The sequence below is a fragment of the Equus caballus genome, chromosome 15 (genome assembly GCF_041296265.1).
Source record: "Equus caballus isolate H_3958 breed thoroughbred chromosome 15, TB-T2T, whole genome shotgun sequence".
Taxonomy (NCBI): domain Eukaryota; kingdom Metazoa; phylum Chordata; class Mammalia; order Perissodactyla; family Equidae; genus Equus; species Equus caballus.
Window position 1 is genome coordinate 30212015 of NC_091698.1, and position 71542 is coordinate 30283556.

The 71542-nt window shown below is 47.7% G+C and overlaps 1 protein-coding gene and 1 long non-coding RNA gene across 7 annotated transcripts; one reads left to right on the forward strand and one right to left on the reverse strand.

Moving 5' to 3' along the window:
- Positions 1-3247: 3247 nt before the first annotated feature.
- On the reverse strand, positions 3248-13547 carry LOC111768042 (uncharacterized). 5 transcript variants are annotated; one of them, XR_011426298.1, is made up of 3 exons: positions 13229-13547; positions 7220-12392; positions 3248-6728 (listed from the first exon to the last, which is right to left on the reverse strand). It is a non-coding gene; the product is annotated as an uncharacterized lncRNA (long non-coding RNA). The 5 variants fall into 5 exon arrangements; XR_011426299.1 differs by having other exon boundaries at positions 3249-7537; positions 7766-12392; XR_011426297.1 differs by having other exon boundaries at positions 3249-6017; positions 6502-12392.
- A 50169-nt stretch (positions 13548-63716) lies between these two features.
- Positions 63717-69203, forward strand: LOC102150719 (putative speedy protein E7). 2 transcript variants are annotated; one of them, XM_005599834.4, is made up of 10 exons: positions 63717-63818; positions 64798-64909; positions 65127-65195; positions 65353-65466; positions 65652-65849; positions 67364-67422; positions 67788-67873; positions 68389-68563; positions 68656-68752; positions 69028-69203. In XM_005599834.4, the coding sequence occupies exons 2-9, from the start codon at positions 64894-64896 to the stop codon at positions 68713-68715; spliced, it is 777 nt and encodes a 258-aa protein (XP_005599891.2). In that variant the 5' UTR covers positions 63717-63818; positions 64798-64893; the 3' UTR covers positions 68716-68752; positions 69028-69203. The 2 variants fall into 2 exon arrangements, with proteins under 2 accessions (XP_005599891.2, XP_005599892.2); XM_005599835.4 differs by having other exon boundaries at positions 63739-63818; positions 64830-64909.
- Positions 69204-71542: the final 2339 nt, after the last annotated feature.

Here is a 71542-nt window from a genome sequence, read left to right on the forward strand (position 1 = left end):
AAATCTTCTGAACCTTGGGCTTGGTAAGGAGTTGTTAAACTCGACACCAAAAGCACAATTCATAAAAGAAAATAATTGGTAAATTGGATGTCATCAAAATTTAAAAATTTCGTTCTGTGAAAGACCTTATTAAGATGAAAAGACAAGCTACAGAATGTGTATTAGTTCTCTGTCGCTTCCATAACGACCACAGATTTAGCAGCTTAAAGCAACACCCATTTATCATCTCACAGCCTGTGGGTCAGAAGTCTCGTAGGCTAGTAGGCTGGTAGGCTCGGCTGGTTTCTCTGCTCTAGATCCCCCATAGCAGGAGGGTCGGAGTCTTTTCTAGAGGCTCTGATGATTAATCTGCTGCCAGGATCATTCGGGTTTTTGGCAGAGTTCAGTTCCATGCGGTTGTAGGACTAAGGTTCCCATTTTCTTGCTGGCTGTTGACCCAGGGTCATTCTTAGCTTCTAGACATTTCCTGCATTCCTTGGCTCATGGTCCCCCTCCCTCTGTCCTCAAAGTCAGCAATGGTTGATTGAATCCTTCTCACACTTTGAATCACGATGACCTCCTCCTCCCCCTCCCGATTCTTCTTCTCCTTCTCTTTCTCCTCCTCCTTCTGCTTCTTCTTCTTCCTCTCTTTCTTCTCCTTCTTCCTCCTCTCTCTTTATTTCCTGCTTCCTCTTCTACTTTTAAGAGCTCATGTGATTACACTGAGCCCATCCACATGACTAAGGATAATCTCTCTGTTTTAAACTCAGCCACTTAGTTACTTTAATTGCATCTGAAAAGTCTCCTCACAGCAGTACCTAGATTAATATTTGATTGAATAATCAGGCAATGGGAGCCTTGGGGGGATATCTTTAAAATTCTGCCTATCACAGACTTGGAGAAAACCAAGCATATTTGCAAACCATGTATCTGATAAAGGACTCATATCTAGAATATACATATATATATATATATATATTTTTTAACCCTCAAAATTTAACAGGAAAAAAATCCAATTAGATAATGGACAAAGAGATGAAGAGACATTTCACTGTAGAGGATATACACACGGCGTATAAGGACACAAAAAGATGTTCAACAGCACTAGCCCTTAGAGAAATACCAATTAAGACCATGATGAGATATCACTACATACCTATCAGAATTGCTGAAACAAAATTAGCAACAATACCAAATGCTGGTGGGGGTTTGGAGGAACCGGATCTCTTATACATTGCTGGTGGGAATGTAAAATGGTACAACCACTTTGGAGAACAGTTTAGCAGTTTCTTAAATAGCTAAACATACACTCACCTTATCATCCAGCAATTGCAATTATGGGTATTTATCCCAGAGAAATAAAAACTTATGCCTACACAAAAACTTATACACAAATTTTTATTGTTGCTTTTTTTTAATAATAGCCAAAAATTGGAAATAATCAAAATGTCTTTCAATGGGTGAACGGTTAAACAAAGTGTGATATAACCATACTATGGATATATTAGGGTTCTCCAGATGATCTAGATACAGATGTAGACATAGGTGATATAGATGTAGACAGATGAGAGAGAGAGATCTGAGCAAGCACCTCAGCTGGTCATGGTTCTTTACCTGATGGAATGACCCAAACCTTCGTTCCTGAAGGGTCTGGGTCATTCATAGTCCTGCCTAGATTGGGTTGTTGTAGTTTTCCGTTGACACTCACAGACCATAGTAATACTAAGAGATACCCTACAGAACCCCCTTTACTCCGGTTGGACTCCTCCTTACCTCCTCTGTTGAGTAGGAATCCAATTTTCCCTTGGTAGTCAGAATCAAATCACCCCAGCCAGCAGAGTAACTCTCTTTTTCTCCTGTTGAGTCAGAGGCATGAGGAGCCCAAAGTGGCAGGTGGTGGTCTTAACTTCCAGTTCAATGGAATCATTGTCGTGTCTCCCAGTGGAAGCATTCCTCTCTTTGCAACTAGGCCAGCAAAGCATATGGTCGCGGAGACAGGAAGCAAGAGTTTTGCTCCTGAGTTTCTAGGGGTAACAGGGAGTGGTGTCACTTCCATATCCACCCCTTGATCCCCAGACTCGTGAATTCTGGCTGTAGGAGAAATACCACTATATACTGGATGCTGACTTAGAGCGTCTACAGCCTCCTAGAGAACCTTTCCCCAGCCCTGCAAGGTATTGCCACCTCGCTGGCACTGTAACTGAGTCTTTAAAAGGCCATTTCACTGTTCTATCAAGTCAGCCAGATAGTGCTTCAGGATGGACGGAAACATGGTAAGACCCATGAATTCCATAAGCATGAGCCCATTGAGACGCTTGACTGCTGTGAAGGGAGTTCCTTGCTCAAAAGCAATGCTGTGTAGACACAGAAAGACAAATACCATATGATTTCACTCACGTGTGGAAGATAAACAAACAAACACATGGATAAGGAGAACAGATCAGTGGTTCCCAGAGGAGAAGGGGGTGGGAGGAGGGTGAAAGGGTTAAAGGGGCACATACGTACAGTGATGGATGGAAACTAGACTGTTGGTGGTAAACACAATGCAGTCGATACAGAATATGAAATATAGTGATGTACGCCTGAAATTTACACAATGTTGTAAGCCAATATGACCCCAACAAAATAATTTTTTAAAAAAAGCAATGCTGTGTGGAACACCGTGAAGTGGATAAGGCATCCTGTAAGTCCACGATGCATGGTAGTTTTGGCAGACACATTGTGTGCAAGGAAGGCAAATCCATGCCCAGAGTAAGTGTCTGTTCCAGTAAGAACAAAACCCTGCCCTCTCCATGATGGAAGGGGTCCAGTGTAATCAGCCTGCCACCAGGTAGCCGGATGATCACCCCGGGAAATGATGCCACATCAGGGACTTAGTGTTGGTGTCGGCTGCTAGCAGCTGGTCACTCAGCATCAGCTGTAACCAGGTCAGCTTTGGTGAGTGGAAGCCCGTGTTGCTGAGCCCATCCCTGCCACCATGACCACTTTGTTCATCAGCCCATTTGGTGATGACAGGGGTGTCTGGGAAGGAGGCTGACTGGTATCCAGAAATTTGGTCATCCTATCCACTTGATTATTAAAATCTTCCTCTGCTGAGGTCACCCTTTGGTGAGCATTCACATGGGATGTAAATATCTTCATGTTCTTTGCCCATTCAGAGACATCTAGCCACACATCTCCTCCTGGATCTCTGTCACCAATTTTCCAATCACGTTCCTTCTGAGTCCCTGACCGTTGGCCGCAGCCCATGAATCAGTATATAATCGCACATCTGGCCATTTCTCTTTCCAAGCAAAATGAACCACCAGGTGCACTGCCTGAAGATCTGGCCACGGAGACGATGTCCCAGGAAGGGCTGTAGAGCTGCAGCTGTCCACTTCCAGGTGCTTCCTGCGTATTGCCGGAACCATCTATAAACCAGGCCCAACTCTCCTCTGACTGTGGGGAACTCCCCATGAAGCCACAGGCACAGGCTGGGAGAGAAAAGGTAGTGTCGCAGGAGTGGGAAGCGTGGGCACCTGAGCCACTTCTTCATATAACACGTTTGTGCCTTCAGGGACTGCTCAGGCCCTCTCATGTAGGTACCACTCCCATTTGATGATGGAATATTGCGGTGCACATCCAAATTTATGACTTGGTGGGTCAGATAATACCCAGTTCATGATGGGCAGCTCAGGTCGCATGGTAACTTGGTGGCTCATGGTTAAACATTCAGTCTCTACTAAGACCCAGTAGCAGACCAAGAACTATTTCTCAAAGAAAGAGTAGCTATCTGCAGAGGATAGCAGGGCTTCACTCCAAAATCTGAAAGGCCTGCACTGTGATTCACCTAGAGGGGTCTGCCAAGGCTCCCAACAGCTTCCCTGTCAGCCACTGACATCCTCCATCACCATTGGGTCTGCTTCATCTTATGGCCCAAGTGACGGAGCAGCGAGCGCAGCAGCCTGGACCCATTGCAGAGCCTTCTCTTGTTCTGGTCCCCACTCAAAACTAGCAGCTTTTTGGGTCACTCCGTAAATGGGCTGGAGTAGCACACCCAAAGGAGGAGTATGTTCCCTCCAAAATCCAAAGAGGCCCCCTGGCCGCTGTGCCTCTATTTTGGTTGTAGGATGGGCCAGATGCAACCTTCGCCTTAGAAGGGCTATCTCAACATGCCCCACACCACTGCACCCCAAGAAATTTCACTGAAGTAGAAGGCCCCTAAATTTTTTTTTAGTTTATTCCCACTCCCTGCCACACAAACATTTTACCAATAAGTTTAGCGTAGTGGCTACTTCTTACTCGCTGGGTCCAATCAGCATAAGGTCATCAGTGTAATGGATCAGTGTGATTTCTTGTGGAAGGGAAAGGCGATCAAGATCTCTGTGAACTAAATCATGACACAGAGCTGGAGAGTTGACATAGCCCTGAGCTAGAACAGTGAAGATGTGTTGCTGGCCTCGCCAGCTGAAAACAAACTACTTCTAGTGAATCTTACGGACAAGTATGGAGAGAAAGGATTTACCAGATCAATAGCTGGACACCAGGTACCAGGGAGTGTTTTAATTTACTCAAGCAATGAAACCATCTGGCACAGCAGCTGTGAGGTCACCACCTGGTTACACTTAGAATAATCCACTATCATTCTCCAGGATCCATCTGTCTTCTGCAGAGACGAAACAGGAGAGTTGAATGGGGATGTGGTGGGAATCCCCACCCCTGCATCTCTCAAGTCCTTGATGGTGGCACTAATTTCTGCAGCCCCCTGGGCACGTGCTACTGCTTTTGGTTTTCCTTGGTAGAGGTGATTCTAGCGGCTTCCACTTGTCCTTCAGATGTAATCAGATTAGAGAACTAATTCCAGAAACCCCAGAACCAATTCAGAAAACTCCCTTCAGTTTCTGTTCTTCTAGGAAAACTCTCAGCACCAAAATCTATATTAGTCAGAGAAACAGGACCAATAGGATGGAGAGAGAGAAAGCCGATTTATTTTAAGGAATTGGCTCACGCATTTGCAGAGGCTGTGAAGTCCAAAATCCGCAGCTAGGCTGGCAGGCTGGAGGCCCGCAGGAGAGTTATGGCTGCAGCTCACATCTGAAGGCAGTCTGCTGGCAGCACTGTCTTCCTTGGGAGAGGTCAGTCTTTGTTCTTTTAAGGCCTACAACCGATTGGATGAGGGCCACCCACATTATTGAGAGTAATCTGCTTTACTCAAAGTCTACTGACTTAACTGTTAATCTCACCTTAAAAATATCTTCACAGAAATATCTGGAATAGTCTTTGATCAAATGTCTGGGTCCCATCACCTAGCCAAGTTGACACATAAAATTAAGCATCACAGTAGAGCTCTGCTCTGCAAGAAAAAGGGATGGACTATTGGTACATGTGACAACTTGGATGGGTCTCAAGGGAATTCTGCTGATAGAGAAAATGCAGCCTCATAAGGTCACATACGGTATGATTCCGTCTTCACAACATTTTCAAAATAATAACAACAGACATGGAAAACAGATTAGTGGTTGCTAGGCGTTAGGGACGGTGGCGAGAGAGAGGAATGTGACTGTAAGGGGGAGCGTGAGGGGATCTGCGTGGTGATGGGGCTTTTCTGTATTCTGATTGTGGTGGCAGTTTCAGGCATCTATGCGGTAGAATGACATAAAACTATAAATGCATGTTGCACCAAGACCAGTTTCCCGGTTTGGTATTGGACCATAATTCTGTAAGACAAACTGTATCTGCACTATCTTTGCAACTTCCTGTGGATCTATAATAAATCCAGATAAAAGTTTTTTAAAAAAAGAACCAAAAGGACGTATGGCAGAGTCAACATGCAAATTGTCAACAACAAACATGTATTCCTCTTGAAATCATACCAGCTTTTTTTTTTTTTAAAGATTTTATTTTTTTTCCTTTTTCTCCCCAAAGCCTCCCGGTACGTAGTTGTATATTCTTTGTTGTGGGTCCTTCTAGTTGTGGCATGTGGGATGCTGCCTCAGCGTGGTTTGATGAGCAGCGCCATGTCCACGCCCAGGATTCAAACCAACGAAACTCTGGGCCGCCTGCAGCGGAGCGCGCGAACTTAACCACTCGGCCACGGGGCCAGCCCCGAAATCATACCAGCTTTTTTTCTTTGTCTTTTTGTTTACAAAAATGTCCAAAACTTTTCCCTTGAGAAGGAATTTAGACACATCCCAATTAACGCCGTGAAACCTGTAACTAACTTTGGAGGAAGCGGGTAAGGGCAGACGACTGCCTGACCAGCGAGCACTAGGATGCCCTCCGCCTGAATACCACGCAGCCACAGAGGCGGCCGAGCCCCCGGTTGCCAGGGCCCTGAAGGACAGTCGGAACCCCTTGCTCTCCTCCTCATTCTCTCCCTAAGTGACCTGGGGTTGCGGGGGCGGCAGCGACGGGCCAATGGCACACAGAAAGCAGTCCCTTTGAACCAGAATTTGGTTTTTTCCATTTCCTCACCTTCATAATACAAACTATTTCCTCTCCTTTCATTTCTATCTAAACCAAAGTCTGTAAATAAATAAGCACCTCTGTCTGCGAAGGCCACACCAATCCGTGTTAACAGCTTCCATTCGTGTGAACATCTTAAGCCCACGGAGATGAGCAACTCCTCCCAAAGCAAGTTATTGACAACTGTTAGTGATGACGACCGAAAAACACGCGTGCGATTTATTTTTGAAGCCACGTAGATTCATTTAAGCTGAGCTTCTAGTTGTGGGACTAGACTGCATTCAAGTTACCTCTCAAACGGTACTCTAAAATAAGATAAGAACCATACAGACAGGACTTTAGGGGAGCCCAAAGGAATGCCAAACAAGAGGTCAGCAACCGATGGCCTCCAGTCAAACATGCAGGATAGGTTGGGGATGACACGCCCAGGGCCAACTCATGGGAAAATGGTCCACAGCAATGAGCTTTCCCTATAGTGTCCCCAGTCCCCTTCTAGCAGTCTCACCTCCTGGTTGCCTGTCAAGATCCTCCTCCTCTCTGACTCTGTCAGTCAGGCGTTAACTAATCTCGAGGGCTCTGCCCCTCCTGTGGGGGCTTCCTCCCCATCTCCCCTTCCTCAGGAATGAGTAAGCAGGGTTTGGCTGGCACCGCCTCGTGCCTGTGGTTGTTCTAGCTGACTCCCCAGACCGTCCAGGGTACACAGTTCGGAGCTTGGATACAATTCACTTACCATTAGATCATATTTCCCTCTGTCATTAAATATTCTTGGAAAACATGACTTTTAAAGGCTGCTAACCTTGCCAGGACCATCTGCCTACTTGATGTTGGCATTCAAGCTGGCAGACTTCCTGTCCTCCTGGTCTTGGACCCATCCAGCGGAGAATGTACACCCACATGTGTCTGTTTGCTGGCATTCCAGGTCATGCGCTAGGTCCCCACAAGGCTACTGCTTTGAATCTAGGCTTCTAAATATCAAAACATGATAGACATAGGGGCCAGCCCGGTGGCAGAGTGGTTAAGTTCACACACTCCGCTTCAACAGCCTGGGATTCGCAGGTTCAGATCCTGGGCGTGGACCTACATACCACTCATCAAGCCCTGCAGTGGTGGCATCCTGTATACAAAGTAGAGGAAGATTGGCACACATGTTAGCTCAGGGACCATCTTCCTCAAGCAAAAAGAGGAAGATTGGCAACAGATGTTAGCTCAGGGACCATCTTCCTCACACACACACACACACACACACACACACAAACATGACAGACATAAAAAGAAGGGGAAAAAACCCCTACAATAAAAGTTATTGAGGCCCTGAAGTTCAAGCCTTTCAGCCCAAATTTACCTGCCCTTGAGATATTTCCATTCAGTTTAGTTCAGATAGTGGAGGAGCCAATGAACTTTCTTTCCTACAGCAATGGTGATGGACATCCAGCACGCAGGCCCAAGAAAACGATATGACAGGATCCTAGAATATAGATACTTTAAAAAAAAATTATATTTACCACACATAAGATATATTTATGAAGCAGATGCCCAATACAACATAATAAAAAAGTACTTAGAATATAAAGTATTTAAAATAAGGCAGTTTTCTACCTATTTAAATAGACACTGAATATTAAAATTATCACCAAGCTCCTCGCCTCTCAGCAATTTTTACGAGTGAGAGTCAGCTTTTTAAATCCGCAAGGCAGTGGTCAGGTAGAAACCTCCTTCACGTGGTTCCATCTTCAGACAGGTCTGAAAAGAGAAGGGCCTGTTGCTCCCCTGCCTGGAGCACTCATTACAGATTATGAGAGAGTCAGACCAGGATAATAATGGCCTTATTTGTCAGGCATGTACTAGGTCCCAGGCACCGCACAAGGCATTTTCATGGAAAACTGTTGCCACCCCTTCCTGGCAGTATTTTGGGCCCAAAATGTAAAGGGGAGGGCTGCTTAGCCGCATAATGCAAGAGCTGAGATTTAAGAGTCCAGAACAGAACGTGCAGCCAGTAAACAATATCCCAAAGCCACGGTCCCTGAGCCCCCTGCCCTCTACATGGGTATTTCAAACATACGAGAAACCCACCACCCTCTCTGTCACTGGTTGTTCCCGAGAGCTGTCTCGCCAGCTTCTGCTCGTCTCAACCTGGTGCTGCCGGTAGACCTAGACAGACACAATAGGGAACATTGGCAGTTCCCTTCTCTCTGTTCTGTGGCAGAGTGTGTTTCCAAAGGTGGCCACAGGAATACGTCCCCACCACATGCTCTTCCAGAACCTTCCTCAAGAGGTGGGATGTGATTCCTTTCCTCGAGAGGCAGGCTTGAGACTTGCTTATGACCAAAAGCATGCAGCTAAAGTGCCACACCAGGTTTCCAAAGCTGGGTCATAAAAAGGTGAGGCAGTTTCCATCTTGTGGTTGGAATCCTGAGCCCAAGAGAAGAAGTCCGACCCTCTGAGGCTGCCCTGCTGAAAGAAAGCTCAGGCCTCACATAGTTGTTTTGGCCAACAGTGCCAGCCGAATTCCCAGCTGATGACCAGCATCAACTTCTACAAATACAAACGAGTCTTTGGATGACTCCAGCCCTCAGCATGGCATCAACACCAGCCTTTCCATCTGCGCAGCTGAGGCCCCAGACTCAATGAAGCAAAGACAACGCAGCTCATCAGATGTCTCTACAACAAGGACATGGAAGGCACACTTGTTACTAAATGCTGTCACTTCTAAGAGTATTTGTGATAAGTCAGTGCTCAAGAAAACTGTGTTTCCTTGAAATCTTACAGCCCACACGTGAAAGAAACTTGATGAAAATAAGGAATAAGTGGCCCAAAAGCTGCAGAGTTCCTAGCTCCGTGAAAAAGCTGGATTGGAGAATGTGGTTGGTCCCAGAGGCCAACCTGGAGGCTCCGAGCATCACCACCCAAGTCCAGGCCATGGACCTGCCGGAGGGGAGGCTGGGTCTGCTGCGCACTCTGTAAAATGCTATGCCTGGCCCACAGGTCCTGCAGATGGCAGGAAAGAAATGGACTGTGAGAGAGAATGAGTCTACCCCAGAGATGCTTGTCCTCTGGAAAGGCAGCAGAGAGCAGCCCTGGCCATACCTAAAGGAGTGAGATGATAGTGGTGTGCACGTGGGTGAAAGAGAACATTGATGAAAACAAAATGGTGGCCACCCTTGTAAATGCGGCTCAACATATTCAGGCTGTCACCAGTCTCCCCAGTCAGACACGACATGGCTTCTCCCCGGGGGGCAGGTCAGTAAGTTGGGTGGAGAAAAACAAAGCGTTCACCCCAACACTGCCAGAGATGGGGGGCAGGAAATTGCCTCCCCTCGAGGTGGCCTTGAGAACAGGGGAAGGAAATCCCCACACGGACACCATGTTAAAGGATTTTAGGTACTGTTGGTCCACCGTTCTCTCTAAGACATTGTGTTAAAGTGGTTTTCACGACTCACTCTCTCCTGAACGAGTGGGCTCACAGATTCTTGGGAAGGGAGACCCAAATTAGGAGGAACACCTCCCACACGTCCACAACTCAAGGCCTCTCAACTGCTCAGAGCGGGAGCACGTGGCTTGTGCTGGGAGGGTCTGCACTGGGCTTCCTGTGCTCCTTTCTCTTTCCTGAAGGAAGAGCTCTCTGAGGACAGAGCAGGCCTGGTGCTCTCTCCCCCAGCCACACGCTACTTGGCACAAAGTGAGAACTCCTTCTGGTGGAGCGTTGACTATGGCCGAAGGGAAGATGGCGGTCATTTGACACAATGGGAGAATAAGGGGAATGCACTGCCTGTCACTAGGAGGAAAGGGACAGTGGAACACACACAGCAAGGCTCGCCCCAGACACACCTTGGTTTCCTTGGAAGCCAGTTAGACAGAGGAGGGGGCGCCATCAGGCTGCTTTGTGGGGTCTCCTCTCCTCCTGTTTCCTCTTCTGGGCACCAACCCTCCACGTGTTGCGCCCAAGCCCATCTTAGATGGGAAGATGAGGCTGAGCAGGTAAGCGGAAGGCAAGCGTGTTGGGGCAATTATGCGTCTAGAGCTACCGCCAGATGGAACAACAAAAACCAGGGACTGGACTTTTTAAATAAAAGAATAAACACTTCTCTTCTGTTGGCAGTTTCTAAGGGCCGCCCCTCCCCTGTTTCCCTAAGAAACACCTTCAGGCTCCGGGCAGGTGACAGCAGCTCCTGTTCAGACGTCTGATCTTATCTGTTACCAGCAACAGCTTTGTCCTTAGAGCCTGGTCCAGTTACTCATGTGCAATAGGTGCTCCATCCACGCGAGTGAATCAAGGGAACCCTAAGTAGCTCATGTGGATTTTAAGACCCTTGTCCACCTCTCACCCTGAGCCTCCGGGTCTCAGGGTTTTCATGGTCCCCATGAGCATGACAAATGCCTCCGGTGACCAGGTCACAGAGCCATCTCTGCACGTGATGAGTGTGGCCAGCAAGGTGGACGTCTCCCCACCTAGCCTCATCTCATCCACGCGCTCAGAAGTTGAAGGGGCTCCCAGCACCTAAGAGAAAGCTCAGACTTTCAAAGCTGTCAGCCTTTGCATAGCAGCTCCTTCCGGCTTCGTTGGCTGGAGTGAGGCCACCGGAGGCCTCTTGACCACAGGCTCCCTGAGTGTGGAATTGCAGCTACTGAAGGAATCTCCCACTTGCTGCAAGGGCAGCTTCCAGCACATGCTGGGCCTCATCCTGATGAATTTTCAGCCTCTGGCAAATACATGCTGGAGAGAACACTTTATCCACAAGCCACTTGTTTCGTCATTTGCATCAGCCGGCTTCCCCACCATTGCCCAATTGCCCAGGGTTCCTGCAGGCCCCGCTCCAGCCCTGCTTCCCACAGGCAATCCACCCGTTGGCGAGGGCAGGGCAGGGGCCCAGGAGCCCCAATCTGATCTACTCATTCATTGACAACAGCCCTCTTGCTTACACCATTCCACGTCCCTCCAATAATCACATATGGGGACAGGAAGATAAAAGATAGCCTGTAAAGAGACGAGTGACGCATTGACAGGTGCCCCCCTGCACCGCCTCTTTCCTCCCAAAAAGAAGAAAATGGATTCATCCCACCAATGAATTAACTACTGTGTACTATGCACGTTCGAGGACTGGGGACACAGCAGGGAAGAAAGCAAGGGGGACTTGCAGCCACTCTTTCTCCCGGTTGTACCACTGGCACCTCCTGGAGAGCAGCTGGTTGCAGTGCTGTGCCTGCCGTATCCCTCAGACATGACCTCTGTGACATTCATCTCTAATATCCTAGAGTGTCTGACTCATCCAGCCACCCTGATTCTTCCTGCCAGCTGTGGTGACATGGCTAGGCAGCAAATCTTGGGAGCTCCCAGCCACAGAGGGAAAAGTCCAAGCACCCCACAATTTCCAGGGGACCCTGCAGCCTTGGCTTGGTGGCAGACAACTGGGAAGTTACACGCTGGGCAATCACTGGCAGCCCAACCACCTGTGCTGCCAGCAGCGGATGAAAACCCTAATCCTGCCGTTCTCCGTGACTAAAGGTCATGAACATAGTTATAATGCAGGTACAGTGAGGACAGGCCAAAAGGAGGACATCTGGGGCCACTTTTAACTCCTGGTAAAAAAGGTCTATGTTTTTCTGGCAGGTCCCAGCCACTTCCAGTCCCAAGGCCACGGGTTCAAGCTGGCACCTTCCTTCTCTTTCATCCCTGCAAACAGAGCAGACTTGATTGAAGCCAAATATTCTCATTTCTGAAGGTCTTTTCAGTAAAGCCTGAAACTCATCCTTTCAGGTCTTAGGACCCGAGGGAAGCAGCCAGCACCTGCAGCCGGGGAGGCGGGAGGTCCTGTGCATCCTCAGGTCCTGGAAACACAAGAGTGTTTCCATGCCTGGCTGCCTGGCCAGGTGGAAAGACGCCCCAAAGCAGCGTTTGGACAAATGCGCTGCTTTTATTTCCATCCCAAAGGCTACGGAACTCAAGGTGAGAGCCGTCAGCCCATCCAGGTGGCCTGTAAAAAATCAAAGCCAAGGTCAGAGCACACGTGCTCCCTTCCACGGGGGGCATTCGCTCCAGAGGGCCCTGCGAGGGCAACAAGTGGGCAGCTCAAGTCCATCGCCCAATTGATTAATCCAAGCTCACTTTCCCTCCTCAGGAACCTCACAAGGATCTGAGGTTCCAGGCCTGGTCCTGGTGCCCAGGGATGCCCTGTCTAAAGGGCTTGCTGGCTACTCCTTATTTTCAGTTATCCATTTAGTGCCAACCGAACCGGGGCTGCCATGTGACTACAGTAAGCTGTTAAGAGCAGGGCAACACGGTTTCAAACAGACACCCAGGCACCTGTTTTTCTTGTTAAGTAAAAACAAGTTAATAGTCACAGCAAAACCATGAAAGAAAACCGCAAGTGACCTAAGGATTTCTGACTCACCGCCCAGCCTGAGCACTTGGTGACATTCCACCAAAAGCCATCAGCCACCTGCAGCGGCACTGAGAACTGCTGATCAGCAGTCCTTTTGTCTCCTAACTCGGGTAATTACCCATGTGTGCCTGCTCCCAGATGGCTCTCGCCTTTAGATTAAAAAAAAAGAGAGAACAACAAAAAAAAAACCCACCTTCCCCCTCCGAAGCCCAAGTGACTAAGAAAAGCTGGCAGGGACCCTCCCTAGACCATAATTGTGGGAAACCTCTTGCAAAACAGTTTTTCTGCAAGATAAACTGTGTCTGTTCCCAGCAGCCAAGTGCCACACCCGCAAGAATGGGTGAGAGATTTCCTCTAAGAAACCTCGAGAAAACATCGAGAATGCTCACTCCTCTGTGCCCTGGGAATAGATGTGAAGAGTTACTTACACCTTGAGAAAGATACTCTTCTTTTTTCTTTTGTTGTCTTAAAAAAAAAAAAAAAAATACAGCCCCCAGGATGGGCACCACATACACACGATTCTGGAAACTGGGGTTAGTGAGCTCCAACTCAGTCCTGTACTCAGTCACCTCCCGTGAGCGGAGGGTCTGCCACACGCCAGGCACAAGTCAAGGCCCTTTCCTTGCTAGCTGGGCCAACGGCCACAAGCCCAGCTGTCCGAGAGCACAGGGGCCAGCCAGGCCCCACAGCCATGGCAGAAGAGGCAGCCAGCATGCAAGTTGCCACGCTCTGTGTCACATAGCTCAGGTCGCATGGTCACACCCGGCGGGAACTGGGCCCGGGCCACCAGCCAAAGGCTGCCTTCCTTGGGCTGGACGACAAGCTCAGTGGGCCATGAAGTTTCCCTGTCGCCGAGCAGTGCCCTGGGGAGGACTGGAGCCCTCTGACCCCATCAGAGTCCTCCACTCAGGGTCTGACAAGAGCATTGAGGTCACAGCAGGGGCAGGAGAATGGACGGCCCCACCGCTGTCTGCCCGTGGTTCAGCACTGCCCGTGGGCTCTGCAGCCTCCTTTCCCCCGCCTTGCTGTACCCTGCGCCCGGCTGGGCTCCCTGTGAATCCCCAGACCACCCAGACGCCCAGAGAACACCACTGCTCCCTGACAGCTGACGGTGGGCACAGCGCTCAGGGCCTCCCAGCCAAGTCAGCTGCTAGGGATTCAGAGAAGACACAGAGGATGGGAGAATGAAGGGGCTGCCTGGGGTGCCACGGTGAGGAGGGGCTGGGGTTCCAGACCCCACGTGCAGGGGCTGCGCTGCATCACACCTGTGGTGTAAGCTCCATTTGAGGCCACGAGAAAACCTCTCTCTGTTCGTGGAAGAATCTCTCCCTCGAGGGTCTCTCCACCTACTGAAAGTCCCTCCTTAGAAGCATCCCAGGGACTCTAGGTGGTTGGTCTCTGGTCCCCTTTTGATTATTCTGTGGGATGAGGCACAAGAAAGGAGATATTTATCCAGCCCCTTCCAAGCTTCTTTACTGCATCTCCAATACAGGACCTTTCAATGTAGGATCACAGCCAACTTAGAGGTGGGAGTTCCCTGAGCCCATTTTACAGATGAAGAGCCTGAAGCTGGGTGAGTTCACGTAAGGCTGGCAGGGCCACGCAGGCTGCGGTTGGAGCACCAGCTCAATCCATGAACATCAGACACAGCCGCCTGTTACGTTGTGGCATCACACGCTGGCATGCACACTGTTTCTTACTTTCCTGCTGGCACCCGGCCGAGGCCAGCACCCTGGAGAAAAAGGAGCCTGGAGGGTCTAATGCTTGACCCTCTGCCCCAGGGTGGTCCTCAGCCCGGGGCGTCTCCGGAGAAGGTGGTGGTGGGCGGTTCAAAGCAGCTTTTACCCCCCGGGAGGACGCCTCCCTGGGTACCGTCTGTCCCTTCAGGTCCCTGTCACCAACACTGGCTGGTGTACAGCTGGCTGCACATGTCATGTTTTTAGCTAAGACATTTCTACAAATCTTTTTTATGGATATTTAAAAGAAAGAAACCTAAATTTGAGAATCTTAATGTTCCACTTCTGCATCAGAATCTACGGCATCCCTGAGGCTCTGAACTCAGCAGTGAGCAGGATAAAAAAATCCTTCGAACCTGAAGGAAAGAGGAAAACCATCTCAGAAAACCAACACCCTTCTCTAGACACCCTCCAGATCGCCTGCCCAGAGCCTACACACTTAGAAGGACGTGTAATGTGACGACTGCGGCAGTCCCTGCAGGGAGCGTGCAGCCTGGGCCTGAGTGTGCCCAGGACACGTTGGCTGTTGATCAGAAGCAGAGAAAAGCCAGAAGCAATAACAGCCAGTGCCCAGGAGTCTGTCCACCCACTGGACATTACTGCTTGTCACAACGTGGGTGATTTATATGACTTTTACCTAATATACAAAGTCTTTAAAACCTGGGTGCTCTAAAGGTGAAAATAACAAGCCTTTTAATAAAGACTCTATGAAGCCCAGAAAGTGTGTGGCATGTTCTAGAAGCGTTTCTTCCCAGGTATCATATTATTGTTGTTCTTGTTCCCACAGGGTGAGTGGGAACAAGGTAAATTCTTAATATTCCTTCACTTTCTTCCTCCTTTTTGGCCCAGAGCTCTTCAAGTAACAAGTCAAATCTCAACCTCTCTCTCCACCTCAGGAATGAAAGGCAGCAAGTGAAATGCAAACTGGACCCTTTGGACACCTCCACCGTCCCCAGCTGAGGGTGCTGACAGGTGCCGCCAGCCTCACCCATCTGCACTTGGAAGAACTGTTCTGGAAAGCAATTTGGCAATCTGGGTGGAGGGCCTTGAAAAAGGAGTTTATACCCTTCTACCTGGCAATGATCCTCTGGCAACTCATTAGCAAGAACGAGTCAGAAGCCTGGATTTATTTACAAAGATGTGCACTGAAGCTTCACGTATAGTTGTAAAAAGTTGTAAAAAGTCCATTTGTCTCCCAACATGGGGATGGTCAAATAACTTACAGGACATCCGCAAGATGGGAGAAACAGCAGCAATTTCAAAATGGTGTTTTTCAGGGCTATTTAATGATGCGAAACACAGTTAAGCTACAATATTAAGTGAAAAATTAAAGCTATAAGCTATAACTAGTTATATACACAACGAATTCCAAAAGTACAATAAAATCACACCTATGTGTGTGTATACATATAACTGGAAAGAAACATAACAAAATGCCAAAAGTTGCTATCTCTGCCTGGTGAGATTATGGTTCTTTTTTATTTTCTCCTTTGTGCCTTCATTATTTTCTACATGCTGTGTTTATAATTTTAAAAAGCCATTGATCAGAAATTTCCACCAAAAATGACAAGAAAAAAATGTTCCGTCGTTAACAGCACAAGTTTGGAACCATAGGAAAATTCCCCATGTGGAACTTCGGTTCCATGCTGCCCTGGTCAGTCTCTGCCTCGGCGGAGCCAAGCTCGGCGTGCGGTGCCAGCCTCCCATCCCTGTTTGCAAGAAACAACGGGGCAGGAGCTAAGGCTGGGAGGCAAAGGACTGCAGTAATGCTTGAAACGCACCCAAAATGTCTCAGCTCACCTGACTGAGAGCATCCACTTGTTTTTCGTGTCTTTCAAGATTTTTTCAAGGCTGTAATGGGTTAAAGGAGAAGGTTGTATAATTACTCTGTTTACATTGGGAGATTTAAGAAAAAAAATGTATCAGGTATAAACCACAGGATACATGAAGGTGCCGAAGATGCTCATCCACCGCCACGTGGAGCATGACGATGACCACAGCCTCCCTGTCCCGCGACAGCTCTGATCCATGGGCAATTCCACCTGCAGCGTTGGTGGAAGCTTCTGAATCTGCCCGGGCTGCAAGAGAGAGGAGGCCAGACTGACGAGCCCTTCTCCCGCGGAGGCAGCCAGCAGGGCGGGGCAGGTGTGTCTTCCCTGGTCAGCACCTACAGAGCACCGATCACCTGTCCCTGACATGGTGGCGTGCGCCTGCGTCATCATCCACATGTCCCCAGGGCTATCCCATCTGTCTTCCTTCAGTATCTCTTCAAACGATTGGTCTGCAGAGTCGGCCAGACCTCGTGGTACAGGGGGCGTGAAGGGTGGGCTCCTGCCACTGCAGGACAACGTGACGGGCGCCCTCGGCCTCTGCTGCTCTGTGGTGCCAGGGTCTACAAATACAACTCTGACCGCTGCCCTTCCAGACTTCGGAATTTGAGACAGTTACACAAGATGGTGAGTGAGGGCTTTGAAGAGTGCAAAAGCTGTGTATCTGCAAGTTATTTTGATTTTCTTTTTAATTTTTTCAAGCCATAGAAAACAGTAAGCCTAAGGATATAGTCATTAGTGACTGCAGATAAGAGTTGATCAGTTCCTGCCTCAAGCGAGGACGCGGGATGGGGAGGAAGGGATAACAGGAGCTCAGAGGAGTCCCCTCTCCTAAGAGGAGAACCTGGGGGTGGTGGAGGGCAGGCAGAGGGAGTGGGGAGGCTTGGGTCAGCTAATGACAGTGGTCCGGGGGGAGGGCAGAGGAGAGCCAGGGCCTGCGAGCACTGTTCTGGAGAACCTGGCAGGGAGGACACCGGAGGGAGGAAACAGAATGGGGATGCCCAAAGGCCGCTGGGGAGTGCGCGCCTGAGTGACAGAGGAAATGATGGAAGGCTCTTTGTTGTGTGCTCCACGCCCCCAGCATCCTGTAAGGATTTCAGACGGTGGGTTTGGGACCGGAGCTTCTCTGGATGCCATGTTCCGGGAAGCTAGTGACAGGGCTGAGCTGTGCGACGCTGCCCAGGGCTTTCCTTCCTCAAGCACGTAAGGCGCAGGCCCTGGTCACCAACGTGCACTGTTGTCGGCAATGATTTTCACCTCACAGCGCTGAGAGCAGGAAGGACATCTAGACCCGTATTTCCCACTCTAGACTCCCATCACCACACACAGGGGGTCTGTGGTCCAAAAGTGGGTGGAAATGCTCGCTGGACGCCCTGAGCACTTTTCTCCCTGCAGACATCGTCAGAGCTCTAACAGGCTCGTGAATTCTGTGAGTGAAAGGACACGGAGGGCGCGTGCTCCCGACACACTGGACCAGAGAAGCTTTTAGGTGAGACGCCTATCAGCATCTGGAACACCGTATCCTGTTCTGCATTTTAAGGAAGAAGAAAGAGAAGCAGAAAGGTTGAAGGACCTGCCCGAGGTCACGCGACCAGCTCACTGTGAGTCAAGAGCAGCCCGAGACCTGTGTCTACCCCCTCCAGAGGCACCTGGCCCGGGTCTCCTGCCCACCCGCCCAGGTCACCTCCCAGCATTCCACCGAGTTCTCCTCATGCACCTCCCTTCCATATGACCCCAAACACAATGCTATGAGGGTAAATTTTGTAACTAAACCTTAAACCATGAGTCCCACTGCTAAATAGACGTGTTGATCACATATCGTTTGGAATTACACTGCAGCTCGCCTCAGCACTCACTTATGTGATGGGCCCATCCAGTAGGAGCTGACAGAATAAGAGAATGGAACCAAAATGGTGGGTTTTAAAACCGCTGAGGAATCCCCGCTCACTCTCACCTCAGGAAACCATACATCACTCCTCTGCCATGGCTCACGGTAAGACGAGGACAGATGAGAGCCCCCTGCAGTGGTCCAGGATGGAGGGCGAGCCCTGGAGGGCAGTGTTTTGTTCAGCATCCTTGAAAGAAGGCTGTTTGCTGTGAGCTTTTTTTTAAAAGCTTGTCTGGGCATAATCAAAGTACCAATGAGCTTGTCCTCTCCCCATCTCTCCTTTTTCTTATCGGCACCAGAAAACCAAAGAAATCATGATCTTTCCTTGTTGGACAGAAATAAATTTCTGAGCTTCTTGTTGCTTCCATGGGGGCCCTCGGACTTAGGATCACCAACCTCTAAGATGAAGAACGCAGGGAGGAAAAAGAAAAGGGTCCTCGACTAAAGTCAAGGATGCAGCCATAAGAGAAGAGGAAAGACAGGGCCAAGAAGAGGTCACCGCCCAAGATGTTCAGAGGCAACATCCCCCATCAGAGTACCTCACCAACCTGCCCACCTCCATCCCCTATGGGGGAGGCTGCGAAGGGGGGAACTAGAATGCCTAGAGAAGGCCACTCAGCTGGTCACCTTCAGGCGAGAGCAGCCTCCTCCCACAGTGGCCCACTGTGTGTGGCACCAATGTCATTCTCCGTGTGCACGTGGAGTGAGGAAGGTGGGTGCCCCCTTGCAGGCGGACGTTCTTGGCCCCTCCCGGATCGGGTTAAGTGCCTGTCCTGGGTATCGCCACAGATAGAAATCCTGAGCTGACTTCTACCCAACAGCCCTGACTGTGTGCGTCAGTGAGAGCTGCTGTGGCATTCCCTCCCCATATCTCCTGGGCTTACACGTTAATAGTCAACATCACTCTCACCAAAGGTTTGCCACGCACCAGGCTCTGGTTAAAACACAGTCAAGCACCAGCACAAACGTATGAGGCTGGCACTCTTATCAACCCGTTTTAGAGATGAGCAGACTGAGGCATGGAGACTTTATGGTCCTTGCCCAGGGTCAGATTGGCAAAGTCAGGCTCCAAACCCTGGCAGTTTGGCTACTGAGCTGTGTTCTTAACCACTCATCACTCTGCCTCTCAAGAAATGTGTCATCAATCAAGGCCGTCAGAAACCAACTTCTTACAAAGTATTTCTAGATACTCGGCCTCAGGATCAGGAAGGGGAAGACGCAGGAAAGAAATGATAGAGAAGTGTGGGTCAGTTCCCACAATAGTGATGGCTAGGATGATCCTATTTGCATAACAACTATGCAAACACCACGTGGCACAGGTACAGAGAGCGCTAACCAGAGGGATGTCCAGAGGACATGGGCAGTGGGGGTCTCCGGGGCTGGATTGCAGCTGAAATTGACTCTCTTCCACGCCCTTTCCTGTGTTTGAATGATTTCCATTTACAGTGAGTATGTTTTGCTTGTACAGAAATCTTTTGAAAAGATCCTGTCCTCAGGGACCCTCTGTGAAGTTGGGGCCATCTATGATAAGCTAACGAAACGGAAAATGTAAGAAGCTTGCCTTGACCAGTGAGGAAGGAAGCCCCATGGCAGTGGCGGGGTGGCTTGCAGAGGACTCACAGAGCAGGTTAGACCTGTCCGGGAACCCAGTGTGAGCAGGGTTTGCACCAGCAGAGGCCGGAGATGGCACCGTGCCAGCTGAGTTCAAGAGGGCATGAGGTGTTTCTAAAAGGTGAGTTAAGTGGAAAGTAGGTTTTGGTATGTTGTTGTTTTCATTGTACTAAAAACGTTCGCAACATGCAAAATAGCACATCACTCTCCTTTTCTTTTCTCAACCGCTAGAAAACTGTACACCGCCCAGCCAGGAGTTTTCCTTGGAAGGTCGGGTGTGGTCAAGGTGTGAGACGAGGCCCTCTCAGTGGTGGGAGAAGCACGGGACACACACCGCTCCCTTCAAACCGAAACAGCCCGGAGGAGGTTCTGGGAACGAAAACCACAGTGAGTCAGCTTGGGGGAAACGTGGATGAAGTCTTCATTCCCCTCCTAGGACTTGAAAAGAACTTTCCAGGGAAAGGAAAAGCTCAACCCCTCCAAGTGCAGTGGCCACAGCTCAGATCACATGAGTCCTAAATGAGTCCTAACACAGTCCTCGGGCAGCCACCTCCGACCCCCTGCCCAGGCTGGCGAGCGCCCAGCAGACCTCTCCCCCCGGGAGGAGCTTGATCTCACAGCCTACCCCACTGAGGGCCCCCCCGCATCGCCTGGTCCCTTGCACCCTGCTTGTCAGAATGGAGAGGCGGCCAGCACTATTTGGAGACAGGAGAAGTGAATGATGAATGAACGAACAGCCACCAGTCACATCTGTCATCACTATGTTTAATAAAGAAGTTTCTCGATTCATTGAACTCAATCTGCTAATTGTAAAAAACACTCTCCAGGGGCTGGCCCCGTGGCCGAACGGTTAAGTTCGCACTCTCCGCTGCAGGGGGCCCAGTGTTTCGTTGGTTCGAATCCTGGGTGCGGACATGGCACTGCTCATCAAACCACGCTGAGGCAGCGTCCCACATGCCACAACTAGAAGGACCCACAACGAAGAATATACAACTATGTACCAGGGGGCTTTGGGGAGAAAAAGGAGAAAAAAAAATAAAATCTTATAAAAAAAAAACTCTCTCCAAAGTTGTAAAGAAGTATGTGTACAGCGATGTGGGGGGAAAGGGCAATATGAGACAATATTGCCCAGAGAAGTGGCTCAGAAATGCACCCCTCCCCGTCCTGCGCTAAACCCTAATTAGAGCCAATGACTCTGAGAACCTCTGAGTGCACGGCAGAGAGCTGAACTCTGTAACAATGATCTCACGTCGTCCTCAGCGACCCCACGATGTGGCTTCTGCTGTCATCCCAACTGACCAACAAGGAACCTGAGTGCCAGGGAGTTTAGGAAATTGCCAGTGGTCACCCAGCAGCTAAATTTGAGTGCAGGCCAGGCCGACTCTGAGTCCTTGGCTCTTGGCCGCCCCACTGTCCTGAAATGTCGCAGCAGACTAACTCACCCTATTGTCAAGTGAAAACAGGACCAGCCAGATGCCCAGGCTCAACTCAGAAAGAAATCCAAGCTGGAGGGGTAGCTTACCTAAGGATTTGTCACTCCAAGTCAGTGGCACGGCTGGGAATGGAGGTGGACTGCGCAAGGTGCGGTCCAGCCCCTTTTCACCAAAATGTCAACGCAGACCCTCGCAGACTTTGCGAACCACAAAACCAATGGTGTCTGCAGCTCCCGTGATGCTACAGCAGCTCAGGCTGGAGAGAGAGAACAGAGAAGGAGAGAGAGAAGGGGTGGCGAGGATGGGGCCGACTCCGTCTCCCAGAGCCTGGTCCAACTGGAACGGGCCCTCCACCAGCTGACTAGGTGCCCTGGGCAGGTTTAAGAGCTTTAGCAGAAGCGACGAGTGCATGGCAGGAAATGCCATGGGTCGCTCAGGCATCTCAGGTGGAGGTTCAGGGGCCCCCTGTCTGTGCTCTTGGCTCCCCACGACTCTGCAGTCTCCTAGAGCCCTGCCAGCAGCAGCCACCCTGCAGCCCAGGCCACCTTCGGGGTCCAGGACCATCCCTGCCTTCACCCTAAGCATCACCAGTCTTGTTTCCTCTTGCTAAGGATTCACAGCCCCAGGTCCCTGGTGTAGGAGGGCAGAGGGCAGAGCTCTTTGCTCAGGGAGGAGGCACTTCCCTAAGACACAAGGTCTTAACCCAGGCCCAGGGGCTCTAAGATGGCACGCGAGCTGTGCAGTTTCAGAGCATTTTCATTGGGAGCTGTTCCAGTGCTTCCCTTGGGTTCTCAGAGAGCCCTCCCGGCTTAGGTGGCTGAGTCTTGGAGGAGAGGGAGAGACATCTTAAGGAATAACCCTCTCCCGGCGCCACAGCGAGGCTCTCAGAGACCCAGGACAGCAGCCAGTCACAGCAAAAGATGAGCATCATTCCCAGCAGCTGCGATTTCCAGTAGTTTCCTTCCCAGATGAGAGAGGCCAGCCCTGGAAGGGGACCCTCTTTATTCTTGTAGCATTATTTTCTTTTTATTTTTTCGTTAAATAGTCAAGTAATAGATGAGTCCTTACTCGTGCAAACCTTACAAAAGTCTAGAGAGATACGCTAGGGCCTGTGCACACCCATAGTCGTGCTGTCCTCTTATTCCAGTTACTCCGGGAGAGACCAAGCTGACCCCAGGGTCCAAGCTGTCTGCAGACAGTGGAATCCAACAGGCAGGAGGCAGAGGGAGGCGAGAGCCTGCACAGGGCAGCCGGAGGATGCCAGGGAAGGCCTGATGGCGGAAGCAGAGAAAGCCCGATGGCAAAGGCAGGGAAGGCCAGATGGCCGGAGGAAGAGGATGCTGAGAACACGCCCAGGCTCAGGCCCCTCAACAGCCCCTTAGCACCTTAGGAATTAATTACCCGATTGCTCCGGGCAGAATCCAGGAGGTGGAAGGAGGCCGCAGGCGATGTGTGGAGGCCTGTGGAGCAAGGAAAGCAGCGTTTGATGCGGAAAATCAGCAGAAGCCTCAGAGGATGCATCTTGCTATTTAACACTCACTATAGCTCTGACCGCATATGAAGTTTCCAGTCCTCTGATAGAAGAACTTGGTTACGTTAAGTTTATCAACAGAGAATAGTTAGGTGGTGAAACTATTTCAAGAGAACCTCTGCATTCAGGACAGTCTTACATCAATCTAGCAGCTTCATTTAAAAAAAAAAAAATCGAAGTATATGAGAATAAAGCAATGCACAATTAAAAGCAAAGGCAACTTATGGTGAAAAAACATCAGAAAAAAAGTGAAGAAAAAATCAAAAACAATCCTAAGACTCCCCTAACGTTCCTTGAGTTTGCATTGATCTAGATTTTTTTTTTCTTGCATTGTGGAAAATGTCTTCCAAAATTGCTTCGCTAAAGGATGAAGGACGTACAGGACGGTTTTGTAAAATTAAAGATTGATGAAGAAAAATTGACAATAATAAAGCCCATGGCGATGAAGGAAATTAGCAAACAGTGACGACACGAATAAGGACTTTTAGCTGAAATGTTAGGAGTGGAGTTATTAGGACTAGAAGTCTGCGAGAGAAGTTGAAGTTTTCAGAGTATGTGCTTTCTTCATGTCAGAGTCAACAGAAGTCGTCAGTGTGGGGATTACCTTTTGTTTTCTGAGGTATTTCAGATGGCAGGGAAAGTACACACTGTGTGTATTACGTAACAAATCGTGTTTTCCAGGATATCTGAAATTCCTGGGGGAAAAAGTCTACCGATTAAAAAATTCAATTTCTCCTTTACTCTCATCCTTTGTCAATGGTTTAGTGGGCAACCTTCCAGAACCACATATATTTGCATACATTTCTAATAAGAATTTGCTACCTGTGTCATTCCACAACTTGCATTCCTTATTTAACCATTTGTCATCAAGATCTTTTGATCTGCTTTTTTAATAATATGCAATAAATGAAGCCACGTCAACAGCTTCACTTCAACGCTGGCCGCCTCCGCTGGATCGCTTACCAGAACCCTGGGAGGAAATCAGAATCTGCAGGTGTCTGGGGTGTGGGGGTCACGCCTGAGGGCTGGGGCCAGGTTTTAGTTCAGAAATGACCAGAGGAAGATGAGAGGAAGCCAGATCACTAATGACCCCTCTTCCGGCCAGATTCTCTCTAACTCTCTTCAGGGCTGAGTTAAAGGTTGATGCTTCCAGTAAGAGCCCAGACCTTCCCCAGGGAGGTCTCAGCTGTGTGTGCCCCATGGAGACACCAGAAGGGGTGAGTCTGAGGGCACAGCCGGGGGGGCAGAGCTCCCGCAAAGGAAAGTCCTGGCCCCTTGCAGCCCACCCTGCTCTGAACACCGCACAAGGCTTTGCAATGAGTCCATCCTGGAAGCGTTTGGCTAGAAGACTTTGATCTGTTCATTCACAAAATCCAAGAGTCAGATGAGGCGAGACAGGTAGGGCTGGCTGTCTAAGACTGTGACCTATGACCCATAGTCAGACGACTCCCCTCAAAAAACAAAAAGTGGTTCGCCCCCTGATTTCAAAACCCACTCCTTTGCGTGAGGGTCTGTGTTCCCCTCATCCCTCCTCTTTTTGTCCCTGGCAGTGGTTGCCCGCTGAGCACGTCTACCTCAGGCCATTCCCCCTGAGTCACCATCCACACTGAGCCCCTGCTCACTCTGGGGTTGCTAACCAATTTGGAAAAAAGAGGTGGAGCTGGGGTGGCCCAGTCCCACACCCTCCCTGGCTTAGCCAGCTGGGGGCTCACTGCTCCTCCCGTGTGGAAGCTGAGGCTGGGGACATTCTTTTCTCCATCAGGGCTCCACCCAGTTCTTCCTCCAAGGGCCCATTGCACCATCTCAGCCTGCCTACCGTGGAACACTCCTCAACAATAATAATGGCCTCCAGATCCTAGAACTCCCTTCCCATGAGCCAGACCCCAGGCTCAGAGCTTTCCACAGCCTTGTGGGGCAGGCATATCATTTCCGTTTTCCAGATAAGCAACTGAGGCCCACAGGCACAGCCAGTGTTCCAGCCCATGCCTCTCTCATGACCAAGCCAGGAGCTCGGCCATGTTGCTATGAGGCCTCCCTAAAAAATCTACTCCTTCAACCACAGAAACTACAAAGTCCAGCTAGCCCTTATCATGTCACGAGTTACTTTCTTCCTTCTGAGTAACAAGAGAGGACTATGGAAACACGGGATCTGCCTTATTTACTGAGTCCACAGGTTCCAAAACAAGGCCTCATGGGACTCAGAAAATATTTAACTGAATGGATTGCTAGATGGATGGGTAGGTGTTGAAGGACAGGAAACTAGGTGGGGGAGAAGAAATGTGCTAGAATAAGGTCAAAGAAACGTTCCCTATTCACAGTGCTATCTGCCAGAAATGTGTCTTGCTGGTTAGCAATGTCACATGTGCTGACTGCACTCTGCCTTCGTTAGTGGAGGGGCATTTCCAGTCCACTTCCAATGGTTTACTGACAGCCAGGCATGCATGCTCGGAGTCCAGATGGACACACAAGACCGTCCTTTACTTCATCTCAGGCTAAATATTCCAACTCTTACAGAATCCACAGGGACAGGGGCTGGAACCCGCCATCACCCTCACCCCAAGACCTTTGAGCCAGGCTCCTGTGGTCACCCTCTCGTGGGTGATGGGGGAAAGCTCTTCTTTTGTTCCCCGTGGCCCCTTCCCCGCTTTGGTGTGGTCGGGTGGGGAGGGGGGAGGCCCTCACTGTGGTCTGGCCTCAGGGTAGAGTAACCACAAGACAATCAGACTGTCGAAATTAAGCTCACCATAGCAGAGTTCCTCTGTGCTCTGATGGTAAATGAGCCTCTTTGCAGTGTTGTCATGGTTCAAAAATATCCCCTTGTGTGTGAGTGGTATGTGTGTTATAGACACACACATGTCGCCCTCAGGAAGGAGTAAGGAAGGAGAAAGAAACCAGTCCCACTGCATTTTCAAAATTTTCAAAATCCGTTTGTGTTTACTATGAAAATCCGCATTCTGGAGCTAAACAGGTGAACTTATGTCGTTATTTCAAAATGGCAGACCCCATCCCCATGCCCACTAGGGTAATATTTTCCACCAAGCTGAGTCAATAATGTAAAAGCAGGCCCATCTTTTCATGAGGTAAACAGCACAGTACGTTAGAAACACAGCATCCGGGGCCGGCCCAGTGGCACAGTGGTTAAGTGCGCACGTTCCGCTTGGGCAGCCCGGGGTTCGCCGGTTCGGATCCCGGGTGTGGACATGGCACTGCTTGGCAAGCCATGCTGTGGTAGGCGTCCCACATATAAAGTAGAGGAAGATGGGCATGGATGTTAGCTCAGGGCCAGTCTTCCTCAGCAAAAAGAGGAGGATTGGCAGCAGATGTTAGCTCAGGGCTAATCTTCCTCAAAAAAAAAAAAAAGAAAGAAACACAGCATCCATGGCTATGTCTCCTGGTAAAGGCACGTTGTAAAAAGGAGCATTTTAAATGAGACCCAGGAGGCAAATACCTTTAAAAGTCGCAAGACTAAGAAAGAGAAAGGCATCTACACAGAGCAGCCTGTTCCACGACTCCCTCTAATTTCAGGACAGACCCACTCTCAGATCAGAGTCTGTCTGTGAGCTCAGAGCACCCCGGACCCACCCTACCTGGCCCAGCCCTGCCAGCACTCAGCTGCACAAAATGGGTCCACTCCTCAAACTCCGCTGGGGGCGCCCAGTTCCGTCACAGCTCCCCACTACCCTCAGGCCTGGCCAGGTACTTCAGGGACACTGAAGGCTCGCCGACTTGGAGTACAGCTCAGTGCCTCAGTTTAATTTTTCTTACGGATGATTTTTTGTAATGTTCGGTTAATGGTTTTCGAAAAACAAGAACCACTTCCAAAGGTTCTTTGAAGGGAAAGCTGTTTCAACTTTGGACCTGAGGAAACACAAAATACGACAATTTCTAGAATGCTGTAACCTCTCTCCTCCCTGCTCCCAATCACCTCAGAGATAAAAGGATGGTCCTGGTGAGGTGGACCCCAGGACGAAAGCACCCATGGATTTCTCCCATCTGGAACGATGAGACTGCCCAGAGGAGTTTTTTCTGGTATGACACTGAAAGGACACGGAGTTGTCCTTCACCCTTATTTGCAACTTTTGGATAACATGTTTCAGTCTTTTCCACGCAGGCTTTCTTGCTCTCATTTGTCTCCGTATCTCTAGCGGGTGGGTAAGGGAGGTGAGTTTTCCTTGTTGGCCCTTAGGGAAAAATTAAGCCACACGGGGGAAATAGTGATTTGCAACCTCGGTGTGAATTGCATACAAAGCTAGAGCTGCAGCACAACTGAGACCTCCAGGGGGCGCCAATCTCACAGAAGCCAAGGGCATGAGGATTATAGGGTGGACCAGGACCTGCATTGCTCCACACAGCAGCTCTGCTAAGACCTTGCATCTCCTAAGATGGAAGATTAACTTACCTCTCCCACTTCCCAGCCCGGTGCCCTGCCCCACAAGCAGACTGCAAGATCAAGTTTCGAGCCCCTCATACCCCGGCAGAGAACGCGTCCTGGCACTCATCCCCCAATCTTAATTACACACTTGGTAGGCACGGGCCGGGACTTGTTGCTGGATCGTAGTCATCATGTTTTTAAAGACAATCTATTGAAAGAAAACAGGAAGTGAATGAGCAGAGCAAAACGGCTGGTCTAACTTGAGTTGATAGAGTGACATTCTTTCTCCACCGTTTGAACAGTTGTCCATGAAAAATGCATGCTAAAAAATAGAACAAGAAAAGAAGTAGGCTGTCTTTTATCTCTATTCTGTGACGTTGACATCGTTTTGTAGGTTTGGGTTTACAAAGCCAGCACAGGAGACGTTTTATCTCCTCTGTCAAGGCATCATTTTCAAAATACTAGAAGCTTGGCTCTCCTACTGTCATAAGTATACTAAGCACATTTATTCAACCCATGAATGAGGGAACCAAGAGGATGGTAAAGCTGGGTCTCAGAGCATTTGAAGAGCAGAGATGGATAGTCAGTTGGAGGAAAAATGCTGAAATAAGTTCGCTAAGTGTCTGATTCTGTTCAGGCTGCTAGAACAAAACATCACAGACTAAGCAGCTTAAAAACAGCAAACGTTTATGTCTCACAGTTCTGGAGGCTGGCACGTCCAGGATCATGACGCCAGCAGATTTGGCATCTGAGGAGGGCCCCCTCCCTGGTGCATAGACGGCCACCGTCTCACTGTGTCTTCACACGGTGAAGGAGCAAGGGAGCTCTCTGGGGTCTCTGTCTTAAGAGCATTAATCCCATTCGTGAGGTCTCCATCTTCAGGACCTAATCACCTCCCAAAGGCCCCACCTCCTAATCTTATCACCTTGGGAGTTAGGATTTCAACATGAACTGTGGGGGGGACACAAACATTCAGTTCATTGCACTAAATTACATACAAAACTGATCAATATTCTTTGATACAATAAAACTGTAACATTTGGGGTTATCTTTTCAGCTAGACAAAAATCATTTACATTTTACTGGACAAAAATTATATACAACTTATCTCCTATGAGTTAACGTGTAACTTCATAGAATCTTAGTCCTAATTAGTAATTAGTACATAGTAAATTAGTAATTAGTAATTAGTACATAGTAATTAGTAAATAGTACAAGAAACAAAGGTACATTCTCCTATAGATTCAAATAATCCTTAAGTGGACCTATTAGGCAATGCTCTGGTATGACATTGAAAGGACATGGAATCATCCTTTTTCCTTATTTCCAAATTTTGGATAATTTTTCTTGACATCTCCTAGGCCCTCTGCTGGCGATTTGGGCAACTTCCTGCAAGTTAATGGTGATACTCAGTTACAGCTTCCTGACCAAAAATTTGGATAACCAAAGCACAGATTCACAGATAACTCCACGCTTCTATGAAAATGAACTACATACTAAAAACTAAGCATAATATTAAATTACTAATTTCAAATGGCCATTCAACCGGGGACAAAATTTAAAGAAATTCAAACACCCAGGTATAACCTGGTACCTTTACACATCTTTACATTTTACACACGTCACAGCTCAACTTTATTTTGGTCTTGCCCACTCTGCTTTAGAGAGACACTTTAACTTTTCCTCCAAAGGTCAGTCTGAACCCTCAGGCTTAGCCAGTTGGATTAAGGTTACGGAGTGAGAGCTGAGGAATTGGGGCAGTGCCTGGGGTCATAGGCCAAGGGGCTGGCATGGGAGTGGAACAGATAGCAGGAGGTGTCTGGAAACCTATGGTTAAATCACATCGTGAGTCTGAAATGCGGCTCGTATAAAGAGTCATCCAAAGCAGGGACAAGTAAGCGTCCCTCTCCCGCCATCTCCAATCTAAAGAGCTCTCCCCATTCATTCCGTCCTTTACATCCCTGAAGCCGCCCTCTAAGCTAAGCCTTTCTCATGCCTGGATTGCCACAATAGCATCCAATGTCTTCCCAGGCCAGTCATTCCAAACACCACTAATAGACTGCTTTGTTCAGGTCATTGGGCAAATACTTACCACACTGCTTCCAAATGCCAGAACTGTTCTAGGTGTTGGTGATAATCAGAAAAATAAGACCATGTTCTTTGCCCTCACATATTTCCTTAAGGGCAAAGAGACAAACAATTAACAAAAGTAATATCAAGTGGTGATAATAAAAAAGAAACAAGCAGAGCTCGTTGAGGGATAGAGGAATAATGGAGGGTTTCTTTTACTGCAAATGTTCACAAAATTTCTCGGGTGACAATTGGCCTCTTAACATCTTCATCATGGCCAATGCAACAATCCAGTGCAAAAGAGGATGAAATCCTCTGTAAACTCAAGCAAACTAGAAATTTTTTTTAATGCTTGAGCAAGTCTCTAAAATAGAAATGTTTTGTTAAAAGATTTTCTGTTATGGTATTTTAATAAAGACCACATGACATAAGACTATTTCTTGGTTATTTAAAAAAAAATGGAAAGAAAAGAATGATGGAGGGGGAAGCTACTATTTTACATAGAGTGGCCCAGGAAGGCCTCTGTGATAAAGGACCTGAAAGGAATGGAACAGCTAGCCATGCAGATATCAGAAGGAAAATGTTCCAGGTAGCGAAAACAGCTAATGCAAAGGCCCTGAGGCAGGTGCATCTCGCTTATTAAAGAATGTCAAGGAATCTGGTAAAAGAAGACAATGTAAATGGGATGAACTGAGTCAGAGGTGAAGATTCAGAGGTACCACAGATCAGACTACATAGAGCCTTGTGGGCCATGGAAAGGACTTGGAATGTTATTTTGAGGGAAATGGGGAACAATTTGATGGTTTGAAGCAGGGGAGTGAAATGATGTGACTTGTTTTTAAAGGATACAGAAAACAGCCCACAGTGGGGCCAGGGGAGAAGCAGAGAGTCCAGCTAGGCAGCACCGGCAGTGGTCCAGACCGGGTGTGATGGTGGTGGCTGTGAGTGCTCGGGGAGGAGAAGTGCATGGATGCTGGGCATATTTCAAAGGGAGAGCCCACAGGAGTGCCGATGGGTCTGGGGTCAGGTGTGAGAGATAAAAGGAAGTCAAAGTGGACTCCTGGTTTTCACCCTGAGTCGCTGGGAGAACGTGTAGCCCGTTACTGAGATTGGGAGAGCGGGGGCCTGGGGGCAGAATGGGCTGGGAAGGAGCATGGATAAAGAGTTCAGTCTGGGACATGTTGAGTTCGAGATGCCTAAGAGAAATCCAGCTGGAGATGTGCAGTGGGCCGTTGGCTCTATGCTTCTGGAGTTAGGGAAGATTCCAGACTGGACACTTAACACTGGACAGTGGAAAGCATGTAGTTAGTATCTGACATGTTTGCATGTGCGCACACACATGCACACACACACTACATGTAGTGGTGTATGTGTGTGACATTCAGATAGTCGACAGAACGTAGATGTTTGCTGGTGGAGAGATGGAAGTTGACAGCATTTAGGAGGAATCTAAAGCCAGACACAGCTACTCACGTAGAGAGTGAGTAGAGAAAGAGGAACAAGCCCTGTGAAGGAGCCTGGGGCCCTCTAGCTAGTTTGTCTACAACAAGGCTTCGCATTGTCCCCCTCCAGAACCATCCAAGACAGCCCGTTGTCCAAACGCTTTGGACTGATCCCTGAGGGGCACAGAATCAGGTCATACTCCTGCCTCCCAAGCCCACCTCCACTCCTCCTCCGTGGGAGCCTTGCTCAGGGCCAGTCCCACCCCTCACTGCCCCCTCACACACCGTGCCCACGCCTGAGTGCCTGGGCTCACACCGTTTGCCTCTGTAGGAGGGTCTCCCCCATCCCTCCATTCTGCTTGACTCATCCCCACTATGCCATCCAAGACTGTCCATCCTCCCCACAGGCAATGCTGTGACCCCTGCCCCACGGAGCCCCCGCGACATCCCCTTTCCCTGGCCAGGCCTAGGCTTCTGACCTTTCCCATTAACCAGGCACGAACCATATGCTGTCCCGTAACATGAGCTCTTTCTCTCCTGGTGGAGGGGAGGCCTGCATCCCTGTGTCCCAGCTTCCCTAATGCCGGGCACCGTACCCGACACAGGGTGGGCATTCAGTAGACATTTGTTCACAATGCTGATGAAAGTTGTGTGGGCAAAGGGAAGGGCCACCCATCATGGCGCCGTAGGTGACCGATGCCCGTTTGTGGCCCTCCACAAGGCCCATGGGCAGCCTTCCATCTGCAGCCAGCTTCAAGCCAGTCTGCCAGCACAGCTCTCTCCTTCTAATAATCTGTGCCCAGCCCAGTGCATCCTGCTTCTTAGGAGACAAAACAGGGGCTTTTTCCCTCTACACTGTGACCTTCCACTCCATTTGGCTGCACTGACATTGGAAGAGAACAAGAGAAGACTCACCTGGAGCCGCACCCACCGCCTCCAGGACCACCCTTTGCAGCCAGGGCAAGTGTTCCCCCCTCGGATGAAAGAGACTTCCTCGAACTGTAAATTATTTCTAAATTGTATATCCTGCTTAATGTGTTTCAAAATTGAAAGAAAATTCTTCTCCCACAATTATAGTCATTTTGTAACTAAACCCCGCAGTTTCCCGGCTCCTTCCAAACCTACTTATTTTAAAACAGAAAAATAGTGCCGTTTCCCAACATGTTCCTTATTGAGTAAGCCGGGCTGCGTACAGCAGGCCGCTTTCCTCTCCGCAATTACCCGGGGACTACTGGAGTAAAGACAAATGAGGGAGTATTGCACGCTGCTCCCTTTCAGAGAGATTTCCACAGCTGGGTTTTACGGGAGGCAGGGGCACACTGGGTGGCAGGGACCGTGTCGCTGAGACCAGTGGAGGTAACAGGAGAAGCTGATCCCAGGGAAGACTCAGCCTCTGGAGACTGGAGGGCTGTGTGCCAGAGATGGCCTCCCACTGCCCACTGGGACGACAGGGTGGGCCTCACAGGGTCTTCCAGCCCTGGGACAGGACCTACGCCTTTGCAAAGAATGAGCTATAGTCCAGAAGTTCATGGGGTGACATATTCTGGTGTCTAGTCACTGATTTCAATGAAAAAATAGAGACACCCCGCCCCCAAACAAGGCTTCAGATGGGGTGAACCTCACCTATACTTGACCTTGACCTTAACCTCCATGTGGATCCCCAACTGAAGCCTGGATTCTCACCACTGAGCCCCCATAAATAAACGGGGTCCCACAGCAACCGCAGCCTAAGAAACTGGTGCAAAAGAGTGAGGCAGCATCCAGAGAATTTAGGACAATGGAGAAAGGTTTTTTGTCAGAAGCTAAATTTTACCTATTGATAAATAGACAATGCTGTCTAAATGTCACAAATCTCACAATCTGGAGATACAATGGGGCCCACGGGCACAGAGGTGCCTGCCATGAAATAGGCAAGCTCAATTTGGCAAAACTGACTCCCCGAGAAGGAGATTGAGGCACTCGGGAGAAGCGGCCACTTTGCACTTGGGAAGGTACAGAGGTGCTGTGGGCAAGACACCTCCAAAGGAAAAGACCGGGACTCAGCTGCTGCGTAAATCCAGGATGCCTCCAACACAGCCAGAAGGTGTGTTGGTCCTGAAAACCTTGCAGGAAGTTCTAGCCCAAAGCCAAGTCAACAAGGGTTTCAGACCCATAACTCTCCTTTTAACTGGAAGTCGGTTTTCCCCAGGTGTGAGACACAGAGCCACTGACCCCAGGCCAAGCACTCAGCAGCAACCTTCCTTAGCGCCCGACACATGTCATCTCAGATTTAACCTTGATCCTGCCTGCCCCTGCCACTCGTGGGATAAATGTCGTGAAGAGAAACAGGTCAGTGTGCCATGAAAGTCTCCGTGATTAATCATTTCCCACCAGACTTGACAGGCATGGATATTTTCTCCTTCATCTGCAGGCATTATCCCAACGCAAGATGGATTGAAACTGCCATTTGAGGCACACGTGCTGAACTGTCCTGGGAGGGATGGAAGGACACTCAGGAGACCTGATTCACACCTGCATTGTGGCAGAATGTATTGGTTTCTTCAGGAAGACAGAGCAAACCTTTGTACATCACTCAGGGTCCAAAACTGGGGTCATCTCATCCATAGACGTGTAATCGTCTTTTCCTGAAAGCCATGTACCTTAATTACATGTGGGATCCCATAAACTCAAAAACCATTGCACAGATAGATGCCCGTGGATATCAGGAAGCCCAGTTATATGTCCTGGACTAAAAGTGCCCATTTTGGAAACAAATTGGTATGGCCACTTGGGAAGGCAGTGAGGTGGTATCTTACAAAGCTAAACATCCACCTACCATATGACCCAGTAAAACCGCTCCTGGGTTTTTACCCAAGAGAAATAAAAACAGAAATCCGCACAAAGACCTGTACATAGATGCTCATGGAAGCTTCATTCATAATCACCAAAAACTAGAAACGACTCGGATGTCCTTCAACTGGAGAATGGGAAGTCAGACTGTGGAGCACCCAGACAATGCAAAACCACTCGCAATAGAAAGGAACCAACCACTGACACACACAATGGCATGGACGCGTCTCGAAGACTTCACGCTGAGTGAAAGAAGCCAGCACAAAGACTACATACTGTTTGATTCCATTCATAGAAAATTCTGGAAAAGGCAAAACTGTAGTGTTAGAAAACAAGTCACTGGCTGCCGGGGCCAAGGGGAGGGGGGTGACTCCAAAGAGATTAAGGGAAGTTCTTGGAGTGACCGAGTCCTCTGTATCTCAGCTGTGGTGGTGGTTACATGACCATATATGATTACCAAAATTCACTGAGGGCATTTAAAATGGGTCGATTTTATTTTATGTCAATTAAATATCAATATTTAATTCTTCGTTCTCCAAAAAAATCAGTCTACAGACTCTGTCCCTGTCCTTCTTTACTGAACTTGCTGTCTTTGCCTCTGTTCCTGCAGAAAGCTAGGGTTATGTGGAATGAGAGGCTGGGAGGAAAGCCCTGGTGTCCTCTCCCTTCTAGAACACAGGGGTCTATGTCACGACCACCTTCAGAAAGCCAGAATGGGATCCACAGCCTGGCCGCCGATGGATGCCAGGAAAAGCAAGCAGACATAAAGCATTCCACCCCAAAGATGATGCATTCCGTCCCCCCCATGAAGGGGAGACCCCCACAGACGAGGGGACGTGTCCAAGGTGACCACTCGTGGAGTGGCCGCACCACTCTGGCACACAGGCGAAGACGGAGCAGGTGCTCCAGGTGCCCAGAGGGGAACACGGCCTCCAGGATCAAGCCTCTGAGTTCCCGGACCACCTAAAAAAGGCCAGTGTGATCTTTAGAAATTTACCAGAAATGACATGAAGGATCAGGAGGAGTATGAGCCACGAGCACCTGTAGTTGAAACGAATAAGACGAGTCTGTGAAAGTCAGAGGGACAGAAATACAGCAAATGTAAGTACTGAGACCTGTGACCCCTGGAAGTTCTGGCCAGATTCTAGAGCACCAAAATCCTCTCTCTCTTCCTCGCTAGGAAACAAACCACAAAGCTGCTTCTTCTTTAGAGGACAGCAGTGAGGGTCAACTATGTTATTTTCACAAACTTACAAATGTACGGAGCCTGGGAGAATTCTTGAGCAAGAGTGTGAGGTACCCGCAGCTGGTGTTTGCAGATCAGCAAACTGACCACGTTCCACCCCCCTCCGCCTCGCTCTCCTGGAAAGGTGTTGAGCAAAGACAAGGGAACAACGCTACCACATGACGTGCCAGCTGCGGGGACCAATTTCTGTGAAACAACAAAGAAATCATCACAGATTCTCTTCAAGCCAAAACCCCGAATAACACCAACAATACCACAGAAGTCCCCAAATGAAAGGTTGCAACTGCCAGGCATGAAAGGACTGTGGGGGCGCCCCCAGCTGTGGCCCTCAGTCTCTGCTGAACGCTGCCCACATTCCCGATTTCAAAAGCCACAGGAGGGTGCTGGGCCCTTTGCAACCAAACTCCAGTGAATTTGCAAAAAGTAAAGATCACTAACGCCCCGACTCAGCAGAGAGTAGTGAACCTTTGCGCTTCTCAAGCTCCGTGTCGCGTGAGCCAGCCTCACCTTCTGCTCCTCCTTGCTCCCACGGGCTGTGCTCCTCACTGTCTTCTGTGCTCTTTAGCTCCTCCAGGAGAAGAACTGACCGATCATATTCTGCCCTTGGTGAGTCAACAGAAGAAGAGCTGTGATGGGGAGAAAGATGGAAGCTAGGGAGTAAAATGGGCAGGGTCGCGTAGCTCGCGCATGGCTGAGCAGGAATCTGTGTTCACTTGGGCCTCTCCCCGCCTTCCACACCTGTGGATATAAGTAGGTTGTGTTTTTAATCACCTGCCCTAAAGCTGAGCTACAAACTAGGCTTCTCACAGGCCTGTCCTACAGAGAGAATGCGACGAAATCGGCAAAGGTAAACTAGAGACTGTTCATCGAGATGATGACTGGGACAAGCTCACCAGGTTACTAACTTCCATTTAATAAAAAGCCATTACCCACGAATAGCCCATTAATTATCGGCCAACAAGATCTCAAAGCTTACAATGCTCAATGAATCTGATTTTGTTTTAAGTAATAAAACTGGAATTCTTCCGCACTTAGATGAGTCGTCCCTGCCTCTGGGCAGCAGGCAGCTGGCTGACACAGGAATAAAGCAGAAATCTGGGCAGAGCCTTCGCTTGGAAAGCCGAGCCCTGCCAAAGGCCGAACCCCAGTTTACCCAGAAAGTGGCCGCAGCTGTGTGGGGACCTACCCCTGGCCTGGGGCACAGAGTCAGAGCAGGAGCTCCTCGCTAGCCGCCTCCCTCTCCCTACTGTAGGGAGCATGTCTGTCTGTCTGTCTGTCTGTCTGCCGGGCAGACGTCACTGTCACCTGTCCACTGAACGCCGGTGGGTGAGCCAGGCTCCGCTCTCACACCCTGACCTTCCTCCTCTCTCCGCCCAAACTGGGCTCATCAGCGCTCTTCTCCCATCTCGTGCTGAGCAGACGACTAGAGGAAAGAGGGAGGACACTGACAAGCACCCCCGCTATTCCAGGTGCTTCTAGGTGCATCCTTAGCTCCTTTAAACACCCCCAACAACTCTGTCCTGGCTGTCATCACCCTCATTTTCACCAAGGACACTGAGCAAATAAGTGGCCAAATTGTGATTGAGGTGCAGGCCTGCCCCAGGGCATCACAGCCCCACCCCCTACCCAGCTCTTGGACCCTCCACTGAGAATCTCATCTCACCCCAAGCCGTGCATTTCCCTCCTCCACGGACCCCAGCCCTGTGGGGCTGGCTGCCTTTCTCTGATTTGTATCTGCCACCGAGCGTATCTCTTAGGAGAGGTGCGAGGACGTTTTCTAATAAATGAATCTAGGGATAAGAGGTCAACCCACAACAATACGTGGCAGTTGATCCCAAGAGAACGTTTGGGAGCCCACTGAAGGATATTTGGGCAGACACTTCCAGCGAGCCCTGCTCCCTTTGGATAAACGTGCCTGAGCTATGTCCCCAGCAGTTTTGTTGGCTATTTCAAAGGCCTTAAAGCTCAGTGGCCAGGCTGCGGACTTCGAGCTTCCCAACCTCCCCAGCCCCACTGGGGAGAGGCCCGGTGAGGAAGGGACTCCTAGGACCCAGATCAGCCGCCTTGCTCCTGTCCTCAGAGAAGCTGAAGCTGTGTCTGCTTCAAAGCAGTAGCCTGCTGACACCTCAGGAAATTCTAGTGACCTGAGATTTGTCCAAATGAAGCTGTTGTCCAGTGGGTCCCCGGGGTGGAGGGGACTGACCAAGATGTACCCACACAAAGAGGGCTCTGTGGGCAGAGGCTCTGAGGAGAGAGTGGGGGAAGACATCTTCTTTATGGTGACACCACTGTCATAAGAAGATATCAGGGAGCCTAGCCCACTCAAGAGAAAGTTCTAGAAAAAAACAAACTCAGTGTCCACACACCATCTCACACCCACCAGGATGGCTACTATCAAAAAAAAAAAAACAGGGCTGGCCCCGTGGCCGAGTGGTTAAGTTCGCACGCTCCAGGCAGCCCAGTGTTTCGTTGGTTTGAATCCTGGGTGCGGACATGGCACTGCTCATCAAACCACACTGAGGCAGCGTCCCACGTGCCACAACTAGAAGGACCCACAACAAAGAATATACAGCTATGTACCGGGGGGCTTTGGGGAGAAAAAGGAAAAAAATTAAATCTTTAAAAAAATAAAAATATTGGCGAGGATGTGGAGAAATTGGAACCCTTGTGCACTGTGGGTGGGAATGTAAAATGGTGCAGCCACTGTGGAAAACAGTATGGAAGTTCCTCAAAAAGTTAAAAGTAGAGCTACCATATGACCCAGCAATTCCACTTCTGGGTATGTACCCAAAAGAATTGAAAGCAAGTTCTTGAAGGGATGTTTGTACACTTGTGTTCACAGTAGCATTACTCACAATAACGAAAATGTGGAAGCAAGTGTCCATCAGCCAATGAATGTATAAACAAGATGTGGTCTGTCCCCACACTGGAATATTATTCAGCCTTAAGAAGGAAGGAAATTCTGATACATGCTACCACATGGACAAACCCTGAGGACACTATGCTAAGTGAAGTCAGCCAGTCACAAAAGGACAAATACTGTGTGGTTCCACTTAAGTGAGGTAGCTAGAGTCATCAAATTAGCAGAGGTTGAAAGTAGGATGGTGGTTACCAGGGTTGGGGGAGGGGAGACGGGGAAGTTAGTGTCTAATGGATACAGAGTTTCAGTTTTACAAGAGGAAAACTTAGGAGATGGATGTGGTGGTGACTGCACAACGATGTGAATGTATCAAATACCACTGAATTTACCTCTTAAACACGGTTAAAATGGCACACTTTATGTTATGCGTATTTTACCCCAACTTTTTTAAAGTGTCCACATACACTAACATTAAAAGCACCAATCCTTACTGCCCCAGCGTTGACCAGATTCCACTTTTTGTTTGACCATGATGCGTCTCTTCTTCAGCTTCACAGCCATCTGGTGCCAATTTTCTAAATGGCAGAATGAGATTCAAATCAACTTTCCTCCAGAGAAAGGACGAACCCAAGAAGCAGGCAGCTCGCCAGGACCAAGGAACAGGAAAACGAGCCAGCGTCAGTTCAGAAGGCGCCCGCTCTGCCCCACAGCCCGGCCCTGCAGGGGCGGGAGGCGGGCACACCCGCCCCGTGTGAAGAGATCTTGTCTTTCCCTCTGAAACTTGCCATCTGGGGGAAGGTTTAGGGGGCAGGGTGGACCGAGGACCAGATTACAATCCACAAAATGTATTATCACTGTCCTTCCGGGTTCTAAATGCTTCTTTCGATGAGTCACAAAAGGTTAACTGCAAGGCTCTCAAATTAAAAACCCACAGGGTTTTCCTTTTATAGACTGTCCTCAGGAGACCTCTCACCGAGCGTTCCCTCTGTCCTCATCTCCAACTGGCAGCTGCTCTTAGCATGCATGTTTACAGAAATACCAGTAGTTATTGCATGCTCCTTTCCATGTGATTAAGGATTGCCATGGAGCCCCGGCTGGATTAGAAATAGACCTTTTCCTTCGGAAAAAGCCCGGCATGGAGCAAAGCTGGCGTCAGTGGTGTGTGCCTTGTGCCACCTACTGGCCACTGGTGGGATCACACACCCAACACCAAGGGGGTGGACCCGGCTTTGCCTCCTGACAGTGAACCCACCAGAACCGCTGTCCTGCCAACCTGCAGGGCTGGAGGTGACTGGGGGATGCCACCAACCACTACCCCACGCTGAAACCGATCTCCGGGCCTGTGCCCCCTAACAAATGGCCCCGGTCTCCTGAGCTGTTATCAAGGGAACAGCCTGTTGGGTCTCTTGCTCCCAGGAGAAGGGCTCTCCAGGACTAGGGAAGCTGACATCCAGGCATTGTTCTACAGGTGTGTTCAGACTTGGAGATGAGGGGCGTGCACCCCACTACGGTTTGCAGCTTGATAGCATTTGCCAAGCAGCAGTCGACAACTACACCTCCTTTGATCCTTGTGACGCTATGAGGTAGGTTGTATTATTCTCATCTTAGAGGGGACGAAACCGAGGCACAGGGAGGGTCCAGCACGGGGTTGATACCTTTCTGACACACGGAGGGAAACAAAGTGTTCTTGGCGAGCTTGTTTGGAAGTGGAGCAATAACGTCATCATTCTTTTTTCGTCTGTTTCCGAAGCAATCACCCCAACCTAAAGATTTCCAAGAGTTCCCTTAACAATCTGGAAGATCCTGTTTCAAAGTCCCACAGGCAAATGAGTGTCCCCAGCTTTGCAGCCACTGCCTCATTTCTGGGTCCTTTCAGCAAATACGGATGGACCGTCTTCAGGGCTCCGGGCAGAGAGCGGGTTGGATCCGCTTCAGCGCCTGCCTCGTGGGGGGGGCACCCGTGATGCCAGCGAGTGTCTGGCCATTTCCCAAATAAAAACTAATCCTAAATCATGAAAATTTGCCACCACTGAGGAGATTCGTGTTCTGAAGCCCATACTCAAAGAGTTTGGAGCGATAATGGGAACAGGATGTAAAATCTCCAAGTGACCACTTCTAACAGGATTGCACCCGTGAAAGTGTATGTCCTCCTGTGTTTGCTTAAAAACAAAATCAGTAGTGTCCTGTTTAGAGCCAGGCTTGACATTTAGGAAAAGAATGCGTTGTCATGACAACCTTCCCAGAGAGCAGGAAGGACCCACCCCTCTAAGGACAGGATTCTAGAAACCCTGTCTCTTCGCTGACCCCAAATCCCTTCTGCTTCCTCTTTCCCATCCAGCCCCAGACAACCAACTCACAGCACGTCCTAGTCTGTCCTAAAGAGAAAGAAAGAGAAAACGCGGTATGCTCCCACTACTGCCCATCAGCATTTCTAAGAGCGCATCTTACTCCAGAGAGGGAAGGAGGCCTGCACTCTAACAAAGTTGGGGGGCCACTGCCTCCTCATCACCTAACCCGCTTCACTGAGGCGGGGAGCCCCACGTGCCATGGGCCTGCATGGAGAGCCAGGACCACACCAGTGGGTCGAACACAGATTTTAAGGGCGAATCAGATTATTTATTTTGGGGGGTGCCTTATACTCAGATTTAGCCTGTGGGGCACAGCCTGCCTGTAGCCGAGATTTAAAATAGCACCTGCATCTCTTTAGTTAGCCCTCTGCACCTATTAAAGCTCCCTGGTGGCCGTTTTCATAACATAACTCCTTGCTGATCCCTGAAGGTTGTAGGGTGGGGTAGTCACTCCCCCGAGGTGAGGAAGGCAGAGGGCTTGGGCTGTTTGCTCAAGGTTTGAGGCAGAATCAAATGGAAATTCCATTTCCTGGCGCCATGCTCGTATATGCCCCTGGGTACCAAGCCACCTGAAAGAAAGAAAGAAGCTCTGGTGCACAGGAAATTGGAAGATAAGACTCATAAAAAGTTCTTATTCACGATCCCTCCCTGACAATTTCCTTTCTCCTTGACTTTAAAAGAAATCTGGCCGCGGAGGGGGAGTGGGGTGGAGGGTGTGTGCCTCAGGGGGATATTTCTGTTTTAGGGGCAGAAGGAGGAGGACGAAGTGTGATGTCTGGAGGGAAGAGAGAGAAATGTGACTGGCTCAAGGCCCATCTCAGCAGCGCAATGACTTTTTTTTAATTTGCAAGGCTGAAGATGTGATCTCAGAACAAGATTCATTTCTGTGATTCCGGGACGAATTCTGGAAACGTAAGAGTTGGAAAAGATTGTTGATGGAAACTAATCCAATCGCCTTCATGTCCCACCTGAGGAAACAAGCCTAGAGAGGCTGAGCCATTTTCCCAAAGTCACCCTGACTTTGTAAAGCATATTAAAGACTTTAATCCCAAGACCAATGGGAAATCATGAAGGCATTTCACGGTATAGACAAGATTAGAAGTTGAGTCTCCTTGGTCCCTTTCTACTCGGTTGTGTTTCTGCTGAAATTAATCCTTTCAGAAGCCCAGGTAAAAGCAATCCTCCATCAGAGCTGCAGCAAGGAAGGCAGGAAATGAGAAGAACAGGTGACAGGCTCTCATGAGAGAGAAAGAGCCATAAACAGGGGAATGTCAAAACAAAGTGGCAGAGATTCCCTGTCACCACGCGGACCTGCCTGACTGCTGGAGGGGAGGGCTACGCTTGTGGAGAGCTGGGAAGGCCTGAAATGGTGGCATGAATGGAGTGGAGGAAAACATCAAAGGGAGACAATAACGACTCAGGCGGATTTCAGAGGGGCCCTTGGAGATTCTTAGAGGAAGCAACACACGGCAGCACAGGCATCTGGAGTCTACACTGTCTCAAAACGAAACCCCCACAGCTCCACCCACAGTGAGACATCTATCCATTCACAGGATATTTACCTGAGCATCTACTCTACGCCAGCCCCGTGGATTCAGCAAGCTAATGTCCAAGCCAGCCCAGACCCTGCCCTCGAGGGGCTGGCAGTCAAGAGAAGGGTGCAGGCATTAAACACAGAGCTATTTAATGACAAGAGCAGAAAGCACATGGAGGAAGCCTGAAACAGAATGCTCCCACCGAGCCAGGGTGCATGGGCTGGGGCAGTCAGGGAGGCCTCCCTGGATGGGGCATTTGAGAGAGACTTGAGGACTATGTGGGTGTTTGCCACATGAGGCCAGGCAAGAGGAGTGTTCCAGGGAGAAGGGAAAGCCCTGAGTAGGAGAGACGCAGGTCATTGGCCATTGGACAGTACGTCAGGGTGGCTGGAAGATAGGGAGAGGAGGGGAAGGAGGCTGGCGAGGCCCTTCACCATTAAAGATGTCACAACGACGTCAGAGCAATGGGAATTCCTTAAACTCACGACCCGATATGAGCTTTTCAGAAGCCGCTCCAGTGTTGGAGTAGAGAATGGTTTGGAGTGTGCATGAGAGAATGAGGGGAGAGCAGTGTAAGCCCTACTTGGGCCACCCAGTGACAGGTGGTGGAGGCTTGGTCTGTGGGCAACACTGGAGTTAGGGAGAAGGACCAGGTGCAAGGAAATGTTAGCAATTAAGATCAAGGGAATGTGCTCATGGATTGGAAACGAGGGGAGGTGTTAGGTGTTAGGTGTGGGGTGTTAGGATGACCCCTGGGAAGATGGTAGTGACATGTTCTAAAACAGAGAACACCAGAAAAGGGCACGGTTGAGCTGGAAGGTATGAGCATAGTCCCGGGTATGTTGAGGTTAAGATGTGGGAGGCCACAATGGAGACAGCCAGAGGTCTAAAATCGGGTGCCCTCGGCGTGTGGATGATAAATGACCAACAGAGACACAGGGAAGAATGAAATTAAATAGAAAGAGAATATAGCAAGAAAATAAAGTAGCCTAGTCCCAAGAACATTCAGTGTCTGGGTCAGGGGGTGGGGAGCGACCAGAGAGGGGCAAGCAGGGAGGTAGGGAAACCAGCAGAGCTTGGGGTCACCAAGACCAAGGACATGGAGGGTCACAAATGACAGAGAGTAAGAAATGTCCAGGGGATTTTGCAGGACAGCCTCAGAGGGCCCTTCCCTGACCACTCCACCCAGGTCAACAATGCTTCAACGCGCCTGAAAAAGACAAGCCGGCCGGCTACGCGGTCCCCTGTGCCCTTATGATTTGTGCACTTTTCAGTCTGTGTGTTTTACATTGATAAAAAATGTAAATACAAATTTTTTAAAAATCCGCATCTGTAGTTCTCCCTGGTTTTATATAGAATTATTCCCACCCAAGATGACCACTTTCTGAAGGAATCCAGCAGGTAAGTTTTTCTGGTGGCTTCATATGGTTAAGAAGCCTGAGAATTCATTCACTCACTTATCCACAGACTCTTTATTGGGCACCTACTCTGTGTCGGGCACTGTTCTAAGCAATCGGGATAGCTCAGTGAGCGAGAGAGACAGATGTTTGCCGTTGCGAAGGTTGTATTCTAGAAGAGGGAGACAGCCACAACAATAAATAAGTCACATCGTGTAGTAGAAGATGATAAGTGCTGTGGAGAAAAAAGAAGTGGAATAGCTTGAGGAGAATCATGAGTGCCCTTGGGGAAGCAGCAGCCAGGACTACATTTGACATGGAGTGGCCAGGGTTGGGCTCGTTGAGAAGGTGACCCTTGAGCAGTGACAGGGCTCCCTTGACGCTGGCCCTCTCTCTCATGGCCAAAGTGGAAGTGTTGGCACGCGGGGGAAAGGAGAAATCCCGCAGCTTCTAATTCTCCTTCCGGTTCTTCCTTGCGGATATGAAAAGGGAGATGTCTGCTTCCGAGGAGAAGCCGACTCCCGTGCATGGATCCGGTTCTCCTGGCCAACATCAGAGCTGCCCTCCATGACCTGTTGGGAACCGTAGGGAAAAGAAGAGATGGCAGAAACTAGAGATGGGGAGGTGTAGCTCCAGGTTACAAAAGGGAAGAAGGTGTCCACAAGGAGTGGAAAGATGGAAGGAACTGGCTTCTCCATGAGACTGTCGAACTGCTGAATCACCAGCCCTGGGCCCCCTCCTTGGGCCTCCGGTTGTGTTCAGGCCTGACGAGTTAGAGTTTTCCTTTTTTACAGCTAAAAGCAAGTGTACTGATCAGTGTTTCTAGTTATAGACACCAGAATCCTCTCTAGCTAGTTTAAGGAATAAACTGTTTATTACAAGATAAAGATAGAATAGCAAATCATTGAGTGCTGGAGAAAGAGACCTACCAGTGCCTCACCGTAGAACTGACCCAAGGAAGGGCAGCCACTCTGGCGCCATCTTGAATCAGAAAACCACTGCCATGGCTGTGGGCCCAGCTCTTGCCCCTCCATCACAATCCACACCAGCAAATGGAAACTGTCCAGATTCAAACGCTTGAGTCGATGCGGGTGACTACCAGACCAGACCCTAAATCGCGTTTGCACCTTAAAAGCAAAGAAGGTTGTGAAATGGAGTGTTTGGGAGTTCCACTTTGGAAGGTAGGATTTACACTGTGGGGAACAATTAGACTGCAAAGAGGGTGATGAAAGGATCTGGGGGAGCTATACATGCCAGAGGTGCACCACGGTATGCTCACTGGTTCGTCCAACACGTTACAAAGCAAAGGGGGGATAGAGTTAGGCTGTCTGCGCTGTTCTCCAGATGAGTGGGGCATGTCACCCCTGCCCCCTTTTGGACAATGGAGGAAAATAACACTTGACAGTAGAAAAATCAGAAAGAATGTTCCATGGGGGACACATTGGGAAGAGATTTCACATGGGCAGCCACATCCCTGGAAACTCTCCAGGCAGTTAAAAATCTGGGGCAATTTTAGGGCTCACCTCATTTGTCTCCCCTGTCTCAGGAACCACTCTTCCACACTGCCCGATGTCCAGTGTCTTGAAAACTGGCTTGTTCAGGGGTTTTTTCCCCAGATATTTTGTCCCCTGTTTAGTTATGTCAGGTGGGAGGGTAAATTCAGTCCCTCTTCATCCTATGTGGAAGCCGACATGCAGAGCGATGACTCTTGAAGTTTGAGAATTGGATGAAAGCTGTAGACCCTTTCCTTGTCAACCCCAGAGGAGGTGACTCCCGGGCAGGGGAGCTCTCAAGCCGCGAAACACATGGTTATTTTTCATACGTGTGATAATGATGGTCCTTCATGCCCCTGTAGTTAGAGATCCCCGTCCTTGTCACGGCCTCCCGGTGGGCGGAGCGTATTGCCCCATCCTGGAGTTGGCCTGTGACTTGCAGCCTTGACAAAGCAGAGGTCTGCAATCCGGTTCCCAGCTGGCCTCGGACCCACGCAGCACCCAGAGGAGCCTCTCCCTGGACGCGGCAGAGTGAGTTTCTCCCTCCTGAGGGCCATTCCCTACGGAAGGTTGTGATCATTATTTCAGCTGGAAGCATGGGGAAAACGTCATTCGGAGAGAGTTTGGGTTCAGATATTGAGTGTGGCTTGGCCTCAAATGCACCGTGCTAAGTAAAAGAATTAAAGGTAATTCTAATAGGATTCACCTTATCTCCCCAAACAACGTGAAACAGTTGAAGCAAAAATAACGAGGCCCTCCCTGGGAGAATGAGCAGCCTTAGGAGTGAAGACCCCCAGAGAAGCAGGCCCCCTCTCCTAGGTGGCTGTCTGAGGGAATGGGCCCGGGGCAGGAGCCCACTGCCCAACGGGCTTTGTGGGTGGTGGAGGGTGGGAGGATTCCAGCCCAGGTGCTGAGGTGGGACAGCAGCTGGCACTGTATTCCTGTAGGGCTGATATCCTGAAACCCAACAGGACCCCTGGGACTTCTGGCCTCCAGAATGACACGTGGTAGGGACCACTGCAGTCTCCAGCCTCCACCCACCCAGTCACAGGGACCCCAGGTGAGGCTGCACAGAGGCAGCCCTGGGGAGACAGGAGACAGGCAGGTGGGGTTTGCTGTCACTTTCTCCCTCCTCCTCTGTACCCACCAAAATGCCACTTTTCTGGCTTCTCAAGAGCCACATGTGAAGATATCATTGATGGGCTCCATGGCCAGGTCAGGGAGGACGAGGACAGCCTCCCCCCAGCCTAGCCCAGTCCTGGTGCCCTCACCACCTCTGACCGCCTGGAGCCTCTCACCTCCTACCCTCCATCCCGTTCCTCCCAGGAAGAAGCTTCCGCCCCCTCTGGTCCCCTCGCAGACCCTGCTGCTTCTGGGCCATTTCCTCTACCTCCCCTGGCACATTCCCTCCATTCTCCCGGACCTTCACCGCATTTCAGTGCCCCTGTAGTGGACCGCACAGTCGGCATGCAGGGAGGGAGAGGTCCAGCGTTAAGGGAGCCCTGTCTGTGCGCAGGGGTCACTGTCTCAGTGAGGATGACCCTGACCACTGGAAGTAAAACATAATCAGAGCTCCCCGCTTCCCGATCGGCACTTCTGACTCTCCTCACTCGGTTCTATTTTTTCCTTCTCCATAGCATTTGTCATCTTTTACTACACTGTAAACTCGCTTTATCTGAACATGCCCCATTCTTACTGCCTTTTCACTCGCCAGTCTATAGACCCACTGCCCCCTCATGGGAACTCATACTAAGGCCATCTTGAGAACCCTGATGTGTTTGTGTAGGTGGCTTCAGGGTGCCTGCCTAGTTTATCTTTTTATTCTTCTTTTGTAAGAAACCAACACGTAGATACTGAATTTATTTCATGCACGTAAATCCAGGCACTTAACTAAATTTTTGTGATGAACAACAGAATAGAAAAAAATAAGAGAATGGAAACCGACATCAAGTCCTTGAACAACGTTTTCTTAATTTAAATTGAGGACCAAGTAAATTATCACCTTCACCTTCCTGTCACGTCTTTGCTCAGCAGTAGCCAAAGAGAAAACAACTTCGCATTTCAGAGAGTGACACCCCGTTCTTTGGCCATATTACTCCCAGCCATGACCATGATTTCAGTGGCCCATTTTCTGGCCCTGCCCACTGACCCTGTAGACCCCCCAGAAGCCCTGTATCCGCCATATGGGAACCCCAGACCGCATGGCCCCATCAATGTAACTCAGGATTGGAGCTGCATGAGCACGGCCCTTCCTCACCTTGACCGTCACACGACCGAAAAGCCCACATAGGAGGAAGCATCACTGTGGACCCGATCTCTATCGACAGGAATAAAAAATACTTACCAACTTCTCCAAAAAAGAAATGGTCCCTAGATTAATCAAGATCCATAAATACATTTGAGCGTCCAAATAAGCTGTCCTATAAATGCTACACATTATTTCTAACTAAAACATGATAAATTCCTCACAGTTACGGAACCCTTTACGTTTTCAAAACACTCTCCACACTTTATCGTGGTAGTCCCTCACGCACCACGTGAAATCTCTAACCTATTGGGTTATTTCACAATGGACACAAATAAAATTCCTGTACGTTAACAGTTTAAGATAGTAACATTTTCACAATAGTTTAAGCACAAGTCCCCTAAGCATATATACTCCCCGAAGTCACTCAGCACACTGACTCAGCAATCTTGCACAGTGACAAGGATGCTCGCTCTCCAGGCCTTCTCCCAGTAGGGGGCACGCTAAGCCAGCCTAAGCGTGTCCAAAAGCCGCCATAGCACCCGGCACCTGGCGAGGCCTCAGCAGCTTAGAAATGGAGCATGCCTCAGCCAGTCTTCCCAACGACTCCTGGAGGTGGGGGTTTGGCTGGGTCAGCAAAGGAATCAAGGATTCGTGATCCCATATTCAGTGCCAAAGTGTTTGTATAATTACACCCTGGAACACCTTAAGGCGTCCTCCAATCCTCAAAGCCCGTCTACCTAAAATGAAGGAATACATCAGTCTTCTTTCTTTCTCATTGACCTAAGAAGGGAAAAGGAAAGGAGGCCCGGGAAAGACCACAGCCATGTTCCCCTCACCAGGGAGAACATGCAGCCAGGCTTAAGTGGTCCCAGAAAGAGAGAGAGAGAAAGGCCAGGGTGGTCTAGGGGGTCCTTGGACAACCCACTTGCAGTGGGCATTTCTCAGTCTCCTTTGGAGAAAAAGAAGCAGCCATTTCCAGAGGAGGAATCAAGGGGCAACAGAAGGCTCCTCGAGGCCAGAACTGCCTCTCACTCCCTGCCTGCCATGACACCTCAGATGCCAGGTGGCCCCCAGTGAACCACACCTCTCAGTGTCAATGAGCCACAGCTCCATGTCAGTTCCCTCCCACACTGACTCTGGGCGTGGCCATGTTTTTCCTTTTCCATCCTTTTACTTAAAGCGTGTTTTTTGTAAATAGCATACGGTTGGGTCTTGCTTTTTTATGCAGTCTGGCAATTTCTACCTTGAATTTATATCATACCTCTTTACACCTAATGTAAGAAACTCTGGTAGCCCAACCCCAGCCTCCTGCATTGCTGCCGTTAAAGGACTGGTCTTTTCCTGGTGATTGGGGTGGGGGTGGCCATTGTTTTGGAGAGTCTGGGTTCACCTCCTGCAGAGCTCAGAACCCAAGCACCACAGGAACGTGTGAGACTGCCCGCAGTCTCTCTGCTTACGAGCCCCTTCTCCAGTGCCCTTCCCAGCAAAATTCCCAGGAAGGGGAGAGAGTTGTTGGGCTGAGAGATGGATATTTCATTTGGAATGCCCCCAGATCCTAATCGCTCCCCCGACCCAGGATGCTTCTTCTCAGCGCTGCAAAGCCCCCCGTCTGTGGCAAGCCTGCCGCTCTTCACAGCTATGCTCACCCAGGCACCTGCCCCATGGAGCTCCAGGGCCCTCTGCCCTCCTATGGAGGGCGTGCCCCTCTGCGGTTCAGCCCACCAGAGCTTCTGTACACCTACCAATCTTCAAAAGTCCCATGAAAAGTATACTTTTTGTTCCATGTGGTTAATTCTTGTTACCACCATGGGAGGAAATTGTTCACATCTTTCTACATAACCAGAAGCAGGCAACCCTATCTTGCTTAAGCCACTGATATTTGTCTTTTCGTTATACCCAGCCAAGCTTAATTCCTGTGTTCGTAACATGGAAAAACCATTCACAATGGTGCTGAAGCTGCCAGATGTCTGGGACTGTCAGGTGCACAGGCCTCGGTCTCTCTGGAATTATCCCCCACGGCTGCGAGCAGCTGCAGGCACCACAAGGTTTGAAAATTAAATTTGCAAACGTTTGTTCTGAGTCCAAGATCTCCAGTTGGTTGACAGTTCCCCATACCTCCTATTATTTATCCACTTACTTCATATATTCAAGTTTTCTTCTGCCCCTTATTGACATTTGAGTTTGAGACCCCTAATACTCGGTGAACACTGAGAAATTCTCTGCATTTCACCTAGCAATCACATCCACTCTGCACTAAATTATAAACATAAGGGTATTTTCTCTGCTTTCCACGTATTTTGCATCTTGTGGCAAAGTTTCCATAAGCTCATTCATTTCTTTGCATCTCAGTTTCTGCAAATATAACCACTTTCTGTTAAAGTCAGATGATACAGTTCACTAATACAGGGCCACTTCGTCTACCTGACCCAGGAGGCGGATCCTGTAATTTACCTTTAGGGATGTGAGAGTGCTCAGAACAGCAGAAAGCAGCTCACAAATCTAGGGTCTAACTCTGGTCTCCTCCTGATAGTCACAAAAGGTTTCCAGCTCACAGGCACTCCTCTCGCCCTTGGCGTCTCAAGAGAGACCTCGAGGCCACAGTCTGCATGCAACGTTGGCCTCCACGGGAGACTCACATGTCTCTTCTGCTGTCTGCCAGCAGGAGAGGGGGGACTGAGGTCTCCTGGGAGTGTGGGGCCCTCAGCATCTTTGTGCAGAGCCTGTCTCAGTGGACGCAGCCTCAGGACCACACTGAGGAAATAATCCAAGCTATTCAGAAGGGCACTGAGGACACAGTAGGGAGAGCAACTGTGCCTGCAGAGGTCAGTCTCCCAATCCTAACTCCGCTCGCTCCATCAAAACCCAAGCAACAGCTCACCAAAAAAAAGGCAACTGGTCCTTAGATGAGAAAAATGGGTTCTCTGTGCACACAGAGACTCTGAAGCAGAAACCTATTTCGGCTGTCCATTCTTTTTGGCTTGCACCAGGGAAGCGGGTAGGGGGAGAGTCTGCAGAGGAAGAAAGTGAAAAACAGCAAAATTCTTGACTTTCCTTTGTAAAAACTTTTTATTTTGAAATGTCATAGATTCACATATAGTTGTAAGAAATAATACAGAGATCCTACGTGCTCTTCACCCAGTTCTCTCAGTGGTAACAACTTGCATAATAATAGCACCATATCACCAACAGAAGAGGGGTCTGAGGTCTCTGGGTAGCATCTGGCCTCAGCCACAAAATCGCCATTAATACAATCCAACCACTTTATTTTTATCTCATTACTTTTACACATAGTTGTGTGCGTGTGTGTGTGTGTTTAGTTCTATACAATTTTATCACATGCGTAGATTTGTGTGACTGCTACCACAGTCAAGATACACAACAGTTCCATCACAAGGATTCCCCGAGCTGTCTCTAATAGCCACTGCGACCTCGCTTCGTACTCCAGCCCTAATCTCTAGCAACTACTAAACTGTTCTCCATCTCTATAATTTCAATGATGCTATATGAAGAGAATCACACAGTACATAAACTTTGAGATTGACTTTTTTCACTCAACATAGTCCCCTTGAGATTTTCTCTTATTTCTGAGTAGTATTCCATCCTTCACTTATTTAAAAATCTAAAAAGAGGTGCCTTATAGTGTCTTTTGATTCCATGGATTGACAGAATGCTGTTAATGCCACTTCTCCATCCTCAGAATTTTTAGGTGTAACAATGACCAAATGAAAGGGAAAGAAGTGTACATGAAGTTATCATGCACTCCCAGTTTGCATTTTTCTTCCTAATTTGCTAGTAATTTTTTTAATAAATGAAGCTTTTAGGGAAACCACTTCCTGTGTCAAATAAAGTTTGTTAATTATAATGGCTTATAAAGAAACTCAAAATTTAACAACAAAAAAGTTACTGTCTTGGACTTCTGGTTTTGGACAAGATGGAGTAGATGAACTTCTCCCTATTCTTCCTGAAAAATACAGTGAAAACACCTGGACATCACGTATGAAGCATGAAAAGACTCTGAAAGGTGGAGAGGAGAAAGCAGATTGGATAAGTTTCCCTGAGCAACAACATGGCAGTAAGTTCTCTGGGTTTTCTTCTTGGCTTCTTATATCTCAGACTGGGCTGGAGAAGCCAGCAACCCAGAAACACCAATGGGTGTAGATCAAAAAAAAAAAATGCTCCCAAGAAAAGTCTGTTCTCTTTAGCCAAAAGATCAAGAAAAGAGCAGCCTAGCAAAACAGAAAACCTACAGACAATAACTCCAGCCAAAAACTATGAAAAAAGAAGTTGTAATCCCAGCACAACACTTGCTAGCAAAAGCTGAGTGGAGAATCCAGACTTCCACCCTCCCTGGTTGTAACAAGGCACTGTGTTCCTCTCACCACAGCCAGGGCGGTGATAGACAAGGCTGAGTGACAGCGAGGAATTTCATCCACGCCTGGCAATAATGAGGCAAGCCCCACCCCTTGCAGTGCCAGAGGAAGCCACATGGAGATCCTGGACTCTCAACCCCTCCAGAAGGCATCCCCAGCCAGGGTGTCAACAGAGCCAAGGGGGGAACCTGGACTTCCACTCCCGTCTGACATTTTCAAAGCAGGGCCCCCATTCCCCTGATGGCATGTGTCAGAGGAGGCCTGCTAAAACAGAAGATTTAAATAAGGTCCAGTCTCATCACATAATACCCAAAATTTCCTGGCTATAATAAAAAGTGACTTGTCATACCCAGAACCAGGAAAATCTCAATTTAAATGAGAAAAGACAAGCAACAGATGCCAACGCTAGAAGACATAGATGGTGAAATTATCTGACAAGGATTTTAAAGCAGCTATCATAAAAATGCTTCCATGAGCAATTATGAACATGCTTGAAAAAAGTGAATGAATAGAAACTCTCAGCCAAGAAATAGAAAGACATAAAGGAGAATCAAATAGAAATTTTATAATTGAAAAAAATATAATAACTAAAATAAAAATTTTAGTATATGAACTGGACAGCGGAATGGAGAGAACAGAGGAAAAAAATCAGTGAACTTGAATATGGCACAACAGAAATAACCCAATCTGAACAAAAGAAAGAAGATATACTAAAAAGGAGGGGGGAGAGCCTCAAGGACCTGTGGGGATATTTAAAAGGTCTAATATTTGTATCCTCAGAGACCAAGAAGGAGAAAACAACTAGAGTAAGGCTGAAAAAACTAGTGAAAGAAACAATTGCTGAAAATTCCTGAATTTGGCAAAAGATATTAACCTACAGATTCAAGTAACTGAGTAATCCCAAAGAGGATAAACCCAAAGAAATCCATGCTATGACACATCATAATTGGACTCCTGAAAATAAAAGAAAAAAAAGAAAAAACCTTGAAAACAGGTAGAGCAAAATGACACTTTACCTATAGGGGGAAAATGGCAATGGATTGCTCATGAGAAACAATGGAGACCAAAAGAAAATGACTCAACATGTTTCAAGTGCTGCAAGAAAAGGACTGTCAACCCACAATTCTATATCCAGCACAAATATCCTTCAGGAATGAAGAGGAAGTCAAGAAACGGTCAGATGAAAGAAAAGTAAGAGGATCTGTTGTCAGCAGACCTAACCTAAAAGAACTGCTAAAGGAATTACTTGAGATAGAAGGAAATGCTAATAGAAAGAATTTCAGAACACCAGAAAGAGAGAAGAACAAAAAAGTAAAAATATGGATAAATACATATTATAAACTTACTTACATTCTCTTCTGGAGTTTTCTAAACTACGTTTAATAGCTGAGGCAAAAAGTATACCAGTGTCTGATGTGATTCTCATGTATTTGGGGGACTATTTAAGATAATTATATCATAAATGAGGGAGGGTAAAGAGACAAAGGGAGATGAGGTTTCTACACTTCATTTGAACTGCTAAAACAACATCAGTAGACCGTGCTAAGTAACTTGTATATACAGATCTTCCTTCACTTATGACAGGGTTATGTCCCAATAAACCCATCCCAAACTGAAAATATCATTTAAGTTGAAAATACATTTAATATACCTAACCTACTGAACATCATAGCTTAGCCTAGCCTACCTTAAATGTGCTCAGAACACTTACATTAGCCTATAGTTGGGCAAAATCACCTAATACAAAGCCTATTTTATAATAAAGTGTTGAATCTCTCATGTAACTTATTAAATACTGTGGTGAAGGTGAAAAACAGAATGGTTATATTGGTACAGAATGGTTGTAAGTGTACTGGTTACTTACTCTCATAATCACTCGGTTGACTGGGAATTATAGTTCACTGCTGCTGCCCAGCATCATAAGAGAGTATCGTACCACACGTCACTAGCCCAGGAAAAGGTCAAAATTCAAAAAAGCACAGTTTCTACTGAATGCATATCACTTTTGCAGCATCATAAAGTCAAAAAATCATAAGTTTTGAACCATCATAAGTTGGGGACCATCTGAATATAATATCTAGAGAGACCACTAAAAATTAATACAAAGAAATACACCCAAAAACACTACAAACTAAACTAGAATTTAAAATATGTTCAAGCAACACACAGGAAGGCAGGAAAGAGAAAACAGAAACAAAAAACAGAGAACAAAAAGAAAACCAAAAATAAAATAGCAGACTTAGCTCTAACATATTAATAATTACATTAAGTGTAAATAGTCTAGATCCACCTAGTAAAAGACAGGGATTGGGGCTGGCCTTGTGGCCTAGTGGTTAACTTCAGTGCGCTCCACTTCAGCCACCCAGGTTCAGTTTCTGGGTGAGGACCTACACCACCCATCAGCAACCATGCTGTGGCAGCATCCCACATATGAAATAGAGGAAGACTGGCACAGATGTTAGCTCAGGGCTAATCTTCCTCAACAACAACAAAAGGACAGAGATTGACAGAGTGGATTAAAAAACATGACTCAACTACATGCCATCTACATGACATTCACTTCTAATATAATAACATGGGTAGGTTGAACATAAAAGAATGTAAAAATGATATACTATGTAAACATCAGTCAAAAGAAAGCAGAGTGGCTATATTCATATCAAATAGACTTCAGAGCACAGAAAATTTCTCATGAGGTATAATAGAAAATGTTATCTAAAGGTTCCCAAAATATCTGAAATAATTCCAAGTTCTGTCTCAAAGCCAACCCTGTGATAACTCTACTTGGGAACTCCAAGTACTTTCTTTAATTGCCCATCTGAGATTTTGTAATGGTGACGTAAGGGACCAAGCTTACTCTTCTCTTCTAAATGGGAGAAAATGAGCATCGGGTACACAAAGGGGGTCTTTGAGAAAAAGGCTATCCCACAGCAGATCTGTTCCACCAAGAACGCCAGCCAAGCCTTAGCTAAGCGGAGGGGCAAGACAAGAGACCCACAGGACAAAAGGAGTGCTCCTCTTTGTTCCCACCCACACCCTGCAGATCACATATTAATAGATGTTAGTCTCAGATGCACCAAGGGAGTGGGTAGAGGGGTGTGGGGAGGGGTGATTCAAGACTTTTGAGAATGAGGTTTCCTCCAAATCTGTCACAATTCAGGTCAGTGCTACAAGCTCCTCCATAAGCCCTGGCCATCTTAGGCCAGAGTGCTGGCAGTGCATGGCCACAGGGAGGCGACCGCTCATGTAGGGTTTAGGGTCATTGTCTGTGGAATTCTTTTTTCTGACTTGAATACTGTCCAGGTGAATCCAACGTATGTCCATTCACAATCTAAAATCATCTCCAAACCTTGCCAAAGCATCTGGCTGACACTATCTATCTGTCACTAGTGTTTCCAAGAAATGGATGTACAGTACTGTGCTGGGTCCCTGGGCACATTCCAGAGTGAGCTGTAGTTACTCAGCTGTAAGGCAAAGGACTAGGTTTTACCCTCCTGGTCTAAGCTGTGGCCTCTGCCCTTGTTCTACACCTTTATGCAATGTCACTAAGTCATCAGTCCCTACTGTGGTAATAGTGTGTTTATATATTGCTGTGTGGTTCACAAAGATATCTTCATGTTTGTTATCTTACTGTACCTTCGGGATCACAGGAGTTACCTAACTTGCCCAAAGTTATTCACATTAGTCAGAGTGACTTGAATCCAGGACACCTGGTCCCTGGTCTGATGCTGCCTCTCAGTGCAGGGGCATCGTAGGCCTCACTCTTGGAAAAACAGTGAGCCCCCTGGGGTCTGCTTCCATCCATCCTCTGCTGTACCTATGTGAGATCATCCTTCCTCCCCTGTTGCTGAAGGTGTAACCATGACAAGGCCTCCTCTAATTCCAGTAATCAAATATGACCTGGTCAGCAGAAAGCATAGAGGGATGCCCTCATACCCCCGGACCGGTGACGTGTTTCAGGAAAGCTGGTTGCCTTCTAACATGCAGCAACAGCAGCAATGGCATCTATCAAACATGCATGCCGACCCATACTGATCCATTCCAGAAACAACTGTGGAGTCCCTACGGTGTTCTTCAAAGGGTGATGCAAGAGTCAGCTTCCTCATCCCCTCCTGGACTCACAGTGGCAAACCCCCAGTGGGAAGAATAGGGTGTGGAACAGCCAACATCCTATCACCAACACCAGCACCCACAAAGACAGCCAGGTGGGTTATCAGTAGACACCAAAAGAGAGGGAACTGGGAGCGGAGGGACAGAGGCTACACTCATGAGCTCCCACACACCCCAGAGGGAATGAAGGAAACCCACAGACATCGTCCTGGTATCATCAGCCAAAGACAGGGCCCAGCTGCCCCCTGCTACTGGCAAACTCATAAAGAGGAGCATAGAGGCCACACTGCAGCTGGCACCACAACCATTGCCACCACCACCACCACCACTAAAGGAAAAGAAACAAACTTTGCAGCGCCACTGTCACAGGAAGAGTGGAAATGGAGGTAAAAGCACAAGTGATAGACCAAGATATCCTCCCTGCCCCCCCCCCCACCTCATTCCCCCTTCCTCCTAGGGGAGCTGACAACATCAGGAAGGGAGGGAAGGACGCACAACTCAACTTTCCTCCCCTTGGCTCCGTCAACACTTTCTTTAACACCAAGTTCGCAGGAAGGTTGAGAGAGGGAATGCTCTAAAGGCAAAGCACGACCTCCTTTGAGCCCTGCATAGACACAGCTTCTGCCTGACGATGAGAAGGAAGAGGGGACAGAACGATTCCCGTCAAGACCCCCATCACTCATCCCCCTTGGAGTCCCCCGTCAATGGTCCTCAGAGCTGGTCCTGAAGAGCAGAGCCCCTCTCCAGGCTCAGCAGCTGGTCTGTCCTGTGTGCCCCCCATAGAGCACTCTTAAAATTTTTAAATTTGTTGCCATTGCTTAAAGTTTGGAAGATTTAACACTAAAGTCTGGATTTCCGGCTTCTTTTGAAAGATCACAAGCCCCTGACCTCCTAGAGTATGGATCTCCCATCTAAGCCAACATATGGAACTGGGGGGCACGGGTGACAGCTGCTGCCCTTGACTGAGCATACGCTCTCGAGCCCTCTAGCCTCTGGCTCTGGGCTGGCCTCTCCGTGGGTGCTGCTGACCGCTCCCAGCAGGAGTCTGTTGTGAAGTCCAAGCCAGTGATGATGCCAAACTTGTCTTCCCTCCCACCATCTATGCTGGAGATGTCAAGGAAAGAAAAACTTCCAGAATATAGAGACTCCATAAAGAAGCTTCTGCTCTGCTCTCTTCTCCCCCATCCCCAACCCAAAAAGAAAAAAAACAACTTGCCCTCCAAGAGTCATATTTCGCTAGGAGATAACTTACCTGGTGTAAAATCTGAAGAATGCAGAAGGCAGGAATCTAACCATCAAGCTGAAGGGCAGTACTGGCTTCAGTGATAATCCCTCTGTGGGCTAGAATCGGGGATGGAGACCACAGACCCAACTAGGGTCAGGAACAGTGTCCAAGAGAGAGAACAGACCATGGCTGCTCCCCATCTCCCTCAACTCTGGACCCCACAGGGCAGCTGTCATGGGCAACAAACAGAGGGAACCACAGCAGAGCCTGTGGCTACTCCACACCAAAGCTTGGCACTCAGGTTCCCAGTGGAAAGACCACTCTTCAAGGGACCTGGCCCTGCGCGTGGTGCTTGTGTGTGGTTTTGGGCAGGACCCTGGTGCTCTCAGGGCCACTGTTTGCTTGAAATGAATAAGTTTCAAATGACTTCCAGCAGTGAAATCTTTTTTTCAAACTGATTTCTCCACCAATTTCAGTAAACAAAATAGACACAAATGAAACTGGTCTGTTTGAAATGAGAGAGCAAGGCAATGTGACCCCGTTATTCAGCTTGACTCACGCACAGACACACATCCCTGTCACCACCCCACAAAAGTCACAGCACCTTAGTGTTAGAAAGCCTTTTCGACAGAAAGAGAGAGAAGGAAAGAGAGAAACCTCTGCCCATCTCCTTCCCCACTACTGTCTTCTCTCCATGCTCCCTAGTGCTTCCATTTAACCTAATGTGCCTCAGACAGGGCACTCACACCTCACCGGGCAGCCTGTCCCACTTGTGAGCAGTTCTGTATGTTTAAAAACTTTCCTACTCCAACTGGGGAAAAAAATTTGCAAATCATCTATCCAACAAAGGGTTAATCTCCATAATATATAAAGAACTCACACAACTCAACAACAAAAAATCAAACAACCTGATCAAAAAATGGGTAGAGGATATGAACAGACATTTATCCAAAGAAGATATACAGATGGCCAATAGGCACATGAAAAGATGTTCAACATCACTGATCACCAGGGAAATGTAAATCGAAACTACACTAAGATACCACCTTATACCCATTAGAATGGCTATAATCACCAAGACAAAAAATATCAAATGTTGGAGAGGTTGTGGAGAAAAGGGAACACTCATACACTGTTGGTGGGAATGCAAGCTGATGCAGCCACTATGGAAAACAGTATGGAGATTTCTCAGAAAACTAAAAGTAGAAATACCGTATGACCCAGCTATCCCACTACTGGATATCTATCCAAAGAACTTGAAATCAGCAATTCAAAGAGATTTATGCAACCCTGTGTTCATTGCAGCATTATTCACAATAGCCAAGACATGGAAGCAACCTAACTGCCCATCGACTGATGAATGGATAAAGAAGATGTGGTATGTATATATATATATATACACACACACACAAAGGAATACTACTCTGCCATAAAAAGTGACAAAATCGTCCCATTTGCAACAACATGGATGGATCTTGAGGGTATTATGTTAAGCAAAATAAGTCAGATAGAGAAAGACAAACACTGTATGTTTTCACTCATATGTGGAACAAAGAGAACTATTTAGTGGTTACCAGAAGGAAGGAGAGTGAGGGGGTGGGCACAAAGGGTGAAAGGGCGCACCTATAATTTGACTGACAAATAATAATGCACAACTGAAATTTCACAATGTTGTAAACTATCATAACCTCAATAAAAATAAAAAACTTTCATACTATTTTTGACAAGAGTGCCAAGACTATTCAATGAGGAAAGAATAGTCTCTTTGACAAATGGTCCCGGGACAACTGAATCTCCATGTGAAAAAGAATGAAGTTGGAGCCCTACTTCATCCCATATACAACAATTAAAGTGGATCAAAGACCTAAATGTAAGAGCCAAAACTATTAAAGTCTTAGAAGAAAACATAGGAATAAATCTTCATGACCTTGGATTAGGTAATAGTTTCTTAAATATGAAACCAAAAGCACAAGCAACCAAAGAAAAAAGGTAAATTGGATAAAACTTAAAACTTTCCATGCTTCAGAAGGACACCATCAAGAAAATGACAAAATACATAGAATGGGAGAAAATTTTGCAAACCATGTATCTGATAAAGGAATTTTATCTGGATACATAAAGAACAATTATGATTCAATAATAAAAAGACAGATTACCAATTTAAAAATGGGCAAAGGATCTGACTAGACATTTCTCCAAAAGAGATATACAAATGGCCAACAAACAGCATACTATTAGCCATCAGGGAAATGCAAATCGAAACTACAATGAGATACTGCTTCACACCCAGTAGGATGGCTATAGTAAAAATACAGGTTAATACCTTGTTACCATAAGGTAATAAAAGACAGAATGCAGAGAAATTGGAACCCTCGTACACTACTTGCCAGAATGTAAAACGGTGCAGCCACTTTGAAAAATAGTCTGGCAGTTTCTGAAAAGGACAGATATGGAGTTACCAGATAACTGTAAGAAAAATGAAAACATACGTCCACCCAAAAAGTTATACACAAATGCACATAGCGGCATTATTCACAGTATCCAAAAAGTGGAAACAACCAAATGTCCATCAACTGATGACTGCATAAATAAAATGCAGTGTATCCACAAATGGAATATTATTTGACAATAAAAAGAATGAAGTACTGATACACGTAACAACACGGATGAACCCTGAATACATCGTGCTATGTGAAAGAAGCCAGTCAACAAAGCACCACATATTTTATGATTACATTTATACGACATGTCCAGGACAGGCAAAACTATAAGAGAAAATTAAATTGAGACAAAAGGATAGAAATATAGAGACAAAAAAATATAGAGACAAAAGTAAATTAGCGTAGGGCTTGGGCATAGGAATGGGAGACTATGGGGGGATTGGGGAAAGGGCTAAGAAATGCAGGATTTCTTTGAGGGATGTTGAAAATGTTCTAAAATTAGATTGTTGTGATGATTGCACAACTTTGTGAATATACTAAAAACTACTGAACTGTACACTTTACACAGGTGAATTGCATGGTATGAGAACTATAGCTTAACAAAGTTGTTTAAAAGAAAAATATTGCCTCGGTTTCTCAAACAGTTAAACACAAACTTACTATGTGACTCATCGGTTCTACTCCTTTGCTATCCACTCAAGAGAAATGAACACATACATCTACACACAGACTTGTATGTGAACCTTCATAGCAACGTTATCCAGAATAACCGAAAAACGAAAAAAACAAATATTCATTAACTTGTGAATAGATAAGCAAAATATAGTATCTGCACGCAATAGGTAATTCAGCAATAATAAGTAACTGAGTACTAATACATGCTACACCATGGATGAACCTCAAAAAACATTATGCTCAATGAAAGAAACCAGACTCAAAAGAACATATTGCATGGTTGCATTTATATGAAATTTACAAAGAAGGCAAATCTCTAGAGAAAGAAAGTAGATTAGTGGTTGCCAGGGGCTGGAGGTGGGAATGGGGAGTGACTACAAATGAATGAGCAGGAAAGATCTTTCGGGGTGATGGAAATGTTCTAAAACGGTGATTTCGAACGGTGTTTGAACACGGTGATGGTTGTTCAACTGTGTATAAACACACTAAAATTCTTTAAATTGTATATTTAAAATGAGTAAATTTTATGCTATGTAACTTAAATGCCAATAAAGCTGTTTAGAAGTAGGGTTGAAGAACCGATAGAGGGATGGACAGATGAACGGATGTGTGTGATAAAACGTTTATATTAAAATGTTCATTGTAGAGTCTAGGTCATGTGTATACGTGTGTTTACTATACAATTATTTCAATTTTGAGGATATTTGAAAGTTTTTGTACTACAATAATGAGGAAAAAAGTTTTTAATTTCTCTGAGCTAGAGATTAAGATCCCTATAATATCACTTCACCAAGTTTAGTTTTGGCTCCTATTCCAGTTGGCAAATCTTCAAATATTTTGAAAAGCACTTCTTTAGTCTCCAAAGTCTTATCTTTTCCTGGCTAAATGTATTTCATTAGCACAAATTACTACAATCTTTATTAATTCTGACTCTTCACCGTCTGTCCATCCCTGGCAGAATTCTCCAGGTTGTCAAAATGCTTCCTGGAACTCCAAGGGAATGCACACCATCCAAGGTGGCTTGACTAGTGTGGTCCTTCCCTTCTCAGGAAGCGAGTGACAGGTGGGAAAGGTGACGCCATGGGTGTGGATCCCTTTTCCCTCAAATCGGCTCTAAAAAGGATAGAAAGAGTTATCTTTGGTTGATAGAGGGAAGTGGACAATTTCCCAAACATTTTTTTTTTAAGCTGGAGCAGACTTGAGCATAAACAAGTGTGAAAAACATGGGAATAGAGACGTTAATGCCAATAAAGGCAAGTTACAGGGACAAGGAAGTAGTTAAGTATTTAAACTAATACATTTATTACTGTAATATCAAAAAAACTCAATAAATTTAAAAGGATTGGAATCACACAGAGTATGTTTTCTGACCATAATGGAATCAAACTGGAAATCAACAACACAACATAATAATAAGAGGAAAATCTCCACACACTTGGAAACTAAACAACATACTTCTAAATAATCCATGGGTTAAAAAGGAAATCTCAAAAGAAAATTTAAAAATACATAGAACTGAATGAAAATGAAAATACAACATATCAAAATATGTGGGATGCAGCTAACGCAGTGCTGAGGGAGACATTTATAGCAGGAAATACTTGCATTAGGAAAGAAGAAAGACCTAAAACCAATAATCCAAGTACTTACCTCAGGAAACTAGAAAAAGAAGAGCAAACTAAACCAAAAGCAAGGAAAATGGATGAAATAGTAAGGACAAGGGCAGACATCAGCAAAACTTAAAACAAGAAAATCAATGAAACAAAAAGTGGTTCTTTGGGGAAAAAATCAGTAAAATTGGTAAATCTCAAGTAAGACTGACAAAGGAAAAGAGAGAAGACACAAATCATCAATATCAAGAATGAAAATGGGGGTATCACCACAGATCCAGAGCCAGGACAAGGATGATAAGGGAATACCATGAACAAATTCATGATCAAAAATTCAACAACTTAGAAGAAATAGACCAATTCCTCAAAACCACAAACCATCAAAACTCAACTAAGATGAAATAGACAACTTTAATAGTCCTATAACCATTAAAGAAATTGAATTTGTAATTCCCAAAAAAGAAATATTTAGGTCTAAATGGCTTCACTGGAGAAAATTCTACCAGACATTTAAAGAATAATTAACACAAATTTTAGAAATTCTTTTTCAGAAAATACAAGAAGAAGGAACACTTCACAACTCATTTTAAACAGTATAACAACAGTACAAAAAAGAAAACTACAAATCAATATTTCTTATAAACTTAGATGCAAAAGTCCTCAACAAAATATTGTCAAATCAAATCCACCAATGTCTAAAAAGAATTATACACCATAACTCAAGCAGAACTTATTCCAGGTATGTAAGTCTGTTTCAACATTCAAAAATCAATATATATAATCCACCATAGCAATAGGCTTAAAAAAGAAAATCACATGATTGTATTAATTGATGCATAAAAAGCATTTGACAAAATCCCATACCCATTCATAATAAAAACTCTCAGAAAACTAGGAGTAGAGGGGGAAATTCCTCAATTTGATAAAGAATATCTAAAAAATCCTACAAGTAATATTATTCTTAATGGTGAAAGAGTGACTTTAGGAACAGGCAAGGATGTCAATTTTTACCATTCTTATTCAATATGCCAGTGGAACTTCCAGCCAGAGCAATAAGACAGGAGAAAGAAATAAAAAACATATAGATTGGAAAGGAAAAAATAAAATTGTCCCTATTCAGAAGACGTGCTTGTCTACACAAAAACTCCTAGAACTAATAAGTGAATTCAGCAAATTTGCAGTTCACAATTCAATCACTTTTCTATATACTAACAATAAACATGTGGAAACTGAAACTAAAGACACAATAATACCACTTACAATCACTCCAAAGAAACTTATGTATAAAACAAAACATGTACAGGACTTTTATACTGGAAACTACACGATGCTGATAAAATAAATCAAAGACCTAAATAGATTACCTATAGGTAGGCCTATAAATAGATGATGTATAAATAGAATTTAAACAGACATAACCATGTTCATAGATTGGAATACTCAGCATAGTAAAGATGTCAATTCTCCCCAAATTAGTCAAAAGGCTTAATGCAATTCTTCTCAAAATTGAGTACGCACTTTACCATACAACCAAGGATCATGAGCAATAAAAAGGAATAAACTATTGATTTATGCAACAACTTGAATGGTGTCAAGGGAATTACACTGAGTGAAAAAAAGCCAATCTCAGAGGATTACACACTGTCTGTTTGTATTTATACAACATTTTTGAAATAAAATTACAGAGATGGAGAAGAGATTACTGGTTGCCGGGTTGGGGGGATGGTAGGTAAGAGGAGCACGAGGTATTTTTCTAATGGAACTGTTCTGTACCTTGACTGTTCTGTATTTTGGTGGTGATCACAAAAGTGTACACGTGATAAAATTGCATAAAACTAAATACAACTGCACATAAGCGAGTGCATATAAAACCAGTGAAATCTGAATAGGGCACCATGTCATTAGACCAGTGTCAATTTCCTATTGTGATATTGTACTATACTTATGCGAGTTGTTACCTTTGGGAGAAATTTGATGAAAGTGTATAGGATCCCTCTATATTATTTCTTACCATTGAATGTGAACTTAATTGAATGTGAATTACAATCATGTGCTGCATAAATGATGTTTCCATCAACGATGGACCACATACACAACAGCAGACCCGTAAGATTAGTACCATAGAGCCTAGGTGTGTAGTAGGCTATACTATCTAGGTTTGTATAAGTACATTCTATGATGTTCACATAATACACAACTGCCTAATAATGCATTTCTCAGAACATATTCCCTTGTTAAGCGATGCATGACTGTACCTCAAAATATGAAAGTTAAAAAATCTTTAATCTTAATATGATCACAGCTAAACACAAATAAGAAAGGCAGTAAAAAATGTACTTTTTAGTACATTAGTAACTTTTTATTATGGATGAGAGATTAATCAACTTTTAAGTTTGTATTTTCTCAATTTTTTGGTATGTGGATATATCAGTTTCACTTGGAAGCATTAATTGATTTGGTTAAACACAAGACGTGGTTCAAAGTAGAGGGAATGGTGGGATAAGAGGAAGTGACCCCAGTGTGCAGGCTGGGACACCACCCCCCTCCCCCATGGCCTTTTGCTAGCACGCCTTTTATAAACCAAAGGGCAGTTCCTGGTGGAATGGTGTGATGTCATCAGTGACTTATGTAAAGGCTCCGGAATCCTTGAAGCCATTTGATCCTGAACACTTGGCTACAGCCAGTGCTCTTTTCACACTGTTGTGAGGCTGTGCTCTAGGTAAGCATGAGGGCCTAGATCTTGAGAGAGACACGAGGTGTTCACTAGGGGTGGGTGTCCCCCATTCCCATACTAGCCTGAGTCTTGGATCCTGAACTATGTTCCTCCAAGGAGTCCCGGAGGATGTGGAAGGGCATGTGGAAGGGGTCACCCGTGAGTCTCCAGATGTGTGACTGGGGATGCAGTAGGAATAAAAATAGGTCTCAGATTTAGGGAGAAGAGAGAACATGAGGGGATGTGAGCAAAAGAGAGAAGAAAATGAATTTGGGGGAAGGAGGAGAGAGAGTAAGGCTGACTCTCACAGAGAACTCGGCCATCAGTGGCCGCCTTGAGAACCTCGGGAGCCGTGAGGACAGTGGGGAGGAGCAAGAAGAGAGAGCACTCTGTCAGTCAGGAGGAATATGGCCCTCAGATGGGGTAGAAGGCACTGGCCTTCTTGAGGGGGCACTAGGCACTGCCTCAATCAGCTTCAAGGGCCGTTTCAGACAGGCATGGGCCACTCTGGTCATATTTTTGCCAGGCCTGATTGCCCATGATTTTATAATGGTTCACAGGGATAGTTAGGTAGAGCTGATGACATTGGCATGTAAGGTCATCCAGCTTAACCCTAATGGAAATGCGACTGAGGCTCAACAGTCGCTGCCACTGGCCACTCTTCCCTTGAGTGCTGGTCAGACACGAGTTCTAATCCCAAATCCAAAGAGCTTTTAGCCACAGTTAAGGCACAAATCCTAGACAAATTAAGTCATCATCCCTCATCTGTAAACGAGGTAAGTTATACACCTTAACTTAGAGATCCTTATAGAATTGAATGAGACAATTCTTCAGATCAATATCTGAAGTGCAACAAGCAATCAATAACTATCAGCTACTATTATTGTCACTTTAATTATTATTAGGTTTCACAAGAAGCAGGTTAAGCAGAAAGACACAGCCTAGTCAGAATCAGGTTGGTTCCTTTCCATTTTTTTGTACCCAGAGAAGACAGGATTCCTCTGTATTCCACCTCAGCCTCCTCAGAGACTGCTCCAAGACAACAAGACCAGCAAAGAAGGGTCAGAGGAAAAGAGCGTGCATGGAAGGGAAGACAGGTTGGTGAGGTCATTCACCCTTTACCCACAGTCTCTGAATGAAGGAAGGTGCTAGAACAGCATGGCTCTGGCATCACTTCTTCTCGACTCTCAGGAGCATGGGTCTGCATGGGCAGGGGAAAGGGTGCCCAGGATGAGACAGGGAGGTCACTATCCCAATCACTTTTGAAGCTACTGAAGACCTCAATGACCAGAGAATTCACATTTTTGTCCATAGAGGTGTCCTCCAGGCAGAAAGATCCATGGAAAGAGGCACAGGAGAGCAGCTTTTGCCTGGCAAAGAAAGGTAAATATTAACTCAATTCCTACCCTCCAGTCATTCTTCTCTCAACCCTTCAGATGTCCCAAGCAAAATCCTCAAGGTGAGTGGGAAGGGAAGAGCCAAGTGTTTCCCAGGCAGGTCCCTCCCATGATCATACAGGGTCCTTCCTCTCTCCCTGCAGCTCCTCGGAAGAGGAGCCCTCTGGCCTCAAGTTCCGCCTCTTTAGAGGCTGTCCCTGAGCAGAGAACCAGGAGGAGAGGCCAGAAGAGGAAGAGACCAACGGATGTCAAGGAAGGTATGTGCCCTCAGGCATCCCTCAGCTTCCTTGGCCCAGCATGGAGCATCAATTGCTGCTGAGTAACCACTTGTCATCTTGTCCCACGAGGCAGGGTCCAGTCTTCAGGGTGAGCGGCAAGAGAAGGACTCAGACTTCCCAGGTGGGTCAGGTCCAAGCTCACATGGAGCCTTTTGTTCCTGCAGCTGCCCAGCAGAGCAGCTCCCCAGCCTCCAATTCCACCCCCTCAGAAGCTGTCTCTGAGCTGAAGTCCTGGAAGAAGAGGGGGGAGAAGAGAAACATATGGACTGTCAATCATGTTGAGGGAACAAAACTCAGGATGAACAAGAGGAGAAGACCCAGTTACCGTCCTGAAGACCAAGAAGCATTCTACCGGCTTCTGGGTATGTGCTCAGAGCTGGTGGCGTGCTCAGGGTCCTTCTAAACTGAGAAAATCATGGCGGGCACAGAGGCTCTGGGACCGTGCTTGAACCTCCCCCTGGGGCTCTAAGCTGTAAGGTGTCCTGCTGGCAGAGAAGCAGAACAACCCTGGTTCTCCTGTGGTACTCACGGGTTTTTCTGAGACAAGTTTTGGAGGGAGGGAGGGAGGGAAAAGAGACTCACAGTTGAGTGTTCTATTAACAAGACACTTCAGGACAAAGCAAGGAGTGCGTCCTCTGACCACCGAGACGCATTAATTTATTCCCCGCAGTTAAGATTTTAGAGATTAGTGATGACAGGACAAACTAGATCTTGCTGTCTTTATGCTCAAAGTGAGAGGAGACAAAAAACAAACAACATGTACAGAAATAAATTGCTCTTGGCCACTGACAAACGCAGAGAAGGAAATTTTTTAAAAGGCAATGACACCTGGAGATGGGGACGGAGCAAGGGTAGGAGAGCTTTATGAAACGGGAAACTCAGGAAAGGTCTATCTGAGAAGGTGAGTGAGGACCAGAGGCAGGACTGAGTGTGACAGGTTTGGGGACGATGCTGAGTTCATACTGTCCAATACAGCATCCTCCAGACACATGTAGCTATTGAAATTTAATTTTAAATGAATTAAACAAACTTAAAATTCACTTCCCCAGTCTCACTAGCCACATTGCAAGTGCTGGGTAGCTCCACGTGCCTAATGGCTACCATATTGGACAGCACGGATATGGAACATTTTCATCATCACAGAAAGTTCTACTGGGCAGTGCTCTTCTGAGGGCCAGGCTAACGGGAGAAGGGTCCAGGAGGGCGAAATGGACCCCTCCATCCCCCCTCCTGTGCAAACGTCATTGTCCTGGGCAAGGGGTGAAGGAAAGACAGGACCCAACATTCTCAGGTCTTCACTGGAAAATGGCACCCCCAGAGGACAGCTCTAACCCCAAATGAGCCTGCTGTGGGGAGGGGAGGCCAGGCCATTATCTGCGGGAGTGAGGGGATCCCGGAAAGGGAGGGCAGGATGCCCAGTGACCCCAGGGACTATGAACTCTCCACCACCCGCCCAGGGTGCTCAGTTATCAGATGGGGCAAGCACAGCATGATGAAGTGACAAGGATGTGGTGTCACAGAGGCCCATCCAAGCTTTTGGCTTAAGGTAAATTTGGAAACTTTGTGAACCAGGTCACATCTCTGCAGTAAATGCACTTACCATCTCCCAAGTGTTGAAGATTAAATAATAATAGCAAAATCCCTGCCCCACAGTTGAAACTCACTCTACATGAGTCAACGGAAGGACTAGCAGCTGTTGCCGATATTAAGCCCACAACCCTCCTGGAGGAAAGGGAGCTGCCTCCACTTCTGTGAGATAGAGGAACTCAGAGAAGGTTCCGGTTTCCCTCCTTCCCTCTGAAATGTCCACGGCACCACGCTCACTTCTCCCAGACGGCTGCTCCAAGGCCTTCATCACTTCTCCCTTCTTTTGCAGAGGATCCCGTTATCCAGAGCTTCTTGGAAGCTGACATTTTCCTCAAAGTGTCTGACAAGGTACCTGCAGCACCAAAATGACGAGGGGCCCAAGGGGTCTGCAGAGTCACCACCCTATGGGGGGGCAGGTACAGAAATAAGACTTCTGTCTGGGCAGGAGAAGCCCTGGAGAGACCTGCTCTGCATGTCAGAGGAAGAAAAGATTTATTACCGGCGCCCTGCCCTGCCCACTGGGCATCTCCTCCCTGGCCTTCCTGCCAGCTCACCTCCACCTGTCAAGGGACCCTGAGACCCTCAGCAAGTCCCACCCTGAGCAGTTTTCCTGCCATGGCCTTTGGATGGGGGCACGACCCAGAGCCCCTGCAGAACACTCTCCCCTTCATTCACCCCTGGCCACCCCCTCACGCCGCTTCTGTGACACACAGTACCTGCTTTCCATGGTGGTGGAGTACTTCGGCCGCGTGGGGCTGCCTGGACACCTCTACAACAGGATCCACTTCTTCCTGGCCCTGTAAGCACCTCCACGGGGACCTGCCTCCATTCTGCCAAGTCCCCCAATCCCACAGCTTCGCCACCCCCGTGGGGACGGCTTGGCCATCCTGAGGGTCCCACGTGGTGGTTCCCATTGGCCACAAAGCAGACAAGGCCTTTAGGGGTCACCTGGTCCTGCAGGAGGGTAAGGCGATGAGTAAGGTCCAGAGATAACGAAGTAGCTGGGAAACACCACTTGCTGCCCAGAGACTGAGTGACTCGAGGTGGCAAGCCACAGGGAAATGGCGGGCAGCCTGGAGCTTGGGCGGGGCTGGACATGGCACAGGCCTGCAGGCTTGGGGCTGAGGGTGATGCTGCTGCCGCTACCGACCTAGGTCCCCGTGCAGATACACATCCCAGACTCGCTCTCCTGGATACACTGCCCCGGGCACTCCTGGTTCCTCCAGTGTGACCTCTGCAGCCTCTCCGCACTGTCCCACCTGAGGCTGGGAGTCGTTGGGGCCAGGACGAGCTTGTCTTCTTTTCCCGCGGCAGCTACATCGCCTCCGACATGGAGGAGGACAACCCCATGTCCAAGCGGAGCATCTTCCAGTTCCTGCTGGGCAGGGAGCACTGGCCAGACCTCTACAAGGAGTTCCTGAAGCTGAAGGTGGAGTTCTTCTACGCCATGGGGTTCCGAGCCTGGGTCACCCCGGAGCTGTGTGAGGAGGTCTGTCAGGGATGACGGCCAGGGGGCACCCCCTGAGGTGGTGGGGCTGGGCCCTTCCTCCAGGGGCTTACCCCGTGGCGTTTCTCTTTCAGATCCAGGCCCAGAACCCACATCACTGGGTCTGGAGTCGGGTGCGCCAGTGCGCCCCCTAGGTTCCCAGGGAATGGAGCGGGGCTGCAGGTGGTCCAGGTGCGTGAGGGCGCTTTGAGGGGTGGGGTGCGGGGAGCTCTGCAGGGTCAGCCCCACCCTCTGTGCCCCTGCAGTCCCCTCCTGGGCTGCTGGGCATGAGGAGGGAGCGCTGCTGCACCCATCAATGCATGTTAGCATAGCAAGGGCTCTGAGAACTCCCCAGGTAAAGAAACTAGTTACCTGTGTTTATATCAAAATCCTCCCAATGACTTTGACTGTGGAATCATGTACTGTGCGACGCAAGGTCCCAATCTGCACATTCTTTCTTTTTTTAGGGAAACTTTTGGAAACGCTGATGTAAGTAATGCAAACCTCTGCAGAGTCTCGAGCTGAGTTAAAAATGTTAAACGAAAATACATGAAAAACACTGAGGTCATCCTTTCTGGAAAAGGGGCTGTTACCTTGGTGGTTCTTAGGAGAAAAGAGAAAGATAAATGATGCTAACATTTCATCCAAAGTTTTGTGTGTTTCGCTCCCACGTGAAGCAAGCTACCCTAAGTGGGGTCGCTGGAAGGTTGCTGGAAAAAAGGAAACAAGTACACGTACAGAACTGGGAGGACACAGCACAGAACGCCATCCCCTAACTAGCATCACGCTCTTTAGAATGCGCTTTCTGTGGTTTAAATTTAGTTTTTGTATTGGATTTACTTGAAGTGGGGGGAGACCTTCAGTGAAATGCATAAGGAATGCTTTGTCTGGGCAGACAGTTTGACTGGAATCATCCTGCAAACAGAGCCACTCCCGCTCGCTGCAGGGTGTAAGGCAGTCGTTTCTGACCCTAGGAAAAAAGAAACAGGGAGACAGGAAAGCGGGTCACGTGTGCTCTGAGATAAACCGACTTTGTATACAGTTTAATGCTTCCGCAGGCTTTTCATTTAAGGACTAAGAACAACTGTGTGCATCAGGAATCTCAAAATTCCAAAGAAAAACAGTATTTTTACTACAATAAAAAAAGAAAAGGCCCGGGGGCGGCGGCCCAGTGGCATAGTGGTTAACTTTATGTCCTCCACTTTGGTGGCCCGGGGTTTGCAGGTTTGGATCCCGGGGGCGGACCTACACACTGCTTATCAAGCCATGCTATAGCAGGCATCTGGTATATACAATAGAGGAAGATGGGCCAGTCTTCCTCAACAAAACGAGGGGGATTGGTGGCAGATGTTAGCTCAGGGCTAATCTACCTCAAAAAAAAAAAAAAAAAAGGGGCCAGCCTGGTTAAGTTCCCGGGCTCTGCTTCAGCCAGCTCAGATCCTGGGCACAGACTCAGCACCCCTCATCAACCCATGCTGTGGTGGCATCCCACATAAAATAGAGGAAGATTGGCACAGATGTTAGCTCAGTGACAATCTTCCTCAAGCAGAAAGAGGCAATGGATGTTAGCTCAGGGCCAATCTTCCTCACTAAAAAAGAAAAGCAGTTACTGGGGCCTATCTTGGGTCTGGTCACTAAGAGCAATGAGGATGACAGCTGATTTTCCCTGAATTCCCGCTACCCCTCAACACAGAAGCTGCTGCCTCGTTCCAGGCTCCAGGCAGCCTCAGAGGGACGGCATCAGCATCGGGCCCCCAAGTTTCCTCAACCCCCTGCAGGACAGAGGGTGCAGGCAGAGCCGGGACCACAGCAGCCTGAACCCGAGATGCCAAAACCAGCTGAACCCAAACTTCCAGGGGTGTCAGCCAACAAAGGCCCTGACCCCTGGACATGCTGGAAGGGTCTAGCAGTAATGTGGAGGGGCACTCAAGGCAACCAAAGCAGAAGCCTCTACGGACACTGAGGACAGGCAGAGGCAGAAGGGAAGGAGAGACCAGGAAGAGGACCACGGATCAAGAACCTGAAGGATGGAAAAGACTGGAAGATGGCGAGGAAAAGAGGAGACAGAAGGGCAGAAACACATGAGGAGAGAGCAGGAGTCGAGCCCCTTCGAGACAATCAGCATCCCGGGGAAGGTTGTACTCAGAGCCCTGCCTGACAATCTGCTGGAAAGAGAGCAGCTTTACCCAGGGAGGAGACAGTGGGACCTTTCAGCCAAAGGACTAGCAGAAGGCATGAGTGTATTGCTGTGTTGATCTAAGGCTGGATAAGTGGGGGGCAAGGGTGGGATCGCATGCCATCCTACACTCTGGCAACATAGAAATAACCCAACCTTCAAAATAAGAGGAGAAGGGAGAGAAAAAGGGAGGGCCCCCTGAAGCATGAATTCTGCTGGGGGAGAGGTGGGAAGGTCCCGGGGGGCCACCATAGCTGGAAACAAGACAGCGGAAGCAGAGGTAAGGGAGAGAGGGACTCAATGAGTCCTGTGAAGATCTTAGTGTTAAATGTATTCACAAAAACACGAGCCACCCTAAATACCAAGAGTAATGAATACAACGAGTTTTTAAAAAGCAAATAAAGGCACAGAGTAAATACAAAAAATACAGTAGGGGCTGGGCCATTGGTATAGTGGTTAAGTTCACATGCTCCGCTTCAGCAGCCTCAGGATCATGGTTTAGGATCCCAGGTGCAGACCTACATACCACTCATCAAGCCATGCTGTGGTGGCATCCCACATACAAAATAGAGGAAGCCTGCCACAGATGTTAGCTCAAGGCCAATCTTCCTCACCAAAAAAAAAAGAAAGAATGAAATACCGTAAATACAGTATAAAAATGAGACAACTGAGATCCATCATATTATTTGTCTTGATAAATTTGAACTCACTACTAAAAGGAAAAGATTTTCAGATTGGCTTGCAAAGCAAAACCTAGCTTTGTGTGGTTTGTAAGAAATTATCTTTAAATCATTGAGAGGAGCTAA

What these genes read in the sequence shown, in the direction of transcription:
- LOC102150719 (XM_005599834.4), top strand. An exon ending in CTTTTGCCTGGCAAAGAAAG is followed by an intron (nt 65,196 to 65,352) that starts GTAAATATTAAC and finishes CTCTCCCTGCAG; the next exon opens with CTCCTCGGAAGAGGAGCCCT. An exon ending in ACCAACGGATGTCAAGGAAG is followed by an intron (nt 65,467 to 65,651) that starts GTATGTGCCCTC and finishes TTGTTCCTGCAG; the next exon opens with CTGCCCAGCAGAGCAGCTCC.